The sequence below is a fragment of the Castor canadensis genome, chromosome 17 (genome assembly GCF_047511655.1).
Source record: "Castor canadensis chromosome 17, mCasCan1.hap1v2, whole genome shotgun sequence".
Classification (NCBI taxonomy): Eukaryota; Metazoa; Chordata; class Mammalia; order Rodentia; family Castoridae; genus Castor; species Castor canadensis.
This window is the reverse complement of record NC_133402.1, coordinates 67,303,296-67,375,384: the sequence shown is the minus strand read 5'-3', so window position 1 is coordinate 67,375,384 and position 72,089 is coordinate 67,303,296. Positions and strand designations below refer to the sequence as shown.

The 72,089-nt window shown below is 37.1% G+C and overlaps 1 long non-coding RNA gene across 1 annotated transcript; it reads left to right on the top strand.

The window, feature by feature from the left end:
• Positions 1-44,303: 44,303 nt before the first annotated feature.
• Positions 44,304-65,736, top strand: LOC109703361 (uncharacterized). The gene is made up of 3 exons (XR_002213938.2): positions 44,304-44,422; positions 63,251-63,382; positions 65,678-65,736. It is a non-coding gene; the product is annotated as an uncharacterized lncRNA (long non-coding RNA).
• The last annotated feature ends 6,353 nt before the right edge of the window (positions 65,737-72,089 follow it).

Genomic DNA, 72,089 nt, shown 5'->3' with positions numbered 1-72,089 from the left:
CACAGCAAGGCTGGGTCCTCTGTCCAGCCTCTCAAATGGCTGAATCGATGTTGTTGCTCAGGGTTGCCATGCCATCTGAGGATAAGGCTTCTCTTCTGGGTTCATTCAGTGTTTAGGTTGTAGGACTGAAGCCCTGTTTGCTTGCTGACTGATGGGGTGGAAGATGTTGCTAGAGGCTGCCTGCAGTGCCCTGCCATTCAGTGCCCAAAGGAGTTCACAGCATGGATGACTGATTTCTCCTTCAACCTTTGGAGTTCATTCCTCTGATTTCCTTTTCTTAGACAATCTGTAGAAACTATGCTTTCCAAAGATTTATTATGGGATTATGTCATATTCACCCAGCATAAATCCTTCCTACCATACAATGTCCCGTGTCATTGTTTTCAAACTTAAATGGGAGATCATTATATGAGGGAGTTTCACTTGGAGACATCTTAGAATTCTGCCTTGCTTTACACCCAGATCAAATCAAAATGAAGCAATCTTTCCCTGACTCTCCTGTTCTTCCTGTTCTTATCTCCCTTCATTTCTATACTTGATAATGCTGATACTCATTTTTTCTGCTCTTTTCCAAATCTTATTAAAAAAATACACATTCCCTTTAAAACCAGTCCTCCTTTATTCTATGGTTCACTACTCATCCTCACTCAGGACCTTCAAAATCATCACATCCAAATGTGAATTTACCATCTCTTCTTTCTACTTCACTTCTCTTATTTCCCTAATACTATTCATAGCCCAGTCAACTATCTTTTCTTCCGAGTAAATCTTGAGCTCATACTTGACTCTTCCAATTGCCTAAGTCCCATATAAGGTGCTCATTACATCCTGTCTGTCTTGAAAAGGTGGAGTCTGGTCTTCCTCTAAACCACCCAGCCATCATTTCCCTTCAGTTTCTCTTTGACGTATGGGTGATGTCCTCTCTGCTTGTCTTGCCATCTGCAGTCACTACTTTTGTCCCTCTTCCCAACTCTCTCTGAAAATAAAAGTGTTAAAGAAGTGGCTTCGTGTCCCTTTAAAATTCAAAATCGACAATATTCTGCTATCAATCTGCATAATCGATAAAGGATAAGCAGTTTTAACACACTGTCCTTTGAAACTTAATTCAATCAATCCTTAAAACCACATCATGGAAAAAATTTTCAAATTCTTTTGATGTGCGTGTTTGATCTTGTTTCTCTACTTTTTGAAATACCTACAAGGATAAGTGAAACAGATGAAGCATGCTTATGAGAACAGCTTCTTATCCCAAATTTATTCACAATTCACTTTTCACCTAACTATGTAATTTGAGGAAAAATATTAATTTAAATTACTTTAGCATTTCAATGAAATATTTATCAAAAAAATCAGTTCCCTCCTTGATTTATTTTCTCAGACCTCTTTGCATTTACTCATAAGCCATACTTTATTTTGAAGTTCTCTTTTGTCTTATCTGATCAAAAAGTTTCTCCTCGATTACTACTCTACAGCCATGCTCCTCACCAAATGGCCCTCCCAACTCCATCCAAATTCCTTTTTTGACCTTACCATAATCACTACACCTGGCTCACCATAATTACATTGTTTCCAGAGAGGCAATGACCCATCCTTAGAGAACCAGGCATCTAGCAAAGGAAGGATGGTGGCTCACTTGGAGGGAATTTCTACAGTGAAGAAAGGACTTTAAAGGTTCTCAAATCTGCAGTAATTCAGTCTCACCAGGCAGCTCCCAAATTCTAAGGCAGTGTTTTTTAAGACTCACTACCTCATTAACTTTTTGACTTTTGGAGATAAGCATTTGCATTTAAAAATCATATACTGGTTAGGGTTGGGGAAGTTTAAAGTTATTAAAAAGTTAATACAACCTTGTTTGTGCATCACTCTTGTCTTCTTTTGGACATGCCATTTTACACTGTAAGAAATATTTTCTAGATAAGAGAACTCTGGTAGAACAAAGTATTAAATATTGCCTGATAATAGTTTTTAAACCCTCAGGTCACCAGCAGGCTTAAAGTGGGTTTGTGTCTTATATCTTTGCTTTGAAATTCCTGTAGTGACTTTATGTAGATTTTTCTGGAATTTGGAGATCATTGAACTGGAGACTATAGTGAAAACCTTTAATACTCTTGAAGAAAAAAAATAGTTTGATACCCTAGAAAAGCCATTTTTTCCTTTTACTTTTTCTAAATAATTAATCTCAAATCTTTACAAACATCTCCTAGCAGGAGTCTTTACTTTTAGTTCTGGAATAAAATGCAAAATAATCAGAAATACTTAAACAGAATTCAAGTTTTCAAATGTTTCTAACATGATACATTTAAACTTCAAAGATACAGTGATTTATTCTAAAACCAAGTTGTGTGGTTGTTTTCTGGGCGATGGTGCAAAAGTCCTTTGCTGGTCTACACTTTCTCCTAAATCTGTACTTGGGGACTTAAGTAACTTTTCCCCTATTTACAGCCTCAGCCACTTCATTTTTAATGTTGTGTTTTCTAAATGTGACTCAAATTTTCCTTTAAAAGTTATCAGGGTCTCGTCACTGATATATAACATGTAAAAGAATTGTGTACTGAAGAAGAGGTAATAGCTGTGGTTTTACTAAAAATCAGCATCACTTTGAAAGAAATATGTGAAACAATTTTCTAAATAGAACTTTTAAAAGGAATGAAATAGCCTATGCATTTATCTGTAAAGACATAGATTTTTTCAAATATTTGGAAGTATTTTACTCTATACAGTGCTGTGGCTTACATCAGTTTCCAGACAAGCATAGTAATTGTCTTCAACAAAGCATTCAATAGTGCCTAAGCCTTTGTTTGTATTAGACAATTACTGAGGCTAGGCAAAGTTGGAAAGATATTTCCTGAACATGTAGAATTAGTGATTCCACACACATTTCTCAAGCTGATTAAAAACTAAATAAAATACATTGAACACATACATTTGGCACACATAGTTTTTTATATTCATTTATAGCTATTTATTACCATGTATAAAATCTTATTTTTCAGATGAGGGAAAGTGAAGCACTGGAAGGTGTCTCTAACTGTGTGAAGTCACATAGTAAATGAAACATTTAGGATTCAAACACGGAGCCTGTGATCTTAACAATTAATACTGTACCATTGTTAATGGATCAACCTGGTTTAATTAAGTGCTATTGATACTTTAAAATATTAGCTTTAAAGAAATCACTCAGAATTGGTCTGTGTGGACAAACAGAACCTGGCAGCAAGAAACCAGGAAGGAGAAGTTCTAACCTTAATCTTTTTACTAGTTGAGGATGTATGAGAGTCTGAAGGAAAGTCTGTGTTAGTGTTTTAGAACCAAGAACTCCTAAAATCATATTAATAAATGCAATTATTTTAACCTGACAGTGAAACTTTCTCAGGCTGCCATCTATTTTAAATATACCTTTTGTGTCTAATTTGTACCTAATATATTATATATATTTCCCCATCAGGAAGGCTTCTGAGCTTGCTAAAATGATCCATTATTTCATTCCCTTAAGAACAATTTAAAATTTTTAATGTTTTTTATATTATTCTGTGAACAACAATAACATCAAACTCTTACAGAACCTTAATGGAATAAAATTAAAATTGAGCTGCTAGCCAGACAAAAGGCTTTTATAAATTAGTCACTATCGTGCAAAGAAGATCAGAAAGCAACTTTTCAAGAACAAAAATTGCCCTCTTTTCTATAGTGTAACTCATATTCTGAGCTATAAATAAAGAGAGACACAGAGTCAGGATGAGAAAGAGTAAAACTGACACACTGGTGGCTGTGGATACTGAAGCAGACTTGGAGCCAATTTACCTGTCACTTGCAAGATACATGAACTCTTGTAAAGATCCCTATAGATTTTAGTTCAATTCATTACTTTTTGTGCCACAAGTCAACACAGTATGCTTCTGAGTGTGTGAGAATACACGCGTTAAGTTGACCATTTTATGACTAAAGTGCACTCATTTTAGCTGACTGAAATCACTTGAGAGATAGGAGGAATAGAAATAGTATATATACATATATATATATAAAACATATTTATATATGTAATAAGAGACATCTGGATTATCAAGAATTAGTCTTGGCTGGTAGCAGATAAATATATTAATAAGCAAGTAACATTGTTCTCTTTATGATATAATTATCCACTTATTTTCCCTTCTAATCTCCACTTATCTAATCCCGTACCTTGCAAGGAAGGAAATGTTATAACTACCAAGCATATTTTTATATATTTTGAATAAATAACTCGTAACCATAAACATTTTAAATATTTGTATTTGTGTTATTCTCAAATACTTTCTGCAAAATGTAAATCCAGATGTAACCTAGAAATAAGAGACAATACAATGTTTTGTTAACATACATAATAACAGAATCACCTGCTCACCGGCTCTAGTCATTGAAAATGGTAACTAAAGTTTTAATCAATGAAAACATCCTATTTTTTGTTTTCTGGCTCACTTACTGATCTTTGACATCAATAATTGTGATGAATCTATTCTGGTAAAAATGTTTACTTTTTTAAAAAACTGAGAAATATTAAGAAGCCATGGAATCTCTGAAAGTTTTCCTTCATGTGTGTTTTCAGTGAGACCTTCTCCTTTATTTACAGGTCTGCACATTATTCTAGAGATTCTGTAATGAGTAATAAGTTTCACTTTTTCACAACTGGTGGAGGATTGAAAAATATTTCTAAATTTATTTGTTCTCAATTAGAATGGCTTTCACTATTTATTATTCTCTTTCTAAAAACTTCCTTATTTCCTTCCTGTGTCAAAACATCAGTGGCAAAAACTTTGCTGTGAATTTTTTCCCCAAGTTTAAAGCAAATTTCAAAATGTTCTTTTAAAACCAAATTTATTGTTAGGATTTTTTGTTCAGGGATAATGGCTCTACTCTAGCAAGTCTTTGACTGCAAAGGTCTGCTTTCACCAGATGGGGATGTTGCATCAGGAAACACATCCCTAGGTCATGAAACAGGATTCCCTACAACTGGTGAAGTGCAGAGGGCAAAACACCATCTGTGTTTTCAAGATGTGGGTGTGCAATAAAACCCAAAGATACTTTGAAAATATTTAATGATGTCACTAATTTAGACAGCTTACATTAGTTAGATATTTGCAAGTCAGGCCCTATATTTTTCCCTGTGTTTGTAACTAGAAAAAGGGTTTTCTTATCAACTGTCATTTCCCCATGCAGAAGAAGTGAACATCTAAAATAAGTGGTATTTTAAGAAGGGAGGTTAGATGCTATGGATGCTATGGATTTATATTTTAAAGGCTCTTAGGATGTTAACATAAATCTGTATTACTTTTTTTAAAATCTCTTCATGGTTTTCATTTTATTTTATATTTCCTTGTCCTTGGAAAGAATGTTGCAGTCTCAAGACATTCACATAGGCAGCTACTTATAATTACCATTAATAATCATTGACACATGTTGTCTATATTGCTTTTTGACTGCTATTATTTTATTAGATTTTTAATAGAAAAAGGGTATGGTTGAAAAATTAAGCATAATTTATATACAATCACATTTCAAGTCACATGTTGATTAACTTGCATTATTGGGTGCTTCTGTGAGGTGAACACTGAACACATAGGGCTGTAGAAAACAAGTTTGCAGGAAACCTCATTTTTAGAAATACTTTGTAGAGATTAGCTTAAAAAATACCTGTGCCTGTGATATAACATCTTAAATACAGAAAACAGTGTTACTGAATATATAACTTATTAATGTTCATTGTCCAAGCATTGTTTATAAGTTGAAAACAGCACAAATGGGTGTCAAAGGGTCAGAAACCAAATAACAAGTAAGACTAAGTTAATAATGATTTTGTTAACCTAAGCTTAGATTGAATGTGGCAGACCCTGATGTGTGGACTTAAAGGAATGTACTCGACAGAGTTAAATTTTAAAACTTAGTAGGTATGTTGTCATTCTAATTTCGTAAGATCAGTTTTTTCACCCATGACCAAAAAATACTTACGGATATGAGCACACAAATGTACACATAAAAGGGTGATATTTTACTTAATCTCTCGATTCTGTTTCACGTGAGTCAGAAATAGCATAGGATATTCAGGTTACTTAAAATTTTATTGGGAAATTAAACTTTAATTAATCACGTATAATATGTCCATCCATCTGGAATCTCATAATCTGTCAAATTTTCTTGAATGAACATTTCTCATGCTGTAAATGTACTTATAAAATGAGCTGTATAACCCCTTTGTATAAGGATCAATATTAAAGGTATAAAATAATAATCTTAAGAAAACTTTACAGGAAATAAGAGGGCTATTTTTATTCCAGAGATAAAATTTTTGAGTTGTTAACAATTTAGTGCCAGTAGTCGCTACGATTTCCTACAAAGAATATTTCATCTCACAGAAACCATGCCAAATCTCATTTCTCAGCTGTTTTCCAGTGAATTGCATTTGTTGTGGCAAAGAAATAATAAAAGAATCATAAAAGCGATGCACTGAATTAAATTTGATTCATGGGATCTGAGGCTTTCTTGACAAATGCCTGTTTCCCTCCATGTCTCTCTTATAGCTCAAATGGTAAGGTATAAAGGACAACAGAAAATCCTAGACTTTTCTAGTGTAAAGGTGAAGCAAAGATTCAAACTGGGCTCTTTTCATAAGGAGGTGATAAAATCAGGTTGTGCCCAGGGCCAGAAGTTGCATGTACTACACACCATCGTGGCACCGTGTTCTCGGCCGCTCCCCTGCTGGCACTACAGCTCATGGCTTAGTGACGAACGCTTACTTGATTATTACAAACCAGCCAGCCTTTACTTGAGTGGTAAACAAAGCCCAGACAATTCTACTATGTCACAGTTATTTAGCAATTTTGGAAACACCTTTCACATTCATATTTCACATATCCAACACTTGTTTTATGTAAAGCTGTGATCTCTACTGTTCAGGATTGCACATTATACCACAAAGCACAATCATAGTTATAGAAAATAATAAGGCAGATAGACAAGAGCAAAATGGCAGGTAAAATAAACTCTGACTGCCTGTCTCTCATTCCTTACTTTTATTTGCATCATCTTGGTTCTTAGCATGAGGGAATATTAATGATAAATGTGTGTGAACATAAACTATTAATGTCATTTAAATAACCAGAATGCTGCCTGATAGTTAAATGGAGAAAAAAGAATAAGCAAATAAGGTAACTGATATCTTATTCACACAAACACCATAACATTGAGCTGCTGATTAACTAAAAGATTTATAGTTAGCTGGGTATGGTGGTGCAGTCCTGCAATTCCAGCTACTCGGGAGGCCAAGCCAGAAGGATCTCAACTTCAAGGCCAGAGTGGGCAAAAAGTTGGGAAACCCTGTCTTAAAAACAAAGACAAGCAACAAACAATAGGACTAGAGACATAGCTCAAGTGCGAGAGCACTTGTCTAGCATATACAAGGCCCTGGGTTCAGTCTCTGGTACCACAAAAAAGGTTTATATTTAATTAAGGTCATTATTAACTAGAATTAATTATAGTATATATTCTCCCCAAAATGGCTTTCCACAGCATGTTTGAAGTTGAGATATTTTGCATTTTACATTAGGAATCTGAACTCTGATAATATTACCTACTGATATAGTCAATGAATATACACCAACTCTCTTAAGCTAAAACATTTTTGTCCTTGACTATTTAGAAATATGATATGTATGCATTAGTTTCTCTGTTTTGTTGTTGTCTTTTCTACTATCAGTATTGAACTTGAACTGATTTTTATCCAAAATGCAGTCACAATAGTTACAATGGTAGCATAAATGTACAGCTATTTGTAAGAGATTTAATGAGTGGCTGACTATTGGACTGGGCTTTAGAAGAATTTTATTAAGGGATTAAGAAAGCCTTTACAGGAATGTCAGGGAAAATGACATGGACTTAGCAGCTCTGTTTTTGAAAAGTGTTTCTCATTGATGTAATGGTGGGCTTACCACAAATGACAAAAAAGTTGAGTTGTCCATGGAAGATGATCGGAAACTGCGTAATGTAGCCTGCTGTGGTCCAGGCCTCATGCATGAACTGTGGAGTTACAGAAAGCAAAGTGTGTTCCATTGGTAAACTCAAATAGAGACGGAAGATTGGGACAAAATCCTAAAAAAAACATATTGAGCTCCAATTTGCTGTAGATTTTCCCTCACAGCCCTTAATGTCAATTACTTACTGTTTAGATGTGTGGTAGGGCATGGACAAAGCAGTTATGGTTTGCCTGCAACCAGAGCTGGAGAAAGAGTGGCAGGGTCACACTGCAGATTGTAAGAGCACCGTTCTAGGAGTCAGGGGTGGGTGCCAGCCTGGGTCTGTAGACTTGTAGCAGCTGTGGCCATGTCACTGTGGGGTTGAAACTCAGAATAAAAATCTGTTACATGAAAACATTGCTGTGATGGTGAGTATTACACGTAATCGACTTGGCTAAGTCTAGGACTTGGAGGAAATTTTAGAAGCTTGTGGCATTTTCATTTTTCCCAAGTAGAGTGAGATTTATTTCTGCCCTCCTCCTGCTGAGAAATAGCTGAGTGCCAGCTGAATGGGCACAAGGACACGGTTGCGTAACCGTTCTGATTTTGACTTCTTCCAGGATGTTATTGAATGTGCACCATCATACAGACAAGCACTGAATTTGATTTGCTACTGCAAGTCATTCAGAACGGCTTTTCTTCTGCATGGGGAGTGAATTAGGCGGAGCACAGCTGTACCAGGAACAGGACCCTAACTTCACAGAGAGTACTGAGTGAGTGAGATGAGGTGCGAGTACAGAAGGAGGAAGGATTAAGTATTGGCCCTTTCTTTTCCCCTCCATTTTGCTCTCTTTTGCCAAATCCATGAGTATAAATATATAAATAAAAAAGCAAGCAAGCAAACTTGTAATGATTACACCTGTAATCCCAGCACTCAGTAGGCCGAGGCAGGAGGAACATGAATTCAAGCCAGCCTGGGCTACACAGCAAGGACCTCACTCAAAAGATGGGATTCAGGATTGGTAGGTCACATCTGAAATTCCAGCATCTTTGGAGGAGGAGCTGAGGAGGGATCACTATTCAAGGTCAGCCCAGGCAAAAAGTTAGTGAGACCCCCATCCACAAAACAAGCTAGGAGCAGTGGTGCATGCATGCAATCTCAGGGAGTAGAATGTGCAGATAGGATGTGAGACCCTATTGGAAACATAACTAAAAGCAAGAAGGGCCAGAGGCATGGCTCAAGTGGTAGGATACCTGCCTAGCAAGCTCAAGGCCCTGAGTTCAAACCTTGTTACCTCCTAAACAAAACAAAATGCAAGCAAGCGAATAGCAGAAGTTATAAAAGATGATATTGCATGTTTTAGCAAAGAAAAAGCACAACCTGAATAGTCTGAATATATGGCAGTGGGTGATAAGCCAATTATACAAACTACATGGAAATGATGTTAATACAGAAGAGCAGGAAGGAATCAGAACTCGGGTAAACACTGGTCTGACTGTGAACTTTTAAAGAGATAAGTGTTATCAAAGACATCATCTCCAGGGAAGATGACGGATGTTCTTGAAGACACGTTTTATATATTTTAGTAGAACTCACTCCCTCCCACCCAGGTAAATGAAATCAAGGCCAGGCCAAAGTATTATACTAAACAATCATAACACAATCACTGATTCTGTGTTCTGTAGCCTATGGACATTATATAGTTGCAAAGATTGTAGGATAGCCTTTTAAGACACCTGTTGGCCTTTGGGAAAGTGAGCCAGCCTTGACTCAGAAGGAAATACAGGAAATTGTTCAAACACAGTCCAGGACCTGTAGCTATCAGCAGTGGCCCTCAAAGTATTCAACACCTGGCAGGACACTTTGTAGAAATGCAGTCTTGGGCCCACACCTGACCAACTGCACCAGAAGACAGGGCTGTTCTCAGAAACCTGAGGATTTTGGTTAAGTCTTCTAGGTGGTTCTGACATGTGCTGAAGTTTCAGATCCACTGACTTGTTCGCTTCCAGTTTTATAATTTGTAAAATTCATCTGAAGGACTTTAAAAAATTCCTCAAGTCCATGTAATCCCAATTAAAATCTAAGAATAATTTTCTATGGACATCAATAATTGGATTCTAAAATTTATGTGGAGATCAGAGGCAAATCTAAAAGAACTCACAAAGTGACAAAGTTAGGGAGTTGCAATACAAGAAATGAAGGTTTATTAAAGCTATAGTAATTAAGCCAGTTACAGAGCAAGGACAAGCCAATAGAACATGAGAGAGAATCCAGAAATAGAACCCAGCAGGCGATCGCCAAATTTATGACAGAGTTAACAAAAATATGGCAGTAAAACATGCTGTGTTTGCTGGAAAAAAAATGAATCCTTACCCTGACCTCATTTTCGGCCCCAAATAACTTCCAGATGGATTGAAAATATAACATAAAAGCCAAAACAATAAGCTTTGACGTGAAAACTAGGAAATATGTTAATGAATCTGGTGTAGACCAAGATCTCAACAAAACACAGAAGATGCTGACCACATGCGATAAACACGTAATACCACGACCATAACGAAATTGGGCTTGCACTCACCAAAACATACAATTAAGAAAATTGAAAGGCAAGTTACACTGTGGTAGAAGAACTTCACAATACATGTATCTGATGAAAGGCTTGTATCCGGCTGGGTGTGGTGGTACACACTTGTAATTCGATGATTTGGGAGACAGAGGCAGGAAGATCACAAGTTCAAGGCCAGCCTTGACTATGTAGTGAGAAAAATAAATTCAAAAAACAAAACCCAAACAAACAAAAAATACTTGTATCCATATCCAATGGCTTAAGAATATTATCAAAGGATCACCACCCGTTAGAAAAATGGGTAAGAATATTTCATAGGCCATTTATGAAAGCTGACGTCTAAGTGTATGACACAGAAGATGCTCAAATATCTTCAACATAGTGAAATGCAAATTAAAACCTCAGTGTGACACTTCTGAAAACTCTCCAGAATATTGTTAAAATAAAACTCAGAAAATATCAAGTGCTTTTGAGTATGTGAGAATAACCGGGGACTCTTAAAGATGCTATTAATTCTGCTGCTAGGTTTATACACAAAAGAAATGCAAATACCTGATCATCCAAAGGTATATTCCAGAATTTTCATAACAGCAGTATTTGCAAAATCACCAAAGTAGAAATGACCCATAAAAGAACAATAGATAAATAAGTTGTTGCACAGTCATTCACTGTAATACACTTAAGAAAGAAAAAAGTACACAGAAATTACACAGAAAGCCTGTCTTCATCTCAGAAATATGGTGTCAATTTTTAAAGTGTACAGTGTGTGATTCTATTCGTAGAAGTCCGAAGAAGGGAAGCAAGTCTGGAATGGCAGTTAGGAGGTGGGTTGAAGAAGGAGGCCTTCCACGGAACTTATTAACGTTCTTTGTTGATTTAGCTGCTTGTTACAGGTGTGTATTCAGTTTGTAAAATCTGATCAGACATAATAACAGACACACTTCTTTGTGGATTACACTTCAATTTTTTTAAGTTTCCAAAAATTTCACAAGGTTCAGGAACAGGCACATTATAGAAACAGCCAAGATGCCGCACTGTGGATGAGTGGATTAAGAAAATGTGGTATTTATACACAATGAATTTTACTCAGCCGTGAAGAAGAGTGAAATCTTACCATTTGCAAGTAAATGGATGGAACTGGAGACCATCATCTTAAGCAAAGTTAGTTTTTGCCTGGTATAGAGGGGGTGGGGGGGACAGGGAGGGGGCAGAGTGGGTGGTAAGGGAGGGGGTGGGGGCAGGGGGGAGAAATGACCCAAGCATTGAAAAAAAAAAAAAAAAAGCAAAGTTAGCCAGGTTCAGAAGACCAAAAATTGTATGTGGACTCTACACCTAAAACAAATGCAGAAATGTTATTGTGCATGGGCTACACACTAAGGGGAGAATGCATACAGGAGGAATAGGGAAAGGGAAGGAAACTCAAAACTTGAAAGTGTTTGAGGTGCCCACTGCAGAGGATCAAGTAAAGTCATCTGAAACTGGCAGAGGCCACTATGGGAAGGTGACCGGGAAGTAGTGAAGAGGTCTGGTAGAGATGAACAAATTTGGGTTGCAATACACAAATGCATGGAAGCAATGCTAGGAATCTCTCTGTATAGCTATCCTTATCTCAAACTAGCAAAACTGTCTTTCTTGTTATCTCTTATGTTTTCTCTTCGACAAAATTGGAAAAGAGGGCAGAACAGGTTCTGCCTGGAAGTGAGGGAGGTGGGGGAGAGGGAAGAGGGCAGGGGGCAGGAGGGAGAGATGGACCAAGCAATGTATGCACATATGAATAAATGAATAAATAATGAAAAATTTTTAAAAGGGCCGGAGCTATGGGAGAGACAGAGCAGGGTTACAAACACTATGAGGGAAAGTGTTGATGAGAGTATTGCTTTAGGCTAGACAGAAAAGGTGGTCGTTAGGATTAAGGTAGAAGCAGGAGAGAGAGAGAAACAGACCAATTCCAAGGTACATTAGCATCTGGTGAGAAGCATGGAAGGTGAGGAGAGCACAGTGCTTGCAGCAGACAGTGCATGGATGACCTCCTAAGAAATCCTGCCATAGAGGTGCACATAACCAGCGGTCAGAACGAGAGGGAGAGAAGAAGGAGGCGCCTCACAGGAGGTGGCATTCAGATCGAGGCAGGAGCTCTTCAGATGAAATCTGGTGTGCCCACCATTCCGCCCTTCTTGACGGACTTCCAGTGATTGGCTGGCTTCCCTCCTTCCTATTTTCTCCTCTTACTTTCTGGTTCCTCCTCTGGAATGCCCAGGACTCTATTCGAAGTCCCCTCTTCTCCTCTATGTAATCACCCAGACTCATCCTTTCCAACAATATCCAAACTTGTACCTCCAATGTAGAACTCCCTCTTCAATTCCAGATTTACATACCAATAATGTACTTGCTCTGTGCATTTTGGTGTCTAATAGTCAACATATTTGGAACTGAATATCTGCTCTTTCTTCACTCTTCTGGCATCATAGCTGCCTCCTGTCTTCCCATTGTGGCCCTCACCCCATCTTTCAGCTCTTTCAGCTCTGTGTCCCACTGTTCTCCACTAACTTGACTCTTACATCCTCAACTGAGCTCTTGACATCTCTCCTATGTTAGTACAGGAGTCTCTTAACTAGTCTGCCCATTGCTTTCACCAATTCCCTTGCTCCCATATCACGTTCTCAATGTTGCAACAAGAAATGATCCTTTGAAAGAGTGAGTCAGATCATTTCTTGATCAAAATATCACCATTACCCTATACATGTAGAGTAAAACAAAAAGTCCTTACAATGACACGTGAGGACCCGTATGTCTTGTGTCTTACTAACCTTAGGATTTTACACTCCTGCTCTCTCCACTCTATTCTGTTCTCATCAGGCAGCTTTTCCCATGAACACATCAAGCACACTCCAGGAATGTCTGCCACAGCCTGACCCTGATAGCATGCCCTTTCCCCAGACACCCCGGAAAGTTCCCTCAGCTTCCTCAACTCTGTGCAAATGTCACCTCAGTCATCATGACGCATGAAATTGCAGTCCACACCCAGCACCTACTGTGCTTTATTTTTTCCTGTATCACACATTGCTCACTTTCTAAGGTACAGTATAATCACTTGTTATGTGTATGGTCTGTGTCTGTTTTCTCCCACTAAATACTGAGTTTCATGAAGGAGGGGATTTGGGAGAGCTTGTACTGCTCATATCTCAAATATCTTGAGACCACTGGTCCATAATAGTTGTTCAGAGCAAATCTAAAATATATTTATTTTTATGTCTAGAAGTGTTCTAGAACATGCTGTGTTGTGGAACTGCAATTAGTTGAATTCTGCAAACGAGAAAAAATATGAGGAGATGAGATTGGGGAGAGACAGCATAGGACACTCAGGAAAGTTCTAAATTTCATCCTTGAATGAAAAGTGGGGCATTTTTGTGCAGGAAAGTGATACTATCAGATGCAAATGTTAGGAAAATATTTCTGAATATTTCAAGAAGAGTACAAATTTGAAGATGGTAATAATTCATTCTGAGAATTAAAAGCTAACACAAGCATTAGAAGTTGCTTACTTTAACTTCAGTAGAAAATTTAATCATGCTAGTAAAATTCCAGTAGAATTAAAAATGTATTTATAAACATTTATGGAATAATAAAATTTTTTTCTTATCTCAAAAAACTAAAATATAGATGAAAAATAATATTTTATCATGTATGAAACGCAGATTAATTTTTTAAATATGAAAATTCTGAAAAGAAAACCAGCACAATTTACATGAGAAAACTGCAGATCTTTAAGGCTGGAGTTTTTGAAGGACCTATGTCCTATGTGCACTTATTTCTCAAATGCAGCACGACCAAAATCGTACTCATTATTCTATCCCCAAATTTAATCCCTTTTCAAGGTCTCCTTTCTCAGTGAACAGCCCAACCAGCTACGCAGATATACTGACATAATTCTTGACCTCTCTCTTTTCCAACAGTAGTAATAATTTTGTATCCAGAATGACTCTGGATCTTCCCTCTTGTTTCCCTCACCCATACTGCCACCATCCCAATCTAAGCTACCATGCTCTCTTCCCTTAACCAGTGTAGAGACCCCATAACTAGTTTTTACTCAGATATTCTTGCTCCCTTCCCTTCTCAATTTATTGTTCACACACAAGCAAAAATAATTTATTCAATAGACAAATCTAAGCCCATCAGGCACATCTTTAAATCCTTCAAAGATTTCTGATTAATAGGGTTAAGATCAAAGCCCTTGACAAGGTCAGCATTATAGGTCCCTCCATAACTAACCCTTAGGACTGCTTCTTCATGTAAGTGTATCTATTTTGCCCACCCTTCACAGACTTTTGTACTTGCTTCTCCTTCTACCAGACAGACCTCTTGCTTCTCCCATCCAAACCTGAGCTTTCATGATTAATGACTACTCACGCTTTAATATCATCCCAAATATTAGCTCCTCAGGGCAGCCTACCTGACTCTCAGAACACGCCAGGTCCCTTACATGACTTTTCTTCAAAGAAGAAATTATATTGTGCCCCTAGCACAATATAATTTACATTTTTGTTTGACAATTGACCAGTGCCCCCCAGACTATAATCTCCACAAGGACAAGCAGTGCCTATACAACTTTATACTTCAAGTACTCAGAATAGAAACTGGGAACACTTTTACACTTAATAAATATTTCCTGAATGAAACAAGAATTTGGTGACAGCAGATTCCATAATGAATGTCACCAAAAAGCAAAAGAACACCACAGGTAAGGCTCTGTGGATGTCAGGCAAAATAAAACAACAACAACAAAAAAACCTTTTTTAAAAGCAAATAAATCTAGTTTAGGAAATGAACATTACAATTGGTCCCTTTTGACTTCTCCTCGGATACCTTTTCAGCTGCATTTAGTGTTAGTCTCACCTATCATGGCATTCCAAAAAGTCTCAGTTGAGTTCAGAACTTCAGTAGCAAATCATTGACTGAGAATAACTTTCACTCCAATCAAACAACAGTTAAGTTATAGACATGAATCATTTTCCACTGTTTGGAACATCATCTGCTTGACATGAAAACTACTCAAAAGATTTCAGTATCATAAACTTGAGAACCAAAGAAGCTGGTTTTGAGATTTTTTCACACTTCCAGAATACTTGTTTGCAGAACTCTGAGTGTTGGTAACAGCTTAATAGATCAGACAGAGAAACAAAACCCCTGCACAGGCGGTTTGTATTAAGATCCGCTTTGGGGGTGCTGAGAGTTTTTTTCTTTTTTGAAATGTGAGATCTAAAATAATTTGGTTTCTAGCCTCTTGCCACTGTTCTCACTCCACACTTGCCATTTATATATGATTATTGAGTTGACCTGAAAGGCTTTTACTTTGGAAGGCTGCAAGGTCAGTGTCCCTTCCACCCCCATCTCCGCCTGTACCCACCTCAGTCGTGGCTTTGTGCTATCCCTGCTGGACACTGCACCTTTCCGTAATTATAAATGTCTGTTTTCAGTCACTTCAAAGGCTTCCCAGCACTGGGAGTCCTCCTTCAAAGCCTCCGCCTTGCTGAAGAACTTCTGTCATTGACAGGAGGTCTTGCTTTGAAGTTCTTCATGCCATTTATTGATTTTCCCCTTTAAAGATGTTCAGATTAGAAAATGCTTCACCCCCTTTGAAAATGTGCATATTTCCCTGATGTTGAAGGGTTAATCCTTTGAACATATTTACATTTTACAGCAATGTCCTTACATGAAGAAATGGGACCTCAGATATGCCATGTGCTTTGTGGAGCTCTCCCTCTCTGCTGGGTCCATCAACATCAAGGCCCTCTCTATTTACTGTGCTGTTGGGTTTTGTGCCATGCTTTTGTTCCCTTTTAAATGAGAGGCCAAAAGAATTTCAATAGGCATACTAAAATGAAAGTTTGCATAATTTGGAAAATCGCCTTTATTCTGGTTGTTGATTTAAGTCTACTTAAAACTTGATGCTTTTAATATCTAGGTTTGTTTACAAAGCTTCTTCTACTCTTGACCCTCTTCTGGGTCCTCATGTGACACATAACCACCAATAAAAGTTACTTTGAAAAGTAGCTCTGTCTGTGGTAGCTATAAAACACATATTTCATTCCTATTTTCCTTTGTGGATCTGTGCTTATGTCTCAGTGCCCTAATCTCTTAAATCGGATATTAGGAACGCTATGAAGATTAAAAAAATAATTTGCATTTGGGGAGTTTGGCTTAGTGCTTTGCATGTAGTGAGTTAGCTAGGTTTGTGGTAGTTAAGTGACCAAATCCAATCAGGTCAACACTGGATTGTAGCTGATGCAGGGTTTTGGGTATTCACTTTAGGACTGTCTCTGCTGATTGCACTACCTTCCTTCTTGTTAACTACTATCATTTGCATCAATTAGAAGCTCTGTCATTTAATATAAGACTTCATTACTATTTGTATGATTGCAAGAAGTAATATTTTAAATTTTAGTGTAAATGAGGACTCTGGAAACATATGCTGGTAATGCAAAGGTGTAAGAAAGAAAGAAAAGGTGCCAGAGTAGGAAAGAAGAAACTGAAAGCTGATGGAGGCAAGTGGAAATGAGATAAATGTGAATGTCCCACAAAAATTGTACACACACCCCACAACAATGAACGTAATCTCCAGATAAAAAGAGTAAATATTGCTACAGGACACCACTCGCCAGATGTTAAACACACAATGCCACAAGCATAGACAGGAAAATAAACATAAACTGGGATGTGTTTTGATACCTAGTGGGGTTGTACACCCATATTAAATGTAGTCCAGTGGTTTACCTGAAGTCATATATGACCTCACCGTGCATCAAAAAATAAAGCAGTTCTATTTATTTTCTGTGTTTGGCATAGTAAGATTTTAATCATAAGGCCAGGGAAACATTTTCATTTTCCTGCATGTCAGTGATTAACTTTCACTTCTCCACCACTCTAAATGTATTGGTTCATTCAGTAACTTAATCATCTGTTTATTTAATATTTATACAGTGGCAAAGATGTAAAATGGCCAACAAACACAGTAAAGGTACTCAGCTTTCCTATTCATAAGGACACAGTGAATGCAGAACACGAAAGGTTTCTATATCCATTGATACTCCATAATATCAAGTGTTATTAGGGTCATGGAAGAATCAGTAATCTTACACAATTGTTGGAGGAACAGGTTTTTGCAGAGTAGTTAGGAAGTGCTTATGAAAATGTGAATGTGAATATCCTTCAACACAGAAATACTCTCTATCAGCTCTTCTTATAGAGACATCTTGGTTATTGTCACATTGTGGTAATAAAGGGAAAAATGAGGCTGGGTGTGGTGGTGCACACCTGGAATCCCAGCTATGTGGGAGGCAAAAGTAAGAGGATTGTGGTCTCAGGCCAGCCCTAAGCAAAAAACGTGAGTTCCTATCTGAATAATAGCTAAAGGACAACAGAGCTGTGGGTGTGGCTTAAGTGGTAGAGTGCCTGGCTAATAAGTTCAAATCCCAGTGCCATAAAAAAATGAAGGAAGAAGGAAGGAAGGAAGGAAAGGAGGAAAGAAGGAATGAAGGAAAAGAAGGGAGAGGAAGAAAGGAGAGGAGAAAGGAAGGGGAACAAGGAAGGGGAGGAAAGAAAGAGATAACAATAAATATCTAAATAGCCATCAACAATGGAACATTCAAATGAACTGTAGGTGTTCCATTGCTTCAAATATAATCCAGAAATTAAGGTCTATCTAAATACCTTGATTTTTGTTCCCAACCATGTGGAAAGAGAAAGAACTAAGTGGAAGTGTAATACATACATGTATACTGAGTGAGATCCATCATACAAAATGCACATATTTATCTTACACGTATTTGCATGCGTGCAAAAAATGATAAGTGTTTACTTCTGCATGGGGAAACAGTTGGGGCTGTTAATCATTGGGGGTCCTTTATTGATTAACCATTACACAAGGAGTGAATTTATGTATTATTTGTACAACTAAAACAAGCAAAATTAAGTCTCTGTGCATTTTGTAGATCATCTTCTTAACAAGTCAATATGTACACGATACCACTTTGAATATACAAATAGTTTGTGTATCATTACATGTGCACTTAATTTTATGCAAGCTCTTTATTTGCTCAAATATCTAACTTGCTTTTTCTTATTAATTTGTTGGGATACAAAGGGATATGTCTATATACTTTGGGATCAGCATATGCTCCATAGATCACTTAGATATAAAGTGTTTGCCTTGGTTTGAATATCAGTGGTTCAAAGAACATATCCCAAGCAAAATCATGTGTACTGCTTTATCTCCACCCAATCTCCCAACAACTTTCCCTCTTCCCTTAGTTGCCTAATGGTTTTTACTAGTACAGGTCATTAAAGGGAAATAAGGTGGGTTTTTATGAGTATATCTTTGTAGGTTATCTACCAAAGTCTTCTTCATATCATCAAGCAGAAATACTGGAAGTAAAGCAATGCATTTTGTGAACTGTGTGGGTAGTGTCAAAATGTTCCAGTTTTCAAAGAATTATTTCACAGCAGAGTCTCTCCCTTCTCTCGATCTTTCTTTTTTTCTTTTAATTGGGGATTTTTTTTTATTATTGTGTGGGGTGGGGTACATTGTGGCATTTACAAAATTTCTTACAACATATCAAATAAATTATACCTAAATTCATCCCCTCCACCATTCTCCTTTATCCTCTCCTCCCCCTCAAACTTCCTTAAATGAAGAAAATCTATTTTCTACTCATAATGGAACTCAATCCCCAGTGCTTTCAGTTTTACCACAAAATCAGAAACCCTCAAACTCAAGGAGATTTTGAACATAGTACAGTGCATTCCAATATATTATTGTAACTATGAAGGAGTTATGTGTGTGTGTGTGTGTGTGTGTGTGTGTGTATCCCTTCTTCATCAAAGTACAAACTCTAGAGATTGATATAGCTACATATTTGACCATAACATCTATTACTCAGTATGTACATTAAAATATAATTTCCATCAAAATAGCCTGATTTTTGAGAAGTACAGACTTTTCTAATGGATTTTAATTTATTTTTAATACCCGAGGTTTGGCTTGTGCTGCTAACCTACCTAGCCTGTGCCTAGACACTCATCTTAAGGATTAAGCATAACTTCCTTCTGATCTGTTCTAGGTTGTGACTTTGATGGATGGGTCTTACTTTCTTGTTTTCTCATTACAGAACACTGTTGAAAAAGACCATAATACCCACACTTTCCTCAACTCAAGTATGCACACTGCTTATCTCTGGACACATAGCAGACTTTGTTGGTCTTTCTATATAATCCACCATTGTTTTGTAGGATTATTTGATTCCAAGAAAAACATTTAAGTTGTTTTATTCTAGCTGAAAACCTCAGATTTCTTATGGCTATTAATCTTCAGCTATGAGCATAAAAGCAGTGCCAGTGAAATAAATTGTCCACAATAAAATGCCCCATTAGTGTTTAGGGAAAATTGAAAATGTGGTAGAAAACATGGCTATAGATTTTTATCTGCTAATAACAAGTCTGATATTTTAGTTTATATAAAATTTGTACAAATGTAAATTTTCTTTTTCTCCTAAAATGGAAACTGCCTTCATCATCATTAAATACTATGCTCTATAAAATGAGATTTAGCTAGTTATTTTCCTTGTGAAAAATGGAATTAGCTTTACATGTTGCGTTCACTTTCCAAAACTTTTCAGCTCCTCAAACTCCAAATTTTAAAACAAAACAAATAAAAAATAAAAATAACCTGGGTCAGTTTTTATCATGGTAATTGAGTGCAAGGATGCAATTTATTTATTTATTTTGCAGTATTGGGTTTGAACTCAGCCCCCTCTCCCTTTATTTTTGATGGGTTTTTCAAGATAGCATCTTTCAAACTATTTGCCCAGGCTGGCTTTGAACCATGATCCTTCATCTCTGCCTCCTGAGTAGCTAGGATTAGAGGTGTGAGCCACTGGCGCCAGATTACTTTGGCAACTGTTACCACACATAGACAAATTCTGTACGGTCTCTTTTAACCTTAATGCTCAAATGCAGTGTCAGTCCTGTGAGGAGGCCACCACATAGCCTGAAGATTTCAGTACAACAAAATAAGCACAGGACTCAGACCATCTAAGACAAAGGCAGCCTCTCCAGTTCAGGGAAGGGAGTGAACACAAAACAGTGGTATAAAATGTTCTAGTGAGCTTATCATCTGAACCAAGCAAACTTTGTATAAGTAGAAATTAGCCATCTGAAGGAGAAGAGAAAGGGGATTTGAAATAAAAGGAATAGTGACCTAGCTATGTTACAACGTCTGATGGTATGATGGTTTGGTGGAATCTCACAGATTTCAGCATGAATGGTAAAACAAAAAATCTGAAGGAGGTGCAAGACTAGGGCTAAAGAGGTAGACAAATGTCAAGTGTGAAGTCATGCTGGGAGGGAGAGGGCTTAGATCTCTCCTGAGGGAACTGGAAGGGACTGAATGAACTTTCTAGACCTTTCATAAAGAACATGCTATCTCTAAGGCAAATCAATTCTTCCAATTGCTCAGAGAGCAATTTTCTGGAGCTCTACTTTATCCCACACTTTCTGCCTGTCACACCCCAGTTCCAGGCCTGCAAATCTTTTTGCCCTTTATCTTAAAACTATGCCTGGGCTCTAAGTGATTCCCCCTGCTTCCACCACTTCCATGGTCTGAGTTGCCATAATCCTAACTAAGGATTACTGGGATATTATTCTAGTTGGTATGTTCAATTCTGTCCAAATCTTTCCTTGTCTAATCTCCACAGGATGCAGGATTCTGTTTGTGAAACACAAAAGATATGTCATCACTCTGCTGAGAAGTTTCTCTCACCCAAAGAGTACAAGTCAAAATCCTTATTATTCTTACAACAGCCTCACAAATTTGCTTTTGTAATTATAGCTCTGCTAGGGCAGTAGGGGTAGATTGCCAAAAGATGAAAGAAAATACTCCTGTAGTCAGCCTGTGAGATATAAGGTTTATGGAAACTTACAAACAAGGAAGGTAACACAGGAGATAAAAAAAAAAATACTAACAAGATCCAATGTCCAGTGGTGGGTTGGGCTAAGAAGACCGGCAGCAGCTTGGGCCTCACCAAGAATTTGAGCAGTTACTACTTCCACAGCATTGCTAAGGAACAGTGGTGGTCAGCTGGAGACCAAGAACACTTATCCAATTCACAATATTCCTTTAGGGCACCCGATTACCACAGTTTTAAAGGTTGGTCTGTATAGCAGTGACATTATTAGCTTAACAGGCTTTGTCCTTATATGACCAACTTCCCAAGCAATAGCCAATTTACAGCAGGTGGGCAGGAAGCAGGTTCTCTTCTCTACAGTATTGCTTTTCCTCAATTCCCAGAGTGCACAAGAGGAAGTTAGTGACCCTCCAGAGAGCCGTAATCCAAATGCTCCAGTCTCAGCCACTTTCATCATCCCTTTGACTTGGAAAGAGTCCTGGGAAGGGGAAGGGGTATTTCAGAGACACGGAGCTTGGTGTTCATGCTGTGTATTTCTCAAGGACCACATCCTTGACTTAACATGACTCTTCCGTGTCTTCCATGCTCAATTGCTGTTTCCCCTTCACTCACTCTTCTCTTCACCTTGCCCTCTGTGCCTGTGGTCTTTGCACATTTCATCAGTTCTTTTCTGGATGTTCATCACCAGATCTACATTGGAATCTCATTTGCACTCTATTTAAAGTCTTTGCTCAAATATTGCTTTTGTGATAGACAGTCCTAACCACTATATATTCTATTTTTAAATCAATGTCTTAAAGATTAAAAAGTCAGATTCATAACTTCTTGTTTCAGCTACTATGTGTAAAAACCTTAGAAATCACCCAAGAATGAGCTCAGGGCTGGAGGTGTGGCTCAAGTTGTAGTGTGCTTCCCTGGTAGGCACAATGCCATGAGTTCAAACCCCAGTACTGAGAGAAAAAAGGAAAAGGAAGGAAGAAAAAAGAAAGGAAGGAAGGACGGAAAGAAGGAAGGAAGGAGGGAGGGAGGGAAGAAGGAGGGAGGAAGGGAGGACAGGAAGGAAGGAAGGAAGATAGAAAGAAGGAAACAAAGAAAGACAGGAAGAGGGGGAGAGAAAAGAAGAAAGAAAGAAAGAAAGACAGGAAGAGAGAGAGAAAGGGTAAGAAACAAAGAATGGAGAGAAAGAAAAAAAGGAGAGAAAGAAAGGAAGAGTCAAAACAATTGACAATCAATGATGTTTGATAAAAAGTTTGAGTCACATGAGAACTGAAGTTGCAGGGTGACAAACACTCCATATTTTGGAAAGACAAATTCATCTAGAGATAACCAGCTGAAGTCTGAGGAATTGTAAAGCAATAGGAACATTCATGTTGTAATTCTGACAGATGATTGGATACTGGTCATCAACTAACACAAGAGTGAGGAAAGCCTAAGGCCATAGTCTTAGAGGAACTTCTACAATTTCTTGAATTTTGCCTTTAGATACCACAGCATTTTCTTACTCTGGAGATCTGAAAAAAATCCCTTGTGGCTCTGGCACAGGAGGAAAGAAATAGTACTCATGGTGGAATATTTCCTGAGCCTTCTCCAGAACACAGGTCTCCTCCTTATGAAGAAGAGACTTGTTCTAGCTGGGACATGGGGGTTCCTCTACTCTACTTCATGTAGCATTTCTGTCTCATCTACGAGGATAAAAAACAATACATACATGGGTTCAGTATTTAAGAAAATAGATAGGAAACTCTGTAGCAGGGATAGGAATAAGAGGCAGAGTGATAAAAACAGGTATACTGTGAGAGAGGACATGTAAAGATCCCAGACCAAGACATAGGCTCATTGAGAGACTGAGATCTAACCAGAAATGTCTATAAAGATTTATTCGCCCACCCTCAACAGGCATTGCCTCCATATCACTGCAGTACAATAAGGGTGGGTAACCGTTTAAAGAGCTGTAAGGTATTCTCACTGAGGATCAGTACATAGAGAAGCACAAAATAAGACAGAAGGTAAGAATGGGGTAGCTGGAGGACTAAAAATTTCTGAAATCTGTAGCTACAGCAAACATAAGGGACTAACTCCCAGTCTAACTGGCCAAAAACTTACACTAAAGGTTTATTTCTCCTGATGTCTGTTACTACATACAGTGTGTCCTTTTAACAACAACAAATTTATAAGGCATACCAAAAAGCAATCAAAAACAGTTTGAAGCCAGTTGCCGGTGGCTCACACCTGTAATTCTAGGAGATTTAAATTTTTCTCACCTGTAATTCTGCTCAGGAGGCAGAGATCAGGAGGTTTGCAGTTTGAAGCTAGCCTGGACAAATAGTTCGTGAGACCCAATCTTGAAAAAACCACCACAAAACAGGGCTGGTAGAGGCCCTGAGTTCAAGCCCCGGTTCTGAAAAAATAAAAGTCTGAAGAAACAAAGCAGCCATCAGAAGGAGACTCAGGAATGACACATACAGCAGAATGATCAGATAAGGAATTTTAATTCTTATTAATCTGTCAAAAACTCTAATAGACAGCATGCAAGAAGAAATTGATCAACAAAGAAATGGAAATGCTCAAAGGGAATCACAAGAAACACTAGAGACAAAAACACTGGAACGAAAATGAAGGATTATGTCAATGGACACTAGACTTAACATAGCCAAGCAAACAATCAGTGAGCTCCAAGTCAATAAAAGCTTTTCAAACTGAAATACAAAAAGAAGAACTAAACTGAGCAAAACACCTGAGAACGGAGAAACATTTTTTAAAGGTGTGACTTACATATAATTTCGATACTAAAGAGAAATGAAAGAACAAAGGAAAAGAAATATTTGAAGCAGCAGTGGCCAAGACCTTCGAAAGTCAGTAATGCAAACAGCACCATACATCAGCAATCTCAGAGAACACCAAGCGAGATGAATTTTAAAAACAAGTAGAACCAAGAACACCAAAGCCATATTTGGGCATTTAATATTGACATTGAGGAAAAGTAAGGACAAACACAAAATTCCTGATAAAAGGTACAAACATTATTTATTCAGGATTGAGGATTCATAAAATAGAGTGCAAATAAAGTGAGAATGGAGTGTAATGTTTAAAGGGCTGCAAAAGGAGAAATAAAACCTCTCCCAGATGAACAAAATGAAGAAATTCATTTCCAATAGATATTTCCTGCAAGAATATGTTAAAATAAGGGTTTTTTGAGAAAAGGAAAATGGCATAGGTTAGTCAGAAAGTTGGAGCTACAGAAAGAAAAAAAGTGTGTAACAAGGAATAAACAAACATAGAATAAATTTCATTTTTATTACTTTTATCTAAATGATAACTTCTTAGGGTTGTTATACTGACAACACTTGATGTTACAATGTTGAAGTGACATTAATGTCTCTTTAAAAGACAGGGTAGCAGAATTGGGCACATTAGTCTATGAAGTCCCTAGCTATACAGGGAGTGAGGCAGTATTTCTGTTTCTATGTTTAGCACACTCCACTCAGATTCTCATCTCCGCCATTTTATAAAAATGCTCTCCTTAATTCAACAAAAAACTTCATGTTGCTGAACTCAACGGTAAAATTTTAATCCTCATCTTACCTGATACATGAACCACTTTAGACTCAGCTAACCACTCTTGCCTTCTGGAAAAAATCTCTTCAGGTAAGACACCCCTTCTGTTTTCCTCCTACCCTGGCAGTTGCTTCTTTTAGGATTGGATGTGTTATCTTCTCCTCTGGCCCTCAGGTCTCAATCTTCTGCCATTTTCCTTTTTCTTAGTGACTTTGGCATAGCACCCAGCTGCAGTCCCAAATGTTGTCTTCTTGACCTCTCCTTGAGGTGTTTCAGAGACATTCTCACCAGACTCCCATCATTTCTTACACTCTCCACTGCCGTCTCTCTTGAGCCACCATCATCTATCCTCTGTGTTACAGTTGCCTCCTTACTGTCTCACTGATTTTTCTTATTCACTCACTTGCCTTGTATCTTCAACAGACAGTGAAAGGGATCCATTTAGGTGTAAGTCACTCCTCAACTCAAAACCCTATAGCAATTCTGCATTTCACTAAGAGTAAAAGCCAAAGTATATAATGATCTCTGCCTCCTGTGGCCTTCATGCCCTTCATCCCTCCTCCATACTTGCCCTGATCCAGCCACACTGGCCTCCTGGCTCTTCACAAAATATTCTAGAAATAGCCTTTGTTCTGGATGTTCTCTGGTTGGAATGATCTTTCCCCAAATACTCATACAGCTTATTCTTCATCACATCCTAGTTCCCACCAGTGCTATGTCCTCAATGAGCCCTACCTGACCATCAAACCTAATATTGCAGCTTCACCCCGAGCACACACACTTAATCCCCATATTTTGACCTTGTTCTATGCGTGTGCTTGTGCGTATCACTCATCTCCTCAGTAACCTTGCACTTTTACTTATTTGTTGTAATTTGTTATTTATTATATGCCTTCCTCATTAACATACAAGATCAGTCACAGATTATTTTAGCCTGTTTTGTCACTGATATATCCTAAGCAACTAGAACAGCAGTTGGTCCAACACAGGTTCTTCATAGTAGGATAGGTTTCGTATAATAAGTTTTGCTGTCTTTTTACTAAATTTAATTTTGATGTGACATAAATATCCATGTTAAGCTTTTGAAATTTATTCCAATGTTACTGGCAAAAATATTGTAGCTAATGTTTATTACCAGTATGTAGAGTTCCCACAAGAATGATATTTAAGAAATTCATTCTAGTTAAAATATAGTTAGGTTTCTTTTATGGAATGGAATACTTTTAACTTATTGATACTGGCTGTTGTAAGACTTCCAGCCTTGTTTCTGGGTATGTATAGAACTCTTTGCTACATAATGTTTTATATTAGCTGCAGTCATGCCTCAGCCTATATTTCTCCTATTGAATTCCCTTCAGAAATATTCATTGTCAACTTACATTATCTGGTTCCCTGTTAGCTAAGAGAAATTGCAAATACAGGAGCCAGAATAATAATGAAAGTAAAGAGGAAAGCAGTAAGAATTACAGTTTGTGCTGTGCTGAATTTGTTTGTGGACAAACAAAGGGAGATATTACCTAGGACATTGGGATGTACCAATCCAAACCTTCTTCGGTGCAGAGATTAGGATTAAATTTATTTATGGGAACTAGAGTGACAGCATGTGCTAAAATTAATAGTGGGTGGAATGTCTTAGGCAACTGTCTCAGAAGCAGACCCGGATGTGAGAATGAATATTCAACTGACCTAGCAAGAAAGTGTTTACTAAAAATAGAACGTAAATCAGCATACAGTTGAGAAATCTGCACACCCATGCTTATTGTAGTACTATTCACAGTAGCCAAGTTATGGAATCAGCCTAGGTACCTATCAACAGATGAATGGGTTCAGAAAAATGTGGCATATGTACATAGTGGAGTATTATTTAGCCATGATGAAGAATGAAATTACATCAATTGTGGGAAATTGGATGAAACTATGGATCACCCTATTGAGCAAAATAGCCAAAAAGAAAAACGTGCCTTGTTTTCTCTCCTATGTTGAATCTGGATTCATAAAGGCAAACAAACAAAGTCATGAACCTAATGGTAGGACTACTTAGGGGAAAGAGAGTGAGGGAGTGGACAAAGGAAGGTAATAGGGGTGAAGATGGATAAAATCAAAGTACATTATATGCATGTGTGGAAATTTCAAAATGAAATCCATTATTTTTAAGCCCATTCTTAAAATAAATTAAGAAAAAAATGTTTATAGGAGAAGTCAGTATGGGGGAGAGAGGGAAGCAGGAGAGGAGAGCAGAAAAATGCCTAATAACGGTATAATTTTAAGCAAATCACTGGATTTTGTCACAGTATCTTGTCTGAAAGTACAAAGGTAACCTTTGGAGTTTAAATGACAGCTGAGCATTTGTGTCACCTCAATACTAGAAAGCCAGGTTGCCTTTTTCTGTGTCGGTTAACTTTGGCTATGGGCTTCCCCAGATGGACACAAACTCTGTTACTTTTGGACACCTCTGGATGAGGTTACAGGGCCTCCAATACAAACTGTGAAGAAGAAGGGAGTAGATGACAACTACTGTGAGCAACAATAGAGAATCTGGGGAATGAATGCCCAAAATCCCAACGAAGAGATCTATGGAAGGTGGAAGACACACCAACAAAAAAGGGCACAGTGGGGTTCTTTGAAAACATCCAAGGTAATGAGAGCAAGCCGTGGGCAGAGCATTGAGTCAAAGAATGAAATGAAGAAAGTAAGATGAGATTTAAATGAAGGCCAGAAAAGAGTCCAAGTCTGGTTTAACTCCAGTAAGTTGAGTTTCATTGTGTGGGGAATGGTCTTTGGTGAGTTGAAACAAGGTTTGCTGTGAGTTTCCAATAACGTGAAAAGTGAGAAATCGGTGATGTCATCCACTGACTGCTCTCTCAGAAGGGTGACCTGTGATTCTGAAGAAAATGAAAGGTAGTAACTGAGGTGAGAAAAGCCATGGGGACATCTTGACTGGAAGGGCCTTGACTGTTTACAAACTTAATGGAATTCCAGCGTGAAGAATTTCCATATGCCCGATCTACTCTTCCTCACCACTCACTCCTCCTAAGCTACTTGTAATGCTTTCTCTTTTTACCTACTTTTTTTTTACATCACCACATTTTATAGTATTTAACAGTCATGCTGAATCTTTTCTCAATGTATCAGGTCTTCTAATCTATCAACTCCAAGCCTTTAACTGAGATACCATATGGTATTTCCTATTGTTGCATGTTTTTGTGTTTGTCTCCTTCACTAAACTGAGAGGTTTCTAATGGCAGAAAAAACACATCCCTTTTTGTTCCATCTTCTGTAGCAACTCAATATGTTAGGAATGACTCAAAAGTCCTTCATACATTTTTACTGATTTTAGTTAAATTAATGCTAACTATAGGAAATAGGAAATTTGGTTTAGTTTCTGTTCTCTAATAACATAGACCTGGCTTCTTGAGAACTACTTCTCATTCTGATACTTAACATTGAGTACTTTGGGGGGATAGTATCATTGATTATATACTAATACAGTCTAATTTGGAAACACATGACATCATTGGCCTCTTAGAGTCTCTTTGTTAGTTTCCAATTGTTGCCAAAACAAATTACCAGCGATTTACTGACTTAATGCAAGTGCACACCTATGGTCATATAGTTTTGGAGATTACAGGCCTGAAACCAGTTTCACTGGGTGAAAATCAAGTGTTGGCTGGCTGGGTTGTGTTTCTTGGGAACAAAAAGGTACTTTCGCTTATTTAGAGTAATGTATTCATTACTCTAAATTAGGGTGTGAAAATGTGGGGAGGGGGTGGGCATTATTCAGCTTACTTCAGTCTCCAAGATAATTGTGTTGTAAAAATAATTGTGCCTGTTTTCTTGCCACTAAGAATTATACAGAAAAATCATGAAGTCATCTTACTGAAATCTATGCTTTATCAAGGGAACTAAGTTGTGCAAAGCAGCATAAACGTTAGTATGTTGGTTACAAGAATGGAAGGGAAAAGTGCTTGGGGTATATGTGAAATTTAGGCACCCTCGGGTCCTACGATTACCTAACACAGGGTAATCATTTTTCTTGCCCACCACATGTTTTGCATACTTACCTACTTTTCTCTGTATGTAATATTACTTCAGAGTTTTAAACACGCTTGTTTTAAAACTCTACAAGGACTGAAGCTTAAGAAGTCTTGGGCTGTTAGACTGGAAAGGGAATAAGGGTTACAATCTTCTTTCTATGACCTTTTGTAATTTACAAGTCCAAATGGACGGAACAGCACTGAATAATTAATTCACGCTGTGCTTAAGCCCCTATGCCTGCATGTTTCACACTCTAATTATTATGAATTCCTTCCTTGTGCAAATCTTTGATTCCCCAACCTAAATCAGGTTAATATAGACTCATATGCTCCAATTATGGTGATATCTTTCTCTTAACCTTGGCAGAAGGAACATTATAGTAGGTCAAAAAGTATCTTTGAGTTTCATTGAGAAATTAACCCATGGGGGAATTGTGTTCATGGTTGTAGCGTTAATTAGTTTCACCATGAACGTATTTTGTGACTTAGTTAAGCTTCAGACGCTCTCTGCATTTAAATAAAAATATATACCCTAATATGCTAGCGCCAGTCAAATGTGATTTTTATTTAATGATTGTTTCCTTGTGAATCAAGTAATTAGCACATTGCACATTTTGACTAATTAAGAAAAAATAACTGTCACTACACCCCAGTAAGACATGCTGGTGGTATTTCCCCAGACATAAATATATAGAAACTGGAGAGTAACAATAGCTTCTTCCCCTAGATTCTGAAACAAGAAGAGACAACAGTCACCTAGAGTTGAAGCCTGAGATAACTAACCCAAAAAACACTTGGTCCAACATGCATGGACCGTGATGAAAATGGGTGAGAGCTTGAATTAAGAAAGGCTAATACAAATGGCTTGGTAAATATAGTCTCCGTGTATATTCCTATCTTATATTCATGTGTATACGTAATTATCAAGAGAGGATCCTCCATTAGGCATACCCTTCAGAAAAGGGAAGTGTGTGGGGTCACTGCTTTCACTAGTCTGATCTCACATTAGAGAATAATTGGAAAAACTTTCTAGTGATACAATGAAAATCCAAGTGTTCTACTTGCTAGAAGTAGTGTGCATTTTTCCCTCTTCCATCCTCACAGAAAAGTCAGTCTAAAGTAAGATGAATGAATTTTCTTCCAAATGAAGGAAATGACTTTTGGACAAATATCAAAATCTTTGCAGAATGTTTCTTCTTTTTTAGAGTGTTGTACAAGCTTCTCAAAGGGCTCTCTTCTTGAAAATTTTGACTGATTTCTATTCTTGAATCCAGTAAACAAAAATAAGATTCAAATTAAAAACATGCAACTGACCTTCAAGAAAGCTCTCCTGAAAACTGAGCATGAGAAAAAATAGTAGCAGCCACTCTTCTCATATTCACTTTTGGTTTTCTGGTTGTATCTTTCCCTAAGGGGAAATGCTGATGAAATTTATTAATTTTCAATCAAGTTAGATAGCTAGCTTTAAATGATATTGTCACTAGCTCTGGCAATGAGATAAAAGTCACTCTATTTTCAGTTTAATGATAACTAAAAATCTTTTTTTTCTTTCATGAAGATCCAAGGACTGATTGTGAAGGCTTAGAAAAACTATTTATTGAACACACAAATTTTGTTCCAAATTAAAGGCAGTTATGATATTATGGATAAATTATTGTCCTAAAATTTTATGTCCATCATGCTACCAGCTCAAAAAGTTTAAAATGAAATGTGTTTATTTTTCCTTTCTTTTTAATGTTTTTCAGTATTGTGGTTTGAACCATTACTGCTAGGCATGTTTGCAAGGCAGGTGCTCTACCACTTGAGCCACACCCCAGCCCATTTTTGCTTTAGTTATTTTTCAGGTATGGTTTCGTGCTTTTGTCTGAGGCTGACCTCACCCTCCTACCAATGCACCCCATGTAGCTGAGATTGCAGGTGTGAGTCACCACACCTGGACCTCAACCCTTCATCTTTCAATTAGATTTTAATTAATCCTTTTTGTGTTCTCAGCAGACTGTGTGCCTTGCCTCCTACTATGGAAGAGTAATGAGCTAGATCCTCTTTACTCCTGGTGTAGTATTACTGGTAAAATTAGAAAAAGTTACTTGACCTAGGCAGGATCAATGAGGTGCTGGCATTGTTCAGAGCATTGGGTTAGAATCACCGTAGGAGCTCAAGGGCACACAGAGCTCACCCTGCCAGAGGAGGGTCTTGCTACTTATGGCTTGATGTGACATTGAGCTGAATGTTGTTCTTTGTCATAGTTTTGTTTTCTTACTTTATGCTTTAATTTTTTAACTATGTAGTAAGACACAAGTAAAAATTGTTGCTTTCAACCATTATCAAGAATAAAAGCACTCTGTTATCCCACTCACTTCCTATCTCACTCAAAGTGATATCACAAGCTTTCCTTGTGGTGTCTTTCAGAGCTTTCATTCCTACTTTTAAATAATATCTTATATCATCATTTCTTGAAGTTCTGTTGTAGATATAAGTCTTGTTTTCCTATTTTTTTTGTGATACTGGGGATTGAACTCAGGACCTCATGCATGCAAGGCAAACACTAAACCACTGAGCTATACCCTCAGCCCTTGTTTTCCTATTATGCAAGATGTCTTAACAAACTTCTGTACCTTACACATGATGATTCCATATACATGCACACATGGCCTTATTTGCAACCCCTGCACACATAGTTACACATAGACACAACACTCCACAACTTTATCTCTGTCTCTCTCTCTCTCTCTACGTGTGTGTGTGTGTGTGTGTGTAAAATATATTTGGATAGATATAATTTGATATGGAATCAATATTATGTAGACAGTATATGAGTTAGGTAAGCATTAGTCACAGAAGTAAACTTCATTTCTTGCATATTTTGGGTCTTCTTTGGATATGATCATTGTTTCCTCATTTGCTTAGTTTTCTATGAATAGGTGACTAATTTATTCACAGGCTCTTCATGAATAAATTATAAATTGAGGTTTAGATTTATTCAAGCTGATATGAACTATTTTTCTGTACATTTAGTCACATGAGGATGATGCAAAGTTCATTTTATTTTAGTACAAATTTCCTGAGTTTCTAAGTCTCCCTGGTTGACTTTTGTGACACATGACTGTTATCAGAAATGCCCTCTGCCTTTTTCTTTTGATTTTTTTCTGGGTTGAAGATATTATTTCTGTATCTTTTCTTATCTTTCCTCTTAGCTGTTTCCCTCCAGGTTCAAGTAAAAAAAGTCAGGAAGCTAACTGTGAAGATCTTAACGATCTCCTCTCCTCCCCTAATGTTGTTTGAGATCTTGAGAAGGTTAAACACTCTAGGTTGGAATTTACTTTTCTCACAAGCCAAGGACTTTCAAAGATGCTCTTCGGGCGTCTGATGCTGTTCTCACAAGATTGATTGTTCATGTTCAAAGATGTTTAACTCTTGTCTCTGTTCTCATTATTTTAAAATTCAGTAGTGACTTTCCATGGTAGGGAGCTTTAAAAACTCACTTAGATGGGATTGTTTCAGATCCTATCAACACAAAAACTTGTGTTTTTTAGATAAGGGGAGTTTTTCTATATTGTTTTTGAATAATTTCTATTGTTTTATATTTCCATTCTGTCTTATTTGGATGTGTAGTCATATTCTAATATTCTTGAATTTTCTGTTGATTTCAGGAGAGTTTGGGAGAGTTTCTCAAGTTTGTATTTTTATCTTTCTTTAAGAAGTTACTTAAAATTTGCTATCACATTTTGATTCATAAGGGCCCTAGTGCAACAATAATATGACAATAAAAAATAAATTAATAAGGGCTCCTTTTAGCTCCCTGAATATTTTTATAGCATCTGATCCTTACTCCATGGGTGAAATAGTTTTTTCTCTATCCCAGGGTATTAGCAGCTTTTGTTGTTATTTTCTTCTGCTCCCACCATTGTCTCTATTCTTTGTGAGATTCTTCCTTTCTTTGTTTTCCACTTTATGTTGATGTTAGAACTTGTCTTAATTGCTCAACGTTTCTGTATGTAGGAGTGAGATGCTGGACAATGGTGTGGAGGAGTGGAACTGGCAAGTGGTCTCCCATCTCTGTTCTGATGAGTGGAAGCCTGATTGTGTGTATATGTGTTCTCAGAAGAAAGGTGATTCATGGAGATGAAGGCTTTAATCTTCACTGTGGGTTTAAGCTTTGGAAGAAATTCTATCATGACTTTTGTGGATACAAGAAGGAAGTGGAGGTGAATTTTCATCTTTATTCTAACATGTTTAATTGAAAATCAGCATTTTATGTAGTAAACAATTTAGGGTAAGAAACAGTCTAAAGACAACCATAGTAAAGTTTTTAAAAGTGTTTATTTAAAAGAAAATATTTACTAAAATATAACCTAAATATGGAAAATGCACAAATCATAAGTACATAGAGGGATCCATTGCTCTAAGGTGAATAGATTCACTACCTCCCACCCACAAAAGACAGTAGTGTTGTGAATTCTAACACCATTGTTAGTTTATATATGTATTTAATTAACAAATGAAAAGTGTATTCTTTTATGGCGTACAACTTGATGTTTTGATATGCTAATGTACAGAGGGATGATGAAATCAAAGTATTTAATATGTCTATTACATCACATACTTAGTTTTGTGGTAAGAACACCTGAAATCTACTCTCTCAGCAATTTTCTAGGATAAGATATATTGTTAACTATAGTCATTGTAATGTATAATAAGTCTCTTGACTTATTCCCCTTACCTAAGTGAAATTTTGTGTCTTTTCACCAGCATCTTCTCAATCTCCACCTCATCCCAAGCCTCTGAAGACCACCATTTCATTCTGTGTCTGTAAGGTGGACTTTTGAATACTTCATGTGTCAGTGAGATCATGCAGCACTCAGAATTCTGGCATTCTGTGCCTGGCTTATGTCATTTGTTACAATGTTCTCCAGGTTCATCCATGTTGTCCCAAATGACAAGATTTCATTCCTTTTTTTTTTTTTTGTAGTACTGAGGTTTGAACTCAGGGCTTACACTTTGAGTCACTCTGCCAACCCTTTTTTGTGATGGGATTTTTTGAGATAAGATCTTGTAAACTATTTGCCCCAGCAGGCTTGCAACCGCGATCCTCTTGATCTCTGCCTCCTGAGTAGCCAGGATTATAGGATCGAGCCACTGGCACCTGATGATTTCATTCTGTTTTAAGATAGAAGAGGATTCTATTTTGGCTATGGACCACATTTTTGTTTTTATTAATTAATTTATTTTTATAGATGTGTATTAGTGGTATAAAATAGTGGGCATCATTGAGACATTTTCACAAGTGCCTGTGAAGTGTTTTGATTACTCAGTCCCTTATTAATTTCTTATCTTCTCAGTCCCCTTCTTCTTTCCTGGTAGTACCCATTCTGCTTGCATGTGGTCTGTTTTACTCCACATATGAAAGAAAGCACATGATATTAGTTTTTCTAAGTCTGGCTCATTTCACTTAACTTGATGACCTCCAGTCTCACTCATTTTCCTGAAAATGACATAATTTTGTTCTTTAAGGGTGAGCAACAATTCATTTGTGCATATGTCTTCTTTATATATGTATAAACACTATACGTACATACTGTGCATGTACACACACACACACATACCCGTAGATCCTCTTTACCCACTCATCCATTGATGGGATCTGGGCTGATCCCCTAGGTGGGCTGTGTGAACAGTGAAATGGTAAACACGGGTATGCTGGCATCTCATTTGTATGCTGACTTGATTCCTGCAGGTATATAACCAGAAGTGACATATGTGGGTCATACGGTACTTCCTAGCTCCATCTTTAGTTTTCTGAAGAATTACTGCAATGATTTCCATAGTGGTAGAACTAATTTACATTCCTACCAACAGTGTATAAGTGTTTCTTTTTCCCTGAATCCTCACCAGCAGTTTTTGGTTTTTCTTTTCCTGGTAAGAGCCATTCTAACTTGAGTGAGAAGGAATCGCAATGCAATTTTGTCTTGCATTTTCCTGATGGCTGAGGATGTTGAACATTTTTTATATAGTTATCCATTATTTGTATTTCTTTTTTAAAGTATCTTTTAAGCTTTATTGATCATTTATTGTCTGGATTATTTGTTCTTTTGGTCTTAAAATTTTGAGTTCTTTATACAATCTGTATATTAATCCTATTTGGATGAATAGCTATCAAATTTCCTGATATTTTGAAGGCTGTCTCTTCACCCTATTGAGTGTTTCCTTTGCTGTTAGTTAATTGATAAACAGTCCCATTTATCAATTCTTGCTATTATTTCTTGAGCTATTAGAGTCCTTTTCAAAAGGTCATTGCCTAAATCTTGATGCGTTTCTCTGATGTTTTCCTATAGTTGTTTCAGTTTCCAGTTTCTTTGACCCATTTTGAGTCTCAGATCTCACTGCATAGTCCATGCTGGCATTGACCTCCTGATCCTCCAGTAAAAACCTCCTAATGGCACTTTCTAGGCTTATCTGTTTTGAACTTTGCATAAATGTAGTCAGACGGCATGCACTTCAATCTGGCTTCTTTGCCTAAATGTGATGCTTTTAACATTTGTCCATTTTGTTGAATATAGTGATTTTTTTCTGATTAGTTCATTGTATGAATATACTATTGTTTTCTTTTTTATGCTTTCTAATAGCAATTGTTCTGTGGGGCATTTCCAATTTTGGATAATTATGAAAACTGCTGCTATAAATATACTGCAGTGCTGCCCATGCCTTTTATGAATAAGTGCATAGTAACCCAGAATCAGATTTCTGGGTTATAAGATAGGCAAATGCTTGACTTTTATGGCTGTATCAATTTATGTCCTATGATGATTAATATTGATTTCCAACTTGGTTCGGTTGAGAGATACCTAACGCATTAGTAAATCACATCTGTGGCTATATCTCTAAAAACATTTCAAGAGATGATTAAGTAAGGGAGAAACAGCCACCCTTAAAAAGGGAAGAAAGAAGATGCTTGCTGTCACTAGCTTACACTCTTTATTTCCTGCTCACCATGATGTGGACAGTCTCTGGTACTTGCTCCCACCAGCATGATGTAATGCCTCACCTCAGGCCCAAAGCAATGGATTCGGCTGACCTTGAACCCAAACCTCTGAAACAATGAGCCAAACCGAATCTTTCTCACTTTAATTTGGTTTTCTCAGGCATTTCTCAAAGCAGAGAAAAACTGACTAACACGTGATCTGAGAATCAAAAAGGAAATTTTTAATTTTGCCATGTCCTTACAAACTTTTGGTATCAACACATTTCACAATTTTAACCACCCTGATGAGTTTGTGTGTGGGAGGGGGAGGATGTTAAAATTTTCAAGTACATGGGTTTTTCGGCATCTCAGACCTAAAAGATTTATAAAAAGCTATTAGTAGAACTGACATATTCCGTTTGTAATTAACAAAAGTGCTTGTCATTACAATCTTACATCTGAAGAAAAGTTTTCTTCAGTTTGTGAAGCTGCTTCAGGACAAGTGAAAAGAAGAATGTAGGGTTGGGCTCTGGTCCTTTCCCTCTGCCTTTCTAACCAGGTGAGCTATATTTGTACATTGCACCTTTTCCTATGCAATTTTTAAAGAATATGACAAATGAATTTTTCTGCTAAACATTTTTAGACAGTTATGAAATCATTCTCCAAAGAATGATTTTCAGTAAATCGAATGACATATAATACCTTTTGATGCATACATGACTCTGCAGAGATCATTGGAACCTGATGAGTCGAAGGCTGTTTATTTACTACATTCTGACCCTGCAGAGGGGTAGGGGAGAAAAAGGTAAGATAAAGCTTGATTAGAATTCAGTAACCAGTATCTTTAGAAAGTTTTGCCAGCGCTTTTGCACACACACATACACACACACACACCCTTCACAACAATATTTTCAAATGTGGTTGAACCTAATCAAAGGTAAGAGCAGTATCATATTATATTATTGCTTCATATCTTGTGCAGAGTTCCAGAAGAGGGCTGGCATTGTGACTCAGTGGTAGAGGGCTTGCCTAGCATGCACAAGGCCCTGAATTTGATCCTTGGCATCAGGATCACACAGAAAAAAGAGTTCTGGAAGGGAAATACAAAGGAAGGTATACAAGATCTCCTTGTGCCAGCTAATAAACCACTCTCAGTCTGTTTTCTTTGTTACTAAGTGTACAATGTCATTTTAAAGATGATTTGAGATAGTTAGGAAAACGGCAGATTAGAGACACCATCACCTTCCTGTGTCTCCAAGAGAGTAAAACAAAATAGCAAGTGAATGGCTGCAAAGAGAGGAAGCGGCTGTGGAAAGGAACTGCAGTGGACAGTCAGTGATCAGGAGAAACCCAGAAATGTTGGATTTTACAACTATGAGAGAAACAGAGAGCTCTAGCGGTTAGTGTGTGGTGGTGCGGTGGAGAAGGGAAACATATGCCCCTCAAGGAGGGATATAAACACTTCAGGGAACTACACACGTGCAGTATCTAGCACCTTGCAATGATGCAGTTTAAGAAAGGAGATCTGCAATCTGCACAACAAGCTGGTGCTGGAGAAAGGATCTCTGTGTTTCCTAACTTAGCCATAGATGTGGCAACAGCAGGTATCTTAAAAGGGGCCATCCTTTCTAACCTCACTCCTGGCAGATTTTTATGTCTCCAAGTCTCAGCAGATTCTCCTCTTGACTATTTACCAGCCAGCCAGCCCAAAAGCCAGTGAGGGCCAAGGAAACTTATCATGACCCATGCACAATTTCATGGACACAAGTCCACGTGCTGGAAAATGCAATCTGCATAACAGAGGAAAGCCAGGTCTTCATTAGAGAGGGAGGAGGGGTCGGCACTACTCAGGAATTGGAAATGCTGCCATTCCAAAGGTGTGGCTTAATCTCTGAGAAGAGAAGCAGCACCAGTTGTGTATGGATTTGTGTGGGGACAGGCATGCAGACCAGTGTGCATGAGGCCCTCAGTGCCTGGCTCATTCCTTCAGCACAGATTGGTTGTGTTTGACCATGTTCTCCACACACAGAGGCTCTTAAACATTTAGAGAATGCACCATTGCTTCTTGGGCACTTTCCACACCCACAAACCCAGCAATGAGACCACCTTGCAGAAGGCTCCTACTGCTATTGTCCTCCCAGGGTCAGCTCACTGGTGTGAATATTGCCCTGCAGCAGTCCTTGTCCTAGCTGTGAGCACTGATGGGAAAGTTGATGTGGAGCTCAGCCTCTATAAAGCCACATCTGGATGGACCTGATAGACTGGAATTGAAATATAACAGGGCATACTGCTCCTGCCTCTATACCTGGCAAACTCCAAAACTGGAGGCCTGAAAAGGAAAGGACAAGTGTCTCAATCTCCTGAGAAAGGAAGATTTTCTTCTATTTTTGATGTTTTTGTTTTGGAGTTGTTTTGTTTTACTAGATTATTTTCTCTAATACTATTATCTCATTTTTCCATTCTTTCCTATCTTCCATCTTCTTTCTTTGTCTCTTTCCCCCAATCCCCATTTTGTTATTTTGTTATTGCTTTTTTACTTTTGCTAATTTTTAACTTTTTAGTTTATCTTATATTACTTTTACACATTTATTCTCCATTATTGGGGGTATATTTGATATTCAAATTTTTAAAATATATTATTCTGCTTTGTTCTGCTTTGTTTTTATGTTGTTATTACTGTGTTTTTACCCCTCTAAAATGTACTGGGGACTGAGCTGTCAGAAGATTGCTGCTACTAAGGAAGACCCTCATTTGAAGGTAGAAGAGACATCCATCCCAACAGATGCACAAAATGCAAATAGAAACAAGAGAAATATAAAAAAGCAAGGCAACATAACTCTTTTAAAAGTTCAAGTTTTCAGTAACTGAATTAAAAGATATCAAAGTGGAAGAAGTGATGGTAAAAGAATTTGACAGTATAATTTGAAAGAGTATATTTCAAATAATACACAAATGAGCAGATGAATGAAGTAAGGAAGACAATACAGAAAATGGATATAAAACTCAGCAAGAAGATGGTCAGTTGAAAAAGAAACTAATGCATATATTAGAGATGGAAAGCTCAATAAATCAAATTAAAAACTCAGTGGAAAGCATAATCTGTAGACTAAATCAAGCAAAAGAGTATCAGGCCTGGAATATGAAGTTGGATTATTACATTTGGGTAGTATTAAAGAAATAACATCAACATTCTAGACCTCTATGACATGATTAAGAGACCAAATGTGAAACTTTGGTGTAGAAGAGGGAGTCAGAATTAATACTAAAATTTAGAAAACTATTCAGTGAAATAATAACAGAAAATTACCCAAATCTAGGGAATAATTTGGAATTTCAGGTACAGGAGATATCTAGAATCCCAAATAGACATGCACAGAAAAGAAGCAGTACATGTAATATTATAGTTAAAATCCCAAGAGCTCAGAATAAAGACTATCGAAAGCTGCAAGAAAGAAGTAGCAGGTTACTTACAGAAGCCAATGTATTATTTAAACAGCACACTTCTCAGCAGAAACACAGAAGGACAGGATAACAGAGAATGATGTATTTTAAGCACAGAAACAAAGTAACTCCCAAACAAGGTTACTATATCGAGAAAGGTTACCCTTTAAAGTCGAGGAATAAACAAAGACCTTCCAAGATAATCATAAACTAAAACAGTGCATGACCACTAAACCAGCATTGCAGAAGATACTTCAAAGAATCCTACACTAAGATAAGAAACAAAGATATACACAATCAGGAGAGCTTGGGAAAGAACAAATATCACTAGAAGAATAAATAAATGAGAATTAGGAAATAAGCAGACATTATTAACTAAGCAAACTAGCAAACTTCCAAGATGAATAAAGTAGAAAGAAAAGAGCGGATTACTCAAAATGACCAGAAAAAAAAAATAACATGACTTACTACATAGATTTTAATAGTAACCCTACATGTAATTGGTCTTAACTCTCCAACTAAAAGACTCAGGCTGGCTGATTAGATTACAAACAAGACCCAACTATTTACTGTCTACAGGAAACTCATCTCATTATCAAAGACATTGAAATACTGAGTGTGAAAGCATGGAAAATTATATTCCAAGGAAATGGAATCTGAATGCAAGTCTGAGTGGCTACACTCATATATGGCAAATCAAACTTCAAGCCAAATAATTTAAAAGCTATAAAAAGTCACCACATATTAAAAATGGAAAAAAGTCCATCAAGAAGATATGAAGATTGTAAATATGTATGCCCTGAATGTTGGTGTACCCAATTTCATAAAATAAACACTAGCGGAATATAATAGGACAGATTAGGCCAGATACAATAACAGTGAATGCCTTCAATACCCCATTCTCCTCAATAAGTAGATTGTTCTGACAAAAGACCAACAACAACATTTCAGAGTTAAACTTACCATAAGTTAAATGGACTTAGCATACATCTTCATAATATTCCATACATCAACTGTGGAGGACACATTCTTCTCAGCAGTTCATGAAACATTTTTCAAAAGAGATTACTTGTAGGCCATAAAGCATATTACTATATACATCTTAAAATAAATTCTTGTATCTTATCAAACAATATTGTAATAAAAATTAAAATTAACAACAAGAAAACTATGAAAATATATAAACACTGAGAGACTGAACCACACACTTTAAACTTATTACTGAGTCATTACAGAAATCAGGAGATAAATTTAAAAATTCCTAGAATAAAATGAAAATACAAATTACTAGAGCCTGTGGGATACAATAAAGACAATTATAAGAAGGAAGTTTATAGCTATGAGTGCTAGATTTTTTTAAAAATCAGAGAAATATTAAATAAATAACCTAATTGTGCACTCAAGGTCTTAAAAAAGCAAGAATAACCAAGTCCAAAATTAGTAGAAGGAAAAAATTAATGAATATCAGGAGCTGAAAATAATAGAGACTAAAAGAAAAATGCAAATAATTGGTTCTTTGGAAAGATATTTAAGACTGAGAAACCCTTAGCCAAGCTAAGAGAGAGATAGCGAGAGAGAGAGAGAGAGAGAGAGAGAGAGAGAGAGAGATGACTCATATCAATAAAATTAGAGACAAAAAATAAAAAGGAGAATTTTATAATAGATACACTAAAATCCAGAAGATCATTGGGGAATACTTTGAAAATTTATATTCTAATAAATTGCAAAAATCTATAAGAAATTGCTAAATTTCTGGAAACATATTACATACCAAAATTAAAAGAAAAGAAAGACTATTTAATAACCCTGAACAAAACAATAGTAAATAATGAGATGATGCAAAAGCCTGGAATTGCTGAATCTAACAACCTTTATAGAAGAACACCAATGGTCATCCAACTACTCCCAGAAGTAGGAAAGGGAGAAACACTTCCAAATTGATTCTGGAAAGTCAGTATTACCCTCATACCCAAAACAGATGAGGACACACCAAATGAGAAAACTATGGATCAATTTCCTTCATGAACATAGACACAAAAATCTTTGATAAAAGACTTGCAAGCATAATTCAACAACACATTAAAAGGATTAAACACCATGATGAAGTTGGCTTCATTTGTGGAATGCAAGATTGGTTCAACAAATGCAAATCAATAAATGTAAAACAGTTCATAAATAGAATCAGGAACAAAAATCACATGATCACTTCAATAGATGCATAAAAATTCCTCAACAAATTCAACATCCCTTCATGATGAAGGTCCTGTATAAACTAGGAATAGAAGGATCATACCACAACATAATAAAGTCAGTATGTGCCAAGGCTACACCATCATTATACTGAGTGGTAAAAAACTGAAAGCTTTTCCTCAAAGTCAGGAGTTAAACAAGCGTGTCCACTGTCACCACTCATTCAATACTGCGCTTGACATCTTAGAGCACTCAGGCAACAGAAAGAAAGAAAAGTGATGCAAGCAGAAGAGTAATTAAAATTACCCATATTTTCAGATTATATTTTCTTATACTTAAAATCCCCTAAGGTCTGCACCAGAAAACTCTTAGATCCTCTAAGTCTTTTCAGAAAAATAGCACAATAAAAAATCAACATACAAAAATAAATAGCTTTTCTATATACATACTGAGAAGTAAACGAGGAAAACAATCCTATTCCCAATAGCCTCAAAAACAAAAATACCTACGAATAAACCTAACCAAGGAAGTGAAAGACCTAAATAATGAAACATACTCTATTGTAAGATCAATATGAAGGTTGTAAATATGTATGCCCTGAATGTTGGTGTTGAGCTTTCCATCTCTAATATATGCATTAGTTTCTTTTTCAAAATGCTAATGAAACATGAATAAGTTACATTTTTTCCTGAAAGAGGATGCCTGCCAAGCCCTAGCAGAGGACCTGAAATGTGATCAACAGCCTATTTTGGTTTATTTGTCATGACCATGGTTACTTGGCACAATGAGTAGATCCATTGGTTTCCAGGCTCAGTTATCTGTGTCCGCTGGGAGAACAAGGGCTTCACACATCTTTCCCTCATTTTCACTTTCTTTTTCACTCAGTACTTGTGCATTCAAGATTTAATGAGGCTAAAATTGCTGCATGGCATTTTGGTATGTATCCCCCATATTTTAATTCATTCCTGCAATGATGGATATCCAGGCTGCCTTCTGCTCTGCAGTGGTGCGACTTGCACTATGGGATCATCCATCCTGCAGTGAACATCTACCTCACAGGGAGGCATCACTAATCCCGAGTTACGAGCTTTTGCTCAAGTGGTTCTGTGGGATCCCTCAACATAGCGTATCTAACTTCTGCAAGTATTGCAATTGCTTTTAGGAGTTGCTTCTGACTCAAGACCGCGATGCACACCCTTACCTCTGCAATCTTACAAATACTTGTCATTGTGCTGGATTCTCATTTTTGCTAACACGAGCTTTTATTTTCACTATTGATCTCACAGATTTCTGCTTAGTTGGAGGACAGATTTTCATCTTTTTACCTATGAAGGCTTCTTATTCAGTGAATTGCTTAATCTGGCTCAATTTTGCATTGGTTTCGTTGTCTTTCCTTTTCGTTTTTCTCTTTGGTGGTACTAGAAGGTTGAACTCAAGGCCTTGAGCTGTGGTTATGCAGGCACTGCACCATTTGAGACACTCCATCAGCCCTTTAGCTTTGATTTATTTTGGGGATAGGTTGCTTTATGCTTAAGTGGGCCTGGACCACAATCTTCCTATTTGTGCTGCCCCAAATAGCTGGGATGACAGGTGTGTACTACTATGGCCAGTCATTGGTTGAGATGGGGTTTCATGAGCTTTTTGCTCAGACTGGCCTCAGACTATGATCCCCCCCATCTCCACCTCTTGAGAAGCAAGGATTATAGGTTTGAGTCATCACATCTTGAGGCACTGTGCCCAGCACATTGTTTTTCTTCACCGAGCTCCTTGGTTGCAGAAATTGCACCATCTCCTCCGCAGATAGCTGTCTGATAGTATCTCTGAGGAGTACTGTGTTAAACATAAATCTTTAATTTTGGTAGGGCCAAAATCATCAAACTTGCCTTGGTTTGTAATTTCTGAAGTTAAAGATCATCCTTGACATCCAAGATACAAAAGTGTATTTTTTCCATTCGCTATACTATTGTTATTTGTAAGTCACCTGAATAGACATGGTGGGTCACTATCTTTATTAAAATGGCCATCAGCAAACTTTTCCTGAAAAGTGTCAGAAAGGAAACATTTTAGATTTTGGGGAAATAACAGTTTCTGTCACTACTACTCCACCCTGCTGTGGTAACACCAGAGCAGCTATTACAAAAAGGCCAATGAAAATGATGCTTTGAAAATCAGGTCAAAGTTTAGACTTGGAATAAGGGCCATAGTTTGAATGTGAACCTTTTGTTAAATACTCTTTGCCATTTTATGAGTGGTACCAATATATTTATAAAGCAAGTTCCTGTATACATTCAGAGTTTTTATACGTCACTGTAAGCCATTTGCTTACAAAAAGCCATGTGCCTCTTCCTTGCACTTTTCATCTGCCCACCCATTCCCTTCACCCACTTTCTGTTTCCTTTGGTTCAAACAGTATTTCCTCAAGACCTTCTCTTACTTGCACAGACTTTTTTCTTAGACACTTTTATGTCGTGCCCTGTGTTCTTTTCATCTGAGTCACTTAGTCCAATATGTAATTACACAGTTGTCTCTGTGGCAATTTGATATCCTTCTCTCCAACTAAGTTGTTAATTCCCTGAGAGCAGGTGCTCTGTCTATTTTAATTCATCATTTCATTTCCAGTGTCTGTGAGAGGGCCTGCCCAGTAGGATTCACTCAATAGATACTTGTGGAAAGAAGGAATTGGTGTCAAAAAAGACTGAGAAAACTGGGCCAATTTTACGGCTGAAGGAAGTTTCAGGTAATTCCTACTGCATGTTTGAGGTTACTTTGGGGTTTTTATAGGTATCTGATAATAAAATCTTCTTTTCTCCCTTCAACACTTTTGGTTCCCTGGTTTCTCGATCCCTGCTACAATTTGATTTCTTTTATATCTTTGCATTAAAGAGGAGCTTGGTCTTCTTTTTAAAAACCAAGAAGACTTTTCCAAACATACCTGAAATTATAGTTGCATGGCTTTGTTCAGGAACAAAATGTCACGAGTTGTGTGACACTAGACAAAAACATTCTTCGTCAAAAGTTTATTTGATATTGGAGAATTTTGAGTTTTAAAGGCAGCATGGTCAAGAGAAAATGAATTATTTCACATGTTAAAACTCTGAGGAAGGCTGTTTGGTGACAAGGACTGAGTAATTCCTGAAGTATTTGCCGTCAGCTTCCACAGACATTAGGGTACCTAATCTCACAAGTGAGAACGTGTTGATTGTCAGCTGTTTTTAGATGGCGCCTAACATGTGAAGAGAAGGAAACAGACACTGCCTCTCTCAAACTAACTTTTTTAAAATCCAGAAACAATACCACACCCAACATTGGTAGCTGTTTTCCAGCAATGTTTTCATGAAAACTCTTGAGTCATTCTTATTTTACTGTTGTTTGCATCAACCAGTTAGCCGGACATCTCAAATTATACTGCTATTTCAGCTATGAATCTGTTAAAGCTTTTTGAGAAATGCAACCTAGATACTTTGTTTTTTTTTTTCTCCTACTTTTGGACTACCTTTTTGTTTTTGGTGACACTGGCAAGCCTTCTACCAATACAGCCATGCCTCCAGCCTTTCTTTGTTCTAGTTATTTTTTCAGATAGAGTCTCATGCTTTTTTTTGCCCAAGGTCACAATCCTCTTATTGATGCCTCCTGTGTAGCTGGGATCACAGACACAGGCCATCACATCCACCATTTTCATTGAGATGGGATCCCATTTTAATGCTAAGGCTGCCTTCAAAGTGCAATCCTCCTGATATCCCTCTCCCAAGTAACTGGGAGTTCAGACAGTACCATGCCTGGCTGGATTCTTAAATATAAGACACACACTGCTCTCTACCCATCTGTTTACATTTGTATCTTCTTAGTTAACTATCTGATCAAGAGATCATGACTATAATATAAAACCCCACTCCATCAAAAATTTTTTAAAGTTTAGAACCCTTCATCATTATGGAGGTCAGAGGACTTCATATCTGGCAATTATGTTAAACCTTCATCAGAGTGCTTTCTAAATCTGGTGTACATTCACCTGTGACCAGTACTTCCCAAAGTCAGCTCTCTCAGTCTTTAGTTGTTTTAACATATGAGAGAAAAAGGAAAGGCAGTTTTATATCTCATATAACATGAGTTCTGGTAATGAAAAACAAAGAAGTAGCATTCTTGTGTCTTCATTATTGCTCATCAGTATTTATCAGGTGGTACTGAGGTGTCATTAAACCAAACTGCATTTGTAGGTAAGAGCCAAAATGGCAAACACATTCTGATGCTCTTGCCATTGGTTAATGCCTAGCTAACTGTAAAGTGAATATATGACCCTTGCCACTTAATGCTAACAGACTAGAGATTCAGAGAAGACAGAAATGAGTTGGCTAGTTTTTATATCTTCCATTTTTCCAAACTTGGATTTCCCATCAGTAAGCCTGTACCACCAGGATAGCAGTGAAAATAATAACACCAATTAATTAAATGTCTGTATTTTAGTCCCAAGATTGTTTTCAAGCATTATAAACTAAAAGAATGTGGGCTGAGCAGTTTGTAACTTGACAGCAGTGTCAGGAAATGGCAATGCAGCCTTGACTATTGTCCCCTTCATTATTTGTTAATATATATCAAGATTAACATAGTATTTCTTTTCACCTTTAAGAATTATGCATTATGGTAGGAAGATAGTTAAGAGGGGTGTTTGTCTCATGGTGTTATAGTTAAAGGTAGTGACAAAGAACGGAGTATGACATGAGTGATGCACCTGCATCAGCGCTGTAATTGACATCAGTTTTGTAATCATTTTGCACAAACTGGATACAAACGGTTATAATAAAACAAGATGCACTTTCTTTACAAGGCTGTAGCTGCTGACAACAGTGATCATGAAGAATAAACATGTGATGCAATTAGGAGTGGACAAAGTGATTCACTTCTTGTCTCAACTGAATCAACATTTAACTGTTATCAAACCGCTGGGATTTAGACATATTCAAAATTTAATTAGTTATTGTTGAAAGCATACCTAATGATTACAGAATCCTATATTCATTCATCTTCTTAATTCATTATTTTATCACATTTCCAGTCACCTCACGCTGATGGAAGTTAAATTTAACATGGCATGAGTTTCTTCTTACTGTTAGTGACAACTATATTGTCTGTGTGAACTTCTTCCTGCTTCTCTTTCTATTAAAAAAGTAAACTGGATAATGGAGACAAAATCACCAGACCAAATTTTTTTCTTTAAAATTTTGAGCATTGAGAATTTAACCCGGGTCTTCTGCCAGTTTTCTGCCACCGAGCCATACCTAGCTCTGGACTCAACTTCTGCTCGAGTGTTTGGGCCTGCTTTTCACCTCATGGTGCCATATTGGAGAGATGAGATAGCCAGAGAATAATATGGAGGACACCATTTCTTTTGAACTTGGGTCAGATTTAGTGATTTAGAGGCTGACTTGGATTTAATGCAAAAGTTAGGTTATAACCAATTCCCAATAGAATCATACACTTTGTCATAGTGTTGCAAGTTTGTGTTCCACGTTTTTCTAGAAACTGAGAACATAATAAATGACTAGGACAAATAATTTTCTGGAAATTATCCAACTGGTTGGGGGGAAAGACCAAAGTCTGGGGAAGAGAGCATTCTGAACTCATGCGCTATTGGGAGATTTGTGGCATTGTGGAAGGGAAGAATAGGTACAGAGCTATCTCCATATCTGCTTTGTGTGCGCACTTTGGGAGCAAAGTCTCCTTCCTCTATAGCTGTGTTTAATCACTGAAGGGCAAAGACACCCAAACAATAAATGAATAAAAAAAAAGAGATGCACTGCATAAGACCAGAGGAATTGATGACTTTAAGATTAACGGCAATGTCCTCTTCTTGTAAATCAACAAGATATTCTCTGAACAAATAGCCCTCATTTGGAGGGCTGGTGTCAAAGAAGAATCCTTAGATACTCGTTGATAAACAGTTTTTCTCTCACTGTGATTTTACCTTTGTGCCATAAAAGCCATAGCTCTCTGGTGAGAAATTTAGGAGGATTCTACCCATCTGTGTAGGAAGTTTTTTAGGTATTGTATTATACCACAGTGTAAACTACTAAGCAAATATTAGAAGCAGAGGCCAGGACAGGGAAAATAAATGCACACACACAGTATAAGTGGATGATGGTCCCACAACTTTGTCAAGTCAGCTAGAACTGAAGATGTCACTTTTCCATGACTTGGACCACCTGAGTTCCCTCCCCACCCAAATGGTGGGGCACTCGTGTTTAAACAATGACCTGGCATATTAGGGTTTAAAATAGGGTTTGCACATCACAGATAAAGACAGGAAGAATTCCTCCTACAGAGAGCTGGACAAATAGAATGGGAGCAAATGTAAACTTCTTTTAATGAAATCTTTCATAAGATTTAAAAACATCTTTCATATGCTGATTCATGTTTTTATTGAGGACAAGACAAAATGAAGGACAGCCCGGAAGTGTGCTGGTCAAGTATAAAATTTGATCAGTAAATAGCCTTGCCTTTCAAGCAAGGAAGAATGAGAAAGCAATCATCTCTCAGCTGGCCCACAGGTTTCCCCTGGACTCTTGTCTCCTCACCCTTTTTCTTCTCTTTCTTCATCTTCTAATATTTTTCTGCAGCACTGGTCAACTATGCTCTGAGTGTCTCCATTTTATTTTATGGCAGGGTTGGAATTTGAACTCAGGACCTTGCACTTGCTCAAGTGCTCTACCATTTGAGCCATGCTGCAGCCCTTTGGCTTCAGTTATTTGATTTTTTCACATGGGTTTTCATGCTGTTTTTGTTCCAGGCTGGCCTTGGAACCAGATCCTTCTATCTCCACCTCCCAAGTAGATGGAATTGCAGACACGCGATATCATGTCCAATGTTTTGTTGAGATGGATCTCACTTGCTTTTCCCCTGGCCAGCCTCGAAGCACAGTTCTCCTGGTTTCTGCCTCCCAAGTAGCTGGGTGTAAAGTCATGACCAACACCACACCACACCCAGCTCTCTATTTTATATATGTAGAAATTGTGACGGAGTAAAGAACTTTTTCAAGATTATACAGCAAGTTAGTGGTAAGACCCTGATTCCAGCCCAGATGTCTTGTTTCAGAGTTTATGCTCTTCACTTCTTACTGTGGAAATATCTGGTAGCCTCTTTAAGTTTAATTAAATGCTTAACAAAATCTGGGGTTTTATTTTGGCGGCACTGGAGGTTAAATCAGGAGTTCATGCTTATGAGGCAAGCATGCTACCACTTGAGCCACACTCCCAGCTAACAAAAACCTTCCAAAATCTATGGTGACATCTGAAAGATTTTTATCTGTAATACAAGTATGTCTTCATCATATTTAAATTCTTGTTTTTAATCATCCCCTTCTTCCTAAATAGGAGGGTTGTAATTTATTATTTTTTAAAATCTGTTATTTTAATTCTTCTGTTTACATAAATTTTGATATAAATATCAAAAGAATAAATTATCCCAGTATGTCTAGTAAAGTGATACATTACATTGGGGCTCAGAGTTAAAAGATAAGATTGTTAGTAGTATCTTTTACTGTTTTTTCTTTCGTTCCTCCTTATTTTTATTCATTTATTCACACGTGCATACATTGTTTGGGCCATTTCCCTCCCCTGCCCCCTGCCTTCTCGCTTCCAGGCAGAACCTGTTCTGCCCTTATCTCTAATTTTGTTGAAGAGAAGACATAAGCATAAAAAGGAAGACAAAGCATTTTGCTAGTTGAGGTAAGGATAGCTATAAAGAGAGATTCCTAGCATTGCTTCCATGTACAAATGTGTTACATCTCAGGATGACTCATCTCTAACTGATCTTTACACTAGTTCCTGATCCCCTTCCCATATTGACCTCTGTTGCTTTAAGGTTTCTGTATTAGTTCCTCTGGAGTGGGGACATCAAATGCTTTCATGTTTTGGGTTTTCTGCCTATTCCTATATCTCCTGTATGTGCTCTCCCCTTATCATATGACCCAAGTCCACCCACATTGGTGCATTTGCCCTAGATCTAAAGTCCACATATGAGGGAGAACATATGATTTTTGGTTTTCTGAGCCTGGCTGACCTCGCTCAGAATGATGTTCTCTGGTTCCATCTATTTACCTGCAAATGATGAGATTTCATTCTTCTTCATGGTTGAGGAAGATTCCATTGTGTATAAATACCACATTTTCTTGATCCATTGGTCAATATTGGGGCATCTTGGCTGTTTCCATAATTTGGCTATTGTGAATAGTGCTGTAATAAACATGGGTGTGCAGGTGCCTCTGGAGTAACCTGTGTTGCATTCCTTTGGGAATATCCCCAGAAGTGGTATTGCTGGATCATATGGCAGATCTATGTTTAGATTTTTAAGAAGCCTCCAAATTTTTTTCCAGAGTAGTTTCACTAGCTTACATTCCCACCAGCAGTGTGTGAGCGTTCCTTTTTCCCACATCCTCACCAACACCTTTTGTTGGTGGTGTTTTTGATGATGGCTACTTTAACAGGGGTGAAGTTGAGTCTTAGTGTGGCTTTGATTTGCATTTCCTTTATGGATAGAGATGGTGAGCATTTTTTCATGTGTTTTTTGGCCATTTGAAATTCTTCTTTTGAGAAAGTTCTGTTTAGTTCAGTTGCCCATTTCTTTATTGGTTCATTGATTTTGGGAGAGTTCAGTTTCTTAACTCCTCTGTATATTCTGGTTATCAGTTCCTTGTCTGATGTGTAGATGGCAAATATTTTCTCCCACTCTGTGGGTGGTCTCTTCAGTTTAGAGACCATTTCTTTTGTTGTGCAGAGCTTTTTAATTTTATGAAGTTCCATTTGTCCATTCTTTCTCTTAGTTGCTGAGCTGCTGGGGTTCTATTGAGGAAGTTCTTGCCTATACTTATTACTTACAGAGTGTTTCCTGCTCCTTGGTATACTAACATCAGATTTTTGGGTCTGATATTAAGGTCCTTGATCCATTTTGAGTTAATTCTAGTACAGGGTGATAAACATGGGTCTAGTGTCAGTTTTTGCATACAGATAACCACTTCCCAGCAACATTTGTTGAAGAGGCTGTCTTTCCTCTATCATATATTTTAATGCCTTTGTCAAAAATAAGGTGGGCATAGCTGTGTGGCTTCATATCTGGGTCCTCTATTCTGTTCCACTGGTCTTCATGTCTGTTTTTGTGCCAGTATCATGCTGTTTTTATTGCTATTGCTTTGTAATATAGTTTGAAGTCGGGTATCGTGACACCTCCAGCATTGTTCTTTTGACTGAGTATTGCCTTGGCTATTTGTGGTCCCTTGGTTTCCAAATGAACTTTAGGGTAGATTTTTCAATCTCTGTGATGAATGTCATTGGGATTTTGAAGGAAATTGCATTAAGCATGTAGATTGCTTTTGGTAATATAGTCATTTTTACTCTGTTGATTCTACCAATCCATGAGCATGGGAGATCTTTCCATCTTCTGTAGTCTTCCTCAATCTCTTTCTTAAGGCATTTATAGTTCTTTTGCAGAGGTCATTCATATCCTTTGTTAAGTTTAATCCTAGGTATTTGATTTTTTTTTGAGGCTATTGTGAATGGAATTGTTTCCATATGTTCCTTCTCAGCTTGTTTGTTGTTGGTGCATAGAAAAGCTAATGATGTTTGTAAGTTGATTTTATATCCTGCCACCTTGCTATAGCTGTTTATAGTGTCTAGGAGTTTTGGGGTAGAGGTTTTTAGGTCTTTAAGGTATAGGATCATATTGTCTGCAAATAGGGATATTTTGACAGTTTCTTTACCTATTTGTATTCCTTTTGTTTCTTCTTCTTGCCTAATTGCTCTGGCTAGAAATTCCAGTACTATGTTGAATAGGAGTGGGGATAGTGGGCATCTTGTCTGGTTCCTGATTTTAGGAGAAATGGTTTCAGTTTTTCACTGTTACATTTTCAATGTTGAGGTACTTTCCTTCTATTCCTAGTGTTCTTAGAGCTTTTATCATGAAGTGGTGTTGGATCTTGTCGAAGGCTTTTCTTCATCGATTGAGATAATCAAGTTTTTTTTTTGTCTTTGCTTCTATTAATGTCCTGTATTACATTTATAGATTTGCATATGTTGAACCACCCCTGCATCCTTGGGATGAAGCCAACTTGGTCATGGTGGATGATCTTTCTGATGTGTTGTTGGATTTGGTTTGCCATTATTTTGTTAAGGATTTTTGCATTGATGTTCTTTAAGGAAATTGGCCTATAGTTCTTCTTTTTGGAGGTGTCTTTGTCTGGTTTTGGGATTAGTGCAATACTGGCTTCATATATTGAGCTAGGCAGTGTACCTTTCCTTTCTATTTTGTGGAACAGTTTAATAGAATTCAGCAGAGAATCCATCAGGTCCTGGACTTTTCTTTTTTAGGAAACTCTTTATTGCTGCTTCAATTTCATTTTGTGTTATAGATCTATTCAGGTGATTAATATCCTCTTGGTTCAATTTTGGATGGTCATAAGTATCTAGAAATCTGTACATTTCTTCAAGATTTTCAAATTTATTAGAATATAGGTTCTCAAAGTAGTCTCTGATGAGTTCCTGGATTTTCATGCTGTCTGTTGTTATCTCCCCTTTTGCATTTCTGATTTTACTAATTTGGGTTTTTTCTCTCCTCTTTTTAGTCAGGTTTGCCAGGGGTCTGTCAATTTTATTTATTTTTTCAAAGAACCAGCTTTTTGTTTCATTGATTCTCTGTAATTTTTTTGTTTCTATTTCATTGATTTCAGCACTTATTTTTATCATTTCTCTCCTTCTGCTTATTTTGGGATTTGCTTGTTCTTGTTTTTCTAGGAGTTTGAGATGTAGCATTAGGTCATTGATTTGAGATCTTTCTGTCCTTTTAATATATGCATTCATGGCTATAAACTTTCCTTTCAGTATTCCCTTGGTGTGTCCCATAGGTTCCAGTAGTTCGTGTTTTCATATTCATTAGGAATCTTTTAATTTCTTCTTTTATTTTTTCAATGAGCCATTGATTTTTGAGCAATGTGTTGACAGCTTCCAATTGTTTGCATGTTTTTTACTGCTGTTTTTGTTGTTGATTTCTAGTTTTATTGCATTGTAACCAGATAGAATCCATGGTATTATTTCTACTTTCTTATATTTGCTGATGCTTGCTTGGTGCCCTAAGATATGATCTATTTTGGAGAAGGTTCCATGAGCCGCTAAGAAGAATGTATATTGTGCAGCAGTTGGATGAAATATTCTGTAGACATCAACTAGGTCCATTTGATCTATGGTGTGATGTAGATCTAGGATTTCTTTATTGATTTTTTGTTTGGATTACCTATCTATTGGTGATAGGGGGTATTAACGTCTCCCACTACCACTGTGTTGGAGTCTATATATGTTTTTAGGTCCTTCAGAGTATGTTTGATGAAATTGTGTGCATTGACATTGGGTGCATATAGGTTGATAATTGTTATTTCCTTTTTGTGTATTTCCCCTTTTATTAGAAATGTCCTTCTTTACCTCATTTGATCAAGGTAGATTTGAAGTCTACTTTGTCCGAAGTAAGTATTGCTACTTCTGCTTGTTTTAAGGGCCCACTGGCTTGGTAAATCTTCCTCCAGCATCTTCCTCAGCTAGTGCTTGTTTCTGTTGATGAGATGAAGCTCCTGTAAGCAACAGATTGTTGAATCTTCCTTTTTAATCCAGTTTGCCAAACAGTGTCTTTTGATGGTGGAATTAAGTCCATTAACATTCAGTGTTAATATTGATAGGTGTGTGGTGATTCCTGTCATTTAGTTGTCTTTGTTGTTTAAGGGTTTGATTGTGTGAAGTTGAATCAGTGTTACTCTCTACTTTTGTGCCTTTTCTTCTCCTGTAGTTTGGTACTGGCTGCCCTTTCATGGCTTTGTTTGCTTTCACTTTCTGTGTGCTGAATTCCTGGAAGAATCTTTTGTAGTGGTGGCTTGGTGGTCATATATTGTCTTAGTTTCTGTTTTTCATGGAAGATTTTATTGCTCCATCTATTTTGAATGATAGTTTTGCTGGGTAGAGTATCCTGGGGTTGAAGTTATTTTGTTTCAGTGCCTGGAAGACCTCACTCCATGGTCCTCTTGCTTTTAAGGTTTCCATTGAGAAATCTGCTGTAATTTTGATGGATTTACCTTTGTGTGTTATTTGTTTTTTCTCTCTTACAGCCTTCAACATTCTTTCTCTATTCTCTGTAATTGTTGTTTTAATGATAATATGTCGTGAGGTAGTTTTATTTTGGTCAAGTCTGTTTGGTGTCCTGGAGGCTTCCTGTACCTGAATGGGCATAGTTTTCTCTAGATTTGGGAATTTTTCTGTTATTATTGTGTTTAAAATATTACAAATTCCTTTTGCATGCACCTCTTCTCCCTCTTCAATACCCATGATTCTCAGGTTTGGTCTTTTGATGGAGTCAGTGAGTTCTTGCATATTCCTTTCACAGGTTTTGAGTTATTTGAGTAATAGTTCTTCAGCTTTTCCTTTAATTTCCATTTCATCTTCAAGTTCTGTGATACTGTCTTCTGCTTATTCTATTCTGCTGGAGTGTCCTTCCATTGTGTTTTGTATTCCTTTTTCTTTTTTTTTACTGAGGTTTTCCATATCATGGATCACTTCCTCTTTAATATTGTCAATTTTCATCCTTAATTCATTTATCTCTCTATTTATGATGTTTTCTGTTTCACTTTGGTATTTATTTAGGGCTCCTATGAGTTCATTTATATGTTTTTGTGTCTTCTCATAGTCTTTATTTTTGTCATCTTGGAATTTCTTGAATGCCTCTTGTACATTTTGGTTGACCATGTCTAGTAACATCTCCATGAAATTCTCAGTGATTTCTTGCAGGATTTCTTCTTTCAGAATATTTTTTTGGGCTTCGTTGGGTTCCGTGGAAAAGTCTGTCTTGGTTTTATTGAGGTCTGGAGCTGGGTACCTGTTGTCTTCATTTCCCTCTGAATCCTGTACTAATTTATTTTTGGGGGGAGAAGGTTTTCATCCCTTTTTTGTCTTCCCATAATTCCACTTGGTGCTGTTTCTGTCCCTGTTCTGAGTGTAATTTAATATTAGCTAACTTACAATACTAAAACTAATGAAATGAAAAAGAAAGAGAAAAAAGAAAAAGAATTTTAAAAATCAGAGAACCAAAGAAATTTATAGGGATAGACGGTGGACCAACAAACTGTGAACAAGACAAGCACTTAGAGTGAAAGAGAAAAAAGAAAAAAAAATAGAGAACAAAAGAAATCAGCAGGGATAGATGGTGGACAAACAAACAGTGAACAAGACTTAGAGAGAAAGAGAAAAAAAAAATTCCGGGTTCAGGAACAATGGAATTTCAGCCTTAGTAGTTCTGGTGTTACTCCTTCATCATCCAGTCCTGGTGTTGGTATTTAAGCAGTAGCTCTGTCATAGTCTTGCCAGGTGGTTGGGTCAGGAGATGAGATTTGTCAACTGCTATCTGCCCTATTTCAGGCAGCAGTTCATCTGCTGCCTACTGTCAGCCGTCTTCTTTTCCAGGCTTTGTTTACTGAAAGTTTGAACAGAGTTCAGCTCCTTGCCCCTCCCCCTTTCTCTGGGGTGGCCAGAGCACCCCACCCCCTCTGCTGCATGTCCTTTTCAGTTCTTTGTTTATTATTCATGTTTTTTTGTGTGTGGGGGGGGGGCAAATGTCAGTCTATCGAGGGGGCTATGCAGGTTTACCCCAGGGGTGGCTGTGGGAGTATTGCTTATTTGCTCACCTGTTGGTCTGTGTCTCCCAAGCAGGTTTGAAGCTGGCATCTGGTGGCACATGAGCCCTCCTGTTTTCTCAGTGTAATGTGGCATGAAGAAGCTTTGTATGGGCTGAGGGTTTGGGCTGTTGGAGTTTTGCTTCTTCTTGGTGGTTTTCCCTGCCAGGTGTGTCTCCAGAGTCTCAGCAAGGTTTCTGATTTATGGAGCTCATGCTGTCTGTTTCCTTCCTCTAGTCTTGGGGATCTTGGATCCCTTCCCCATATTTAAATTCTTTTTTGCATGTACAGGAAATGTGATATCTTATGTTTGGCAACCTTTGGGTTTGAATGCAGGGCCTCCCACTTGCTCGTCAGTTGCTCTTCCACTTAAACAAAGCCCTCAGCACTGTTTTGCTTTAGTTATTTTGCAGGTAGATTCTTGTGCTTTTTGTCTGTGGGCCATCCTCAGACTGGAATTCTGCCAATCTGAATCCTGAATAGCTGGCATAATAGGCCTGAGTCCCACATATAATTACAGAGATTTTTAAGGGGGAAATATTAGAGTTTGTGCTTGGGGCCTCACATTTGCTAAGCAGGTGCTCTATTACTCAAGCTGCTCCTCCCAGTCCCCAATCATAGTTACATTTTTATAGAAAATTTTGTAGCTAACTTTATCAGCCCTGTCATAAAATTTGACACAATAAAGGTAGCATGTCTGTACTTGTTATCTATGCAATGTAACAAATTACCTCAAGCTCGGAGGCTTCAAGGACAAGTTATTTGTAATCTCAGCATTTCTGTAGGTCATGAGTTCAGTGGTGGTATAGTTGGGTGACTCTGGCTCTGAATCTCTTATGAAAGTGAAGTCTGGTGGGTTGTAGTAACCTGGTCACTTGATTAAGCATCCTATTGATACGGCAACAGGCTTCTTCTAGAGCAAATAATACAAAAATTGGAACAAGGAGAGAGCTGCAATAACTCTTACGATCTGGTGTCAGAAGTTACACACAGTGACTTCGACATTTTGTTCATCAGAAAACTGCCCCACTGGAAAATGAAGCACTACCCTCATTAAGTAGTGAGTCAGAGAGTTTGTGGGCATTTTAAAACAACCAAACTACCAATAAAGAAGGAGAAGAAAGACAAGGAATGGGTGCCAGGCATGGTAGCAAACACCTGTAATCCCAGAACTTGGGAAGCTGAGGCAGGAAGATCAGGAGTTCTAGGTCAGTCTGAACTACACAGTGAAACCTCACCTCAAGGAAAAAGAAATAGAAAGAGAGAAGAGGAGAAGGGACGAAAGGAAAGAAGACAAAACAAAAATAAGTAATCCACAACTTATCTGTTTAGAATTTGAGTCTACTACGTTTCATTAATTCAATATTGATATTTTTATAAATTGAAATCTTAGAAATGAGTTTTGTCCAGGGGTGGGAACCAATGGGATGGAGAATATAAACGGAGAGGGTGAAAGAGGGCAAATATAGTGGATGTGTTTTGTATTTTGTATGAAAATAGAAGCATGAAACCTGCTGAAATTGTTCAAAGAAGGGGGAGGAGGGATGAGGGAGAATGATGGAGGGTGAATCTAATTAAGATACATTGCAAGCACATATGTAAATGTCACAATATATCTCTCTGCACAAATACTGCATGCTAATGAAATTTTAAAAATGAATTTCTTGCTAAAAGTGCATGTGTCTTTAACCATTGTTATAGCACTCTAAGTGATTATTTCAGCTTTAGCAAAATGATTCAGCCCAACATCTCGTCCTAGTGAAATGACGAGATCATGTGGGTCTTTGATACAACAGGAGATGGAGAAGGTCTCCATTCTGCTGCAATTTTCTTTGCTTTATATGAATTTCTCAGGCTATTGTGCAACTCCTTCCTCTTCTCTGAGATCAGTTTTCTTTTCTGCAGGCCTTTGTACTAAATAGATTTGCAGTTTCCTTTCAGTTCTGAGATTTTGAAGTCTGCAATAAATTACAAACTTTGAGAAGCCTAAGGTTTCCAGATTTCAGTAATGAACAATGAATGTAACTTTAGCACTGCTCTTATGCAAGTGAACGTGACTTTTTATGCCAACTAGAAATGCAAATAAGTAGAATCCCAAGAACTCTCTTCTGAAGTGTGATGCATTTCATGATTTTATCATGAACAGGACATAAGCTCCAGGAGGAGACAGTAAGAGGTGATGCTCTCCCAAGAAGATAACCACACCATTTCATTTGTTAGTATAAATGCTTTCATAGAGTCTGCATAGAAAAACACATCTTGTGAAAGAGTAATAGAAAAATATAAAATTTTGCTTTAAATTTACAGTTTGATCAAATTTTCATTTTGATACATTTTCCTTTAGCTTATGTCTTGGGTTATTGAAAGCAGCATAAGTTAATTTGATTTGCTGCCATCAGAGTACTTGATCTATACAAATGTCTCCTCTATTTCAATCTGTCTGACATTCATAAACGGGTAAGGCACCAGGTTCTGTCATTTTGTATTATTTTACTGCATTATAGAAATGACCTCTTTCCCTTCCTCTGACACAGTCTGTCATGAGAGGTCATTTCAATCTGCTCCGTCTCAGAAGAAAGTCTCTAAAATTGGTTTTGAGATTTTGAATATCTATTTTGGTTTCCCACATGAATGACACCAAGCTTTCTGCCTCATATTCTGTGTCATATCTTATCTAAAAAGAAGAGAGAGAAACAAGGGAGAGAATTAGGAAGAAGGGGAGAGAAACAGGAGAGGGAGAGACAGACAGACAGACAGAAAGAGACAGAGAGTTCTTCCTTGAGCAGCATCATTATGAATTGAAATTGCACAAATTTATATTTTTTCCTTTTTTTATATTGTTCTGCAGGAGGTACATAGTGACATTTACAAAAATATTTCTTACAATATACCAAATATATCATCTTGAATTCACCCCTCCATCATTCGCCTTTATCCCTTCATTCCTGGAATATGGAACAGTTTCAACAGATCTCATTTCTCCATTTACGTACATGTGTACACAGTATTTGCACCATATTCACCCTACTGTACCCTTTCCCCACCTCCTCCCCCTCCCACTGGTACAACACCCCCAAGACAGGCCCTGTTCCACCCTCCTGTTCTTTGAGTTTGTAGTAGAAAGAAAATGACATTCCTGTTTGTTTAAAATAGCTACAGAGGGATTGTATCAATTTGTTAGCATGGTCTGTATCAAGCTCCTTAATTAGGCTACCGCTCCTTCCTTCTCCACAGGTCTGCAATTTCTTCGGCAACCCTGGCAGACACACTACTTATGTGAGCTTAAAAAACCAGTGGCTCAACAGACCTGTGCTTTACAGTTCCACCCTATGCAAGAAACTATAAGCAACTCTTTCTTGGAACCTGTGGCTCTTGTAGTGAGTCCTTTTCTTCTGGAGTTAGAACGTTTTAAATAAGTACAATCCAATTTTCCTGACAATTTCAACTGTTCTTTCCCTGATGTTTGGGATGACATGATGTGTTGATTTATCATTACTTTGTTTCCATCCTCTCTTTATCATTACTGTCATGATTAGTGTCACGACAAATGACTTCAATTTTTTTGTAGCCCTTGTCTTCTCAAGCCTGGCCAGTGCCACGCAATCTCTCCAAGGTCTTCCCAATATGAGCCTAAAAACTACAGGAGCAGAAAGCAAACTTAAAACTGGAGATTAAATTATACATCAGAGTCTTGCCAGTTTGTTGTTGATGTAATTTAATTTAGGTGCGGTTCTGTGACCAGGATCTTACCCAAATTTCCATGTTTTATTCCAAATCTGGTGCCAAAAATTCATCACAAGACACAAAATTTGAGTCTTTTTGCTTTAACTCCTGACTCATAACTATCCAAGCCTTACCTGTTCACGGTTTTTGTCCTTAGTTAGAATGTGGCTGTGAACTCAGTATCGGGTTTGTTTTCTTCGACACTTGTTAACTGAGTCAGGACAGATTGTATGATTCTGAAAATGTCATTATGGTAACTTCATTAACAAGTGGAATATTGAGGCATTTTATAGTATTATTTTCTCTGCCACATGAGCTATAAGCTCAGAAAAGAAGTCAAAGGAGCAGAATTATCCATTATTGGGGATGTAAGGAGGGCAAGACTGATGCTGGACTAGATAGCAAACAGGTGCCCAGAATATGTCTTGCGGTTTCTCAGTGTGTCTGACACTGGGATGACTGTCATGGTCTTCATATTGGCAAAGATAGGACAAGGAATTATGCAGAAAGCCACTTCTACATATGCTTTCTGGTTCCACCTAAGGTCTACTCCAGGAAACTTGGAGATAGAAAGGAAAGAACCTTCTGTCCTGATGACTGGCCACCAGTGAGTGATGGATAATTTACTTATTCTGCTTTTCATCTATCCTGTGAAATGATTCAAGCTCATCGTGTGAATGCTGAATTGCCCAGATGTTGATGGTGTTGCCTAGAAGGGGTTTCCTTCCTTCTCTAGCTAAAAAGCTATGGTCAGTTTGAGCCCCAATTAAGAAGTCACTCTTCATGTTAATATGACTGATGGCCTCCTTTGCATTGTCAAAGTGTGTTATTATTCACTTATCATATTTTATATGTATTCACACAGTAAATGTTTATAAGTATAATGAATTAAGTTCAATCTTATTGTTGAAAAGGTCCATTTGCTCTTACAAAAAAATTTTTATTGGCGGTACTGGGGCTTGAACTCAGGGCCTATGCCTTAAGTCACTCCACCAGCCCTATTTTTGTGAAGGGTTTTTTTAAGATAAGGTCTCACAGAACTATTTGCCCAGGGCTGGCTTTGAACCACGATCCTCCTGATCTCTGCTTCCTGAGCAGCTAGGATTACAGGTGTGAGCTACCAGTCCCTGGCTTAGAAAATCCTTTTGTCCTGATAAGGTTTGACTACATACATTAAATATGCATGCTTAGACCTGGTGAGTCTAAGACCTGCTTAGATTTTGTGAGCCATCTGCTCTTCTCAGATCTTCCGTTCTCTCCCCTAACTCTCATGTGATAAGCGTATCTTGGACGCTTAAGAAATAGAAGCAATGGAACATGGCATGGCTCATCTCCCTCAGGGGAGTCCCTGACCAACCTACTGGAATCTGCAGCCCTGTGTCCTACTTGCCCTTGGCGAGAGTGGACTATGCCTGTGTCCCCCAAGGACCAAGTTCTTCACATAACTTCTTGACCCTTCCTCCCATGCCTGCTCAAAGACTTCATTCTGACTGTCCTCACTTTCTTTGGCATGAATTATTTTCTTCCATCAGTGTATTCTTCAATTTTTCCTTAAAAACAAACAAGAAAAAATAAAAAAAAGACTTGCCTGAGCCCACATCACCTACTGCTTGGTTCCTCTATGTGTTTACATGAAAATATCTTGAAAAAATGTCTGAAGTTAATGTTGTCACTTGTTCACTTTAGCATCTTCTAATAAGGCAGTTCTTCCATGTTGCCAATCCAATGATTCCTAATTCTTAGGAGTATTCAGCACCATTGGTGCTGCTCCACTTCTCTTGAGTTTTGGAACACTCACTTCAGGTCTTGGTACCAGCTGTTCCTTCCCTCCAGGTCTCCTCTTCCTGACCTCTTTCTTGTCTTTGAGATCTCAGCTCAAATGTCCCTGGTCCCCTTAACCACTCATTCCATACGCAATTTCCAGCATCATATTTCAATACTTCATCATCTGATAGTTTTCTTTCCTTCGGCTATTGGTTTATTAGCTTTCTTCCCTATTAGGATATAAAGTCCATAATATCAAAGAACTTGCCTTTATCACTGCTATTTTCTCAAATTTTAGAATAGAGCCTGGCATAAGTTGAGCTCACAGAAAAATATTTGTTGAATGAATGGATGGATGGAAGTCAAAATCCTTATATCCAAAAAGTCAAAAAACCATCTAAGAAGAAATGATTATATATGTATGTGTGTATAATGATAATACATAATAGAAATGATAATTGCTATGTGGATATATCATACACAAAGCTAATGTTTTATTTTAAACATGTGAACTCTGAAACTCTTTCACATTTACATAATAAAAATAATTATATAAATAGTTCATGAGACCCCATCTCAGTCAATATCTGGGTGCAGTGGAGTACACCTGTCATCCCAAGCTATGCAAGACCCTTTCTCCAAAATAACCAGAATATAAAGGGCTGGAGGGAAGTCTCAAGTGGCAGACCCTCTGCCTAGCAAGTGCAAAGACCTGAGTTCAAACCCTAGCACTACCAAAAACCAAAAAAAAAAAAAAAACCCACAGTCACTTGGAAATCAAATGTGTTTTCTCACAGACCATTTATTTCACAGAGAGGTTATGCTTTCAGATTGTTCCAAAAACTCAATTTTACTTATAACACAGCTGGATGAGAGGCCTACAGCCTAAATTTGAAGATCTAGCATAAGGGAACAAATAGAAGAGATATTATTAATGATATTGATGAATATTTAAATAATTATAAATTATTATCGTATTACTGGTTAATTGTCATTTAATATTCTTTTGTAGTTTATAAGCACAGAAAATTAAGAAATATTTTCATAAGAAGCTTTCTACTCTCTTTTCTGATCACTTGTCCCATTTTTGCTGTGTTTTTCTCTCAATTCCCTCAAGTACCCAAGGCTCTGCCTAGGTTTATAGCAGCACCCATGTTAGAAAAAGTTTACATGCTTATGAATCATTTTGCAAAATTCTGAAAAAAATATTTGTTATATTGAATAATGCTATACCTTAATAGATTAATTCAATACCATAATGTCTTTGCAAACATTTGAACCTTCTTTTAGCATCTTAAAATTTCTTTCATTTTTCTCTTTTTAGGTTAAAACTAAAGTTAAATAATTTCTCACTATGTATTATACTTTGCTTTGTTGAATAAGTTATTTTTTTCCCTGAGAGAGGTACTAAATATAAGCTGCTATAGAGCTCTTAATTATTGTTTATTTTTGTGACTTTTCATGATATTTCAGTTGATTCAGGTGATTGCATTGGGCTCTCCAAGTATAAAACATAAGATCTATAAGCTCTGTTTTGTCTCTTCCTTTTAAATAATTATATATATTGTGTTTTATAGCCATTAACAGAGTATTCATAAGTGGTGGAAAGTAGTAGTAACTCCAGTTTCTCCATTAAAAATTATGCTGTATATTTTGTTAAAGTAGCCTTTATCACTTGAAAGAGACTTTTAAATATTTCAGGTGTGAATAATATTTAAAAATAAATGACTATGAAGTTTTAGGTATTCTATCTACACAAGAAGATGATGTACCTTTTCCTCTTCAGATTAATTGTCCTTAGGTCTTTGAAGCCTCCTTGTTACACTGTAATGTTCATTTTGATTTGCTTCTGCTGAGTGGAAGGAGTTTTTCATTTGACCCACCCATGCAATCGATGCATGCTTCTGTGTTTCTGTGATATCTTGCTTAGTTTCTAGAAAGAGGAGTTTGAAATTGCATTAAGTATTTCATGAGGATTTGTATCATTTTCTCTAACTAAGAACAATTTAAATAGTGCAGTAAGTTACCAGGATGTAGAGTCTGATATAACTACATTTAATATATGTTTACTCCCTGATCTCAAGATGTTTATAATCTGATCAGTATTCAAATTAGGTCAAAACATAATGCTATTTTAGAAAACTTGTAAAATACTTCCCAGAAAAGTAATTATCATATAAAGAACTTAAAACTAAAATCCAGGATACCTATGTTCTCTTCCAATTTCTGTCACTATTCATATGATTGTGGCCAAGTGTCCTTGATGATCTAGAATTGAATATTTTATTTGGAAAGCAGAAATTGATGTCACCAAGCTTGTGTGGTTTGTTATATGATTTTATAAAACACTTGATTTTGTCTTAATGGCTTTTTATTTGCATTCCACTTCAGATTTTACAATCTGTATTATGAAAGCTTGAAAATACATTCTGGTTACTGAGGACTGAATTCCCCATGGGACAACACATGTAGGAGACACCTGACACCACTGAAGTTTCTCTCAGAACAGACGGTCATCAGAGGGTATGCGGTGCTTACTGGGAGAGGGAAAATACATCCTTAGGTGCGCCCTGCAGAAGGAAAACAGTAAGCAGTTCTGTGCTTACTGTTTAACTCTACAGATGTCGATGCATAGTTCCTTAGGACTCTGGTCAGCACCCAGAGGCTTTATGCTCCAACGGGGAGATTTCTTTCCCCTTGGAAGCAGTCATGTAAGGTTTTTTCTTTTTTTTTAATTTTTATTTAGAGCATTGCACAGATTTTTCCCTCCATGGGTGGGGTGTATGATCTTACATGAAAGATGGTCTTGAAGTTTTCATCAACAAAGATATGTAAATTAAAGCACTATCCATACTTCTGTTTATTCTCTAAATCCTAATAAACATTTTACATATTGGAGGCCCAAAAAGCTATAATCAAGAAAGAATTGAATCTCATGCCTCCTGTTTTTGAGGCTGAGTTGATATGCGAAGGCTGAGTTGAATCACAATTGATTCAAGACAGAATGAGAAAAAAAATTCTACTTTGGAAATAGCATAAGGCTTAGGGGAGGAGCCCACCTGCTACATATTTTACCTGGCCTTTCTGATTCTCTTTATACAGTAAGGATGACCACACAACTTAAGAGTGAACTTGAGATGATATTGGCTACTCTAGAGACCCCTGAATATTTATGTTTGTGTGAGGAAGATTGTTCCTTCAAGAATCACTTTTATCCAACATTTAATGCCATTGAAATCAAATTACAGAAAACTAAGGTTATTTCCCTAATTTTACTGATCGTGACCTCACAACCAGGACCATGCATGACTCACACGAAACCCTAGAGCCCCTCGGCTGCTATGGAAGAACCAGATGTCTAGAGTCCTTGTGAATAGGTCACAGCCACACCCATTGTCCATCACGATCTTAAACTCATCAGGTTAAAAATCACTGAAGAGTTCTGATGTTAGAGCCTTGAAAGAACGAGTGAAATTTTCATGGTGTGTGTTTGATTTTTGTTGTTGCTTGTGTTTTGGTGGTAGATAGTTAAACACTCGTGTATAGCAACTATTTATACAATGAATAGAAAGCAATGTCTGTCTCTATGAGAATTCATGTTTTCTGCCGTGCTGGGTTTGAACCCATGACCTTACACATGCTAGGCAAGTGCTCTACCACTGAGCTATACCCACAGCCTGAGAATTAACATAGCAGTGAATATCTTTACAGTTGCAAACATAGACAAAAGGCATTTAAAAAAAATCTAAAAACACATTTACATACTAATGTTTTAAGAGTCACTTAAGAGAACTTTTCATTTATCTGTTGGGATAAAAGTAGAGAAAACACTCTCCGGGCAAATTCTAGCTCCATTGAGAAGAGTTTATGTGTCAATGGCTGAAAGTGGTACTTATATTTCATGGCAAAATATAAGTTTAAAATATTGGGGTTAGGTCAGATATATACTTTTATTATTATGAATAACAAGTAAGTGTGTACATGAAAATGCAGGAATTCTTGGTTTAGACTACTGAGATATTGTTAATCAGAACATTGCATGTACACTCCAAGATGTATCACCAAATTTATCAATGATTCATTCAGGAACAATTTTTTTCTTATATTTAATCTATACACTTGTTGGTAAACTTGGATCTTGTACAACACAATTTTAAATATTCAGTAAATATTGTATGTGGTCTTATATTGCTCTAAGGTAGCTGTTGATGATACTTCTATTCTTGTTTTGTGTGTGTGTCATTAGCACACTGCACTGTCATTCCGTTTGGTTGAGTTTCCTCATCTGAAATGATCTGCTTATAAAGACTTGCATATTTTAATAAGCAATTTTGTATAGTTGATTTTAAGAACCAGAGTTCTACAGATGTGAGTACATTATTTCATAAATTGATCTTTCTTAGTATGATATATATTGAATTGAGAAAAATGAACCATTGTAATGTCTTTATGGTCTTAATTGGACATCAAAATTATATAGTATCCTTCAAGGGGGTGACGTGAAACACTTTCCATAGCTATTACTCGACATACTCTTTCATTGAGATTATGATTGGAGCAGTTTGTTAGGAAGCATTAGTGTTACCTACTATCTGCTGAATACTATTTGTTGATTTAAAATATAAGGGCTGAGTTTTTGATGGGGGAGATTTTGGTGTGCATAAAATTACAGATGCAATTGCCTTTCCCCCATAATTACCTAGTCATGGTGTATAGACTCAACCACAAAACAAATTTGCTTCCTTATTTTGAAAGATAGGCTTCGCTTATCTTTCAGATTTACTTCAATGACATATTTTTTCTTCTCTTTTACAACAGACAAAAGAAATTCGTGACCATATTTTCTGTCGTCACCTATAAAATACTGAACTTGCAACATTTTGATCTTTTCTTTTTTTTTTTTTTTCTTTTATTATTCATATGTGCATACAAGGCTTGGTTCATTTCTCCCCCCTGCCCCCACCCCCTCCCTTACCACCCACTCCACCCCCTCCCGCTACCCCCCCTCAATACCCAGCAGAAACTATTTTGCCCTTATCTCTAATTTTGTTGTAGAGACAGTATAAGCATTAATAGGAAGGAACAAGGGGTTTTGCTGGTTGAGATAAGGATAGCTATACAGGGCATTGACTCACATTGATTTCCTGTGCGTGGGTGTTACCTTCTAGGTTAATTCTTTTTGACCTAACCTTTTCTCTAGTTCCTGGTCCCCTTTTCCTATTGGCCTCAGTTGCTTTTAAGGTATCTGCTTTAGTTTCTCTGCATTAAGGGCAACAAATGCTAGCTAGTTTTTTAGGTGTCTTACCTATCCTCACCCCTCCCTTGTGTGCTCTCGCGTTTATCATGTGCTCATAGTCCAATCCCCTTGTTGTGTTTGCCCTTGATCTAATGTCCACATATGAGGGAGAACATACGATTTTTGGTCTTTTGGGCCAGGCTAACCTCACTCAGAATGATGTTTTCTTGAGAAGGATCCATGATTCCATCAAATACTCTCTTTTTAATTAAACAACCAACTTTGCAACAGCCCTTGAGAAATTGTTTGGAATAAGGTATCATCAACTGGTCATTTATGTGCTTATGATATATGTTATATTATGTATATTCTACATATTATTTGTATACTATATATTAAAATAAGACTGCTTTCAAAATGCAAAAAGGTTACAGTAGCAATCACAATCTATCTTCAATACTATCAGTCATTAAAATATGAAGAAAATGAAACAGTATGTGCTCATCCTGTAGGCTACACTTTAATAACGAATTAGGATTTTTATATTGGCCTTTGGTCATCTTTGCTCATAGGTTCATTAAAAGTTGAAAACATTTGAGCATTTGTATGTTACTCTTTTCTTCCTTTTTTTTTTTTAATGGCAACCTCTTCTTTTGCCAACAACAACAACAACAACAACAACAAAAATGTGTAACTTGGATACCAGTTTCTTTTAATGAAGCTTTTGAGTCTTACAAAATATGATTAATCTGATTAATGATTCAGGCTCCTTTTATGCTTACATTATCTAGCACAAAGAGCCCCCCTACAGGTTAAAGTTTAAATGTGGATTACCAGATAAAGCTAGTCCTGACGAGGTTTCTATGGTGCAAGGAAAAATTGGATTTGCTTTTCACCTCCTCTCAGGCTCTGTCATCCTGGTTTTTGCCCTGTTCCCTTGTTCACAGCAAGGATATTAATTTTGCAGTAAAATCTTTAAGCAATTATGCAGATAGCTCTGAAAAAGCAACATACACACACAATAAGAGAAGCTTAACTGAAAAATGGACCCCAGATATTCATTAAAGACAGATGGCTCCGTTGCCAACAGCGTAACTTTGGATGTTTGGGTTAAGCCGGTATTAATCCGCACATCGTGAGAAGACGAAGCTGCTGGCATACAGACCGTATGATTGCTTCTGCTTTTTGCTTACAAAGGAACACAATGATGATTTATGTCTGCCTTTTTGGTAAATGTCCAAAACAGCATTCTTTACTCAAAAGTAAAGTAACATTTTTAAAGTCCTTGCTATACCAAATACTGAGGCTCACTTTCAAATCATTAATAAAATTTGAGGATCATATTATTTTGTAATTTTTATTACTCAAAAATCGCAATGAAAGTCAGGGAAAGGATTCCATCTAAAAATTGATTTCAAATAGTTTGATTTTAAGTCTATTGAAAATGGGAACTATCTTAATTAGTAATAAGTCTTTCACATTCTATATAAAACATAACTTTGTATTAATTCAATAAACAATTAAATTTATGGTCATTTATTGTTTGAGTGATTTTTTAAATGGAAACTAGAAAATTTTAGGCCTAAGCAGAATAAAGCAAAATAAAGCGGAAAAATACTAGGTCACATCACTCAAGCAAAAATAAGAATGCTAGAAAGGAATCCTACACACAGTTGAACAAAAATGCATATATGCTCAGTCATTTACACAATTATCAAGACAAGGAGAACCACTGAGGAGCTAATGTACCTAAAACTATATATACATGCATAAACGCCCATATATATATGATATATGTTAGATTTATAAACAATTTCAGCCAACACTTTTTTTTGTAGTCAAAATCTATGGAGAAATACTTTCAGGACAGCGTTGTCCTTGTGACGATCCATGGTGAGTGACGTTCCTTGGAAACAGTCACACTGAGTGTTGAGTCCAAAGACTGGAAGAAACCTTGACGTTACCCTACTGTTTCATCTACATATGGAGACTGAATGGTCCTTGTTAAATGTTATGTTATGTGTTAAATATTATGTTTCCTTACATAAAACAACACCAATTTTTTGTAAAAATAAAGCAAGCAGATACACTAAAGTCTAGATTATTCACAATCCTGCTGCTGACACTTTTTTTTTTTTATATTTCTTTTTTTTTTTCATTTTTCTTTTATTATTCATATGTGCATACAAGGCTTGGTTCATTTCTCCCCCCTGCCCCCACCCCCTCCCTTACCACCCACTCCACCCCCTCCCGCTCCCCCCCTCAATACCCAGCAGAAACTATTTTGCCCTGACACTTTTAAACATATACTTAAAGAGGTTCTTCTGTATCTTTAGATGTATATTTTTAAGTGGTGGGATCTTATTGGTTATTTTTATTAAGTTATTTATCTTTTGGTGTTTTTGAGACTGGCTCTCACTATGTAACCCAGGTTGGTTTGGAACTTTCTATGTAGCTCTGACTAGCTTTGAACTTGCTACCCTTCTGCCTCTGTTTCCCAACTGCTGGGATTACATATGTGAACCACCACACCCAGATTTTATTATTTTAGAATCTGCTTTTTATCATTCTACCAATCTATGTAGTGAATATCAATTTTATATGATCGAATATTCTTACCCAACCTCATTTCACTGATTGCATAGTATGTTACTGTTCAGAAAACCACGAATTCATTTTACTAACCCCCTGTTGATAATAAACAGATAGTGAAAACATTTTTATTATTTTTTTTTAAATCACAAAATTTCTGTATTCAACTAAGACTTCTGTAAAACATATGAGCAGTGAGTTATCTTCCTGCATTGTTCCTTTTCACGAGGAAATGAAAATTCTCTTGGGCAAAAGTATATTTGTGGAGAGAAAATTTAACAAGCCTTTTGATAAATTCAACCTTTTGCTTAAAAAATGCATTAGCAGTCTGAATAAAAATAGCTTGCTGCTAGAGAAAGGGATTATGTGCTAATAACCCTAACCTTCTTTCCAATTGCATCCTGGCAGCCCTGGAACAACTGCACTTAGGTCACTCTACTAACACATCAGCTCCCCTGGGAACCCTCCATTGAACCTGCCAGAGACCGTCACCCATTGCCTCTTTTTATAGTCCTGAGTGCTGATCTCTATCTGTGGCTCCCTTCACTGAGAAGATTTGCCTCTGTGTTCTTCCTCAATTGGTGGGAGCCACTTCAAGGTGAGGTTTATGTCTTACTCAGTTTCCTTATCTAGTATTTGTTGAGATGCCTGACCTTGGCTAAGCATTCTGGAAATGATCATTGAAATGAATAGTGATCTGAGGACATTTGACACGAAGACAGAGAAAAACAAAACATATGAAAGAAGGGTAGAACTACCTTCACCAAGTTCTGGATGGAGCTTCCCAATGTTCAGACAGCTACTGTGACCTCAGTGTTTTGGTGTCACTTTAAGGCATGAGAAGACAGAATGGGATTTGGCTTTGACTGCTTCCTCTTCTGAATGGACCCAACATACATGTGGTCTCTTCCCAAAAGAAAACTATGTTGAGCCCAACTATGTGTGCTTAGATTGTGAAGAAAACCAAAGAAGAAGTAATATAGTGGTTGAATATGAATTTTGTCTATGATTGCTGCCCAATTTCTGTCACTACGGTAGGGTGAGGGACTGGCAATAACAGTATTAAGACAAAATAAGTCCTAGATACGGAAGAACTTGATTCATGTATTAGTGCCCATTTACAGTTATTTACAATTATTGAATGTGTGTTGTGAGTGAAACACCATACTAACTTGGTGTTTCACTTATAAAGTAGCAAAGACCAATGGGTTCTCAAACTTTTTTGTTATACCTGCTTTGTGAGATAATAATTTTGAAGCAAGACCAAGGAAGTCAGAACAGGTTACTTTGACTTACCCCATAATAGAACTGGAATGGTCCAATGAAATAAGGTTCCTTAAAAAGAAGGGAGCTTACTTTCATTGAAAGGATCCAGAAAGCACCTGCTGGGATGGGAAATGATTGAAGGTCTTTCTCCCCATCATCTGTGAAGATACTTCCTAACTGCCAAACTCCTTCCAAAACTACAGTCTGTAATCTATAAAAACTACTTATTTGTGCACAAAACGTCTTCACTTATAATAATCACCCCATTTACAAATAGTTTGCATGTATTTTATTGCTTTACTATCCAATTGAAAAATTAACCAAACTTCTATGTTGCCTTTGAAAGGATTGTATAGATTAAACTTGGAAACAGGAGTCATATATGTAGGTCTTAATATAAGCTGAAATATCCAAAGTATTGACTGGCTATTGAAACTTTTTCTTAAATCATTTTCTTATATCAAGATTCTTTCTTGTGTTGGTATCTGTCATGACAAGTGTGGTTAAACATTCTGGTAATAGAATTCAGCAGACATGCATATCAAAAACACGAGTTTTTCTGTGGTTTGAAAGTGATATTAAAAAATCTTCTATTTCAGTGATACCAAATGTTTCTTTGAGCTTAACATCTTGTGACAGGAAATGAACAAAGCATTAAAAAATAATGCAGCTAGACATCTTGTGAAAATTTAGTGTATTTTGTCTGAGGAAATTTCCTTATGCAAACACTTATTTCTGCCTTCTTGGTAAATAAAGCATCACATTTAAATAAGAATATTTACAAATAAGGCACAGCAAACAAGTGATCATTAAAACACTATTTTTAATTGAAGTTGTTATTAACTTCATGTAACTACTTTTACGGTCTCAGAATTGAAGTTTGAATGTGGCAAAATGTCTTTACTTAAAGAAGTAACAAAGTATTTGTCACATTGTACAATCTGACACAGAGCATTTGCTGAACAAAAAAGGTAGAGATGGTGACTCCAGATGGAAACTAAGAAATAAATCTGCTGTGAGGCCACAGCACTTCAAATTCCTCGACTCCACCCAACACACCTACATGGCCTCAGAAACTCATCTCCACCTTCAACAGCACAACCAAAGGTGCATTTTGTACTGATGAAAGTGAGAGGTGTATATTACATTATGTTATATTATATTACATTATGTTATATTATGTTTATGAAATATATTTGGAAACTATATATGGAATACACACACACATTTCTTTTATTTGCTGTGGTTAGTTTATCGGTTATTTAATTAATAAGACAGCTTGACTGACCTTGTTTCAAATGAGATTTGATAATGCTTCTATGGAAAATAACTGGAACTTAATAACGTACTCAGCCCACTTTTCTCCTTTTAAAAATAACTGTTCAATATTAGCAAATGAGTGGCAGCCAAGGTATTTAGGAAAGTGTAAGGAAGCAGTTTAAAACAATTATTTTAAAACCATTAATGGACTTACTTGCATCACTAGAATTGTAACTCAGCCTGCAATTGTGTTAAAAAATTATACATATGATTGTATAATACACACATATTCTCAACAAGGTCGTGTCCTGTGCTCAGTTGCATCTCTACTGAAGAGGCCATCAGTTGTAATCTCCAATCAGTTGTAATCTCCAAGAGTCAAGAGGCAGACTTCACATGGTGTCACCACTGAGTATTTGGCACAGTGGTTTGTTGTTTCGGCAGAAGAAACAGAAGACTATCACCATACGTGTATTGTGGCCATGGGTGTGAGCTTGAGCAGGCTGTCACAAATTTAGAGATGGCCCTCAAACCCTGATGACATCCACCTGCTGCAGTTCCTCACTGGAGACTTCTGTATCCAGTCAAGAGGGAAACCACACCATGGTAGAGAAAACACACCTTACCCTCAAGCCTGCAGAAAAAGGAACTAAACAAGGGATTCTATGAAGATCCTGGAGGAACAGTGATGAAATTACAAAGTGCAGTGGGTTCACCGTGCTGTAGGTAATGTTGGATTGAACTAGTGAATTCTTCATGATTTCCTATTTGAGTTCTTGTGCAAAATATCTAAAATGCCTCTGGGAGTGAGGCACCTCATTTAGGTTGGTGAATCTGAATGGATATGCCATGACAGAAAGCCATATTGACAAACGC